Here is a 65,644-nt window from a genome sequence, read left to right as displayed (position 1 = left end):
TTTAATTCCTCACGAATTAAGAACCAAGAGAGCAGGGACCATTTTGATAACTGCTATAACGCTCAGAGCCTGGAACAATGAGGGACCGATGGTCGGCACTCAAGATAGTTGCTGAACGAATGAATGACAGGATGACAAAGAAGGGATTCACCCACCGGAAGAGCTGGCGGGCCACGTGGTCCCTCCGGCTGCCGCCTAGCCCCGCCCACGGTGGGCGGACTGGCCGCTGCCCCTGGGTCTGGGCGCCCCCGGCGCGCTCCGTCGCTCCGGCGCTCCGGCGCCGGGTTTTCGGGCGCGCCGGCTTCCCGGGAGTGGGCGGGCTCGGGGCGGCCCCTCGTGGGCGGAGCCCGCAGCGGGGTGTGCGGAGCCGCCGGAAGACGCGCGCGCCGGGCGGCTGGCTGCGCGGCCGCGTGGGGTGGCCGGACCGGGGGCGGGGCGGGACGGGCGGCGCGGGGGCCACCGGCGCCGCGGGCGACGGCGGGGCGCGGCGGGAGGACTGAGGCGCCGGGCGACCCGGGGCTGCGGCCCACGAGGCGGGGCGGCGGGTGGAGCCGGCCGCCAGCGCCGGCCCGGCGTCACAGCGACAGCCCGCGAGGTGTATCCTCGCCCGCGTCTGCGGGAAGCGGGGTCGGGGCAGCCCTCCCACAGCGGCCCGCGGAGACCCCCTCCCCGGCGCGCGGCCGCGGAAGGCCGCCAGGGAGGGCGGCGGCGTGATGCGGTGCGGCGGCGGGCCTTAGGCCGGCTCCGCGGGGAGCCGAGAGAAGCCCCGCGTCCGGGGCGGAGGCCGAGGTCCCGCGGGCTCCCGAAGGAAGCCTGCGGGAACGTGGGGCGTGTTTTGGAGAATCGTCGGTGAGCTGGGGCATGTGGTCTACGAAAGCTGGGGAAGAACAAAATCTGCTACCTCCCGGTCCTCTGAAGAGACACCCTGTGGCGCCGAAAGCCTCGGGAGCGAGCGCTCTTGCGGCCGAGTCCCTGATCCCAGCAGCGTCCAGGGCCGAGCTGGTGAGGCTTCGCGGGTCTGCAGCCTCTGTCCCGGGGAGGCACGGCCGGGAGCAGTGGGGAGGGCCAGCTTCCAAATGATGCTTCGAAAGTTTCCCCACTTTGGTAACTAGACGTTTACTTTTATGTATTCGGGGCAGGTTATTTCCACATGCTCCAGCCCACAGGATGCAGCTCCTTTTTGTGCATCGGGCGCAGCTTGGGGCCGGGTTGGGCGGGGGGGGGGGGGGGGGGGGGGCGGAGTCCGTAAGCTACGTACCCTTCCTCGCAAACTTCAGAAAGTTGAGCCAGCTCCCTTTGCACGGAACTCGGACTGTGCGTGGGGCCCCAGATGTGCTGGACCTGGTCGCTGCGGAAGCACCTGCTCAGATGTCGGGGGTGGGGGGCGGTTAGTTAAGATGATAGATTTGAGTTGTTTACAGATTTTCCTGCTACAAACAGTTCTGCAGTAGTCCTCATGATACTCAAGAGTACTGTTATTTCCTCCATCTGAACACATACCCCTCCCCCAATTTTAACATTTCTGAAACCAGGAGGCATCTTAACAGGTTAGAAGGACTTGCCAGCTGCTGGGCATGTGCGTGGGTGGGGATGTGTCTGGCGCTGTTTGGTCATGTGAAAATGCAGCTGTGTGATTATTCCATCACTTATGATACTTGAACTTTAAATTTAGATCTCTACTTATTTTTAAAAAGTAGCTTAAAAGATAATGCTGTGATGCAGCATTATAACAAAACTTTATAGTAATATTTATTAAGGGTTTTCTGTATGCCTGACATTGTTTCAATTAATATTACAGCCCTATAAAGTATAATTTTATCCCCATTTTATAGATGAAGAAACTGAAGCTCAGAGAGTTGAAGTGCCTTAGAGCTTTTAAGTACAAGTGTCAGGATTCCAACCCAAGTTGTCTGATTTCAAAGCTTGCCCTCTTAACTCCAAAGCCTGTATCCAGGCAAAAGATGCTTGCAGCTTACAAGGGGGGACGTCAAGGCAGCGCTCATGCTTGTTTGTATATCTTTGGCTGTTTGTGTATGTGCATATGGAACTGGGAGACAACCACATCCAAGAACATTGATTATACTTATTCCCACATTGATGCCAAATCTTTGTTTTTGGATCTTTTGCAGTTTAAAATATATTTCTGCAAGTTCTGGAGTTCTGGCTGTGTGGTGAGTGCTTCTGGATCCCTCTTCTGCCTTTTGCTCCTCTAGAAGAATATAGAGGCATGCACTCAAACCTACTGAACTGGCTGCCTCCCAAAGGGGCAGTACTTAATTTAAGAGAGAAGTCAGTTTTTCAGAGTTAAAGTCATATCAGCCTCTAGGAGCCCCCAGCTTCTGGTACCACAGGGACACACCAAAGTCCTGAGGGCAGGAGATTGTGCTCAGAGGAGACGACACACCTGTGAAGGCTCTCAGTAGAGGTTCTGGCAGTTTACCTCACCAGAAGTGGACAAGCCCAGTTGGGTGGGCATCGTCATGCTGCAGCAGCTCCTGATCACCCTGCCCACGGAGGCCAGCACCTGGGTGAAGTTGCGCCATCCAAAGAAGGCCAAGGAGGGGGCGCCCTTGTGGGAGGACGTGACTAAGATGTTTGAAGGAGAAGGTGAGAATAGGCTGATGGAGGGGAATGGGGAAAGAAGAATTCTCAATTGTGTGTGAAAAGATAGGTACACACTTCACTGAGGTGGTCTCTTGGGGAGAAAATTGGGGGAAAGCAGGTCTTTGGGGTTCGGGCTTATGGCTTTTGGGAACGGGTTAGTGATGAGAGGAAATGTTAGGCTCTGAGCATGGGCTCCTTGTGCCATGTGCCCATGCTGTTCCCGTCTCCAGTCCTCAGGTATAGCACACAACAGTGTTCCCCACCAGTGGCTCCCAAGTATATGGGATTCGCAGACAGTGAGGTCAAAGTTTTCCACTCCCTAAAGCCCTCCCAAGGTCTTCCTTCATAAGTTTTGGTCATTTTGGCCCAAAGCCAGTGTTTTTCAAAAGGAACCGTTCTTTCGGAGAGGAAGGAGTGACATGCTTGATGACTCTCAATTTACAGGTGGTCAGTGGGAAACATGTCCAAGATTACACATTATCTGGTGGTCTGGTCAGGACAGATGGACAGAGGAATTTGTGTGTCTCACACGGTCTCTTAGTTCATTCCTTTAACACTTCAAGTCCAGCTGATATCTATTCTAGCTGTGTCAGGCAGGGACCTTGGTAAGCATCTTGACCGATTGAAAAATGAATGATGATCTCCAATGCTTATTGTTAATTGATGGAGATAAGACACATATCCAGATTAAAATAATAGAAGGTAGTTTAAGAAAATGCTATGGTAAACTTCTTTTTGAAGACAAGAGACAGGAAACATTCTTCTGATTGTATTTATTGGAGAAATTTTCACAAAGCAGATAGCATTGAGTTGGGCCTTGAAAGATGTCTAAGTTTTTTGTAGAAGATTTGGGGAAAGGGTACAGAAATGAGTGCCTTGAAGAGTGGTTCAGAAATGGGGAATATGGGGAATATCCTGGTCTAACTGAAGGCTAAGAATGTGGTCAGTGTATGTGTAGGATGGATAAAGGATGGTGGATAGCAGAAACAAATGCTGGGAAAGGATGCTTCAGGCAAGTTGTAGAGCACCTTGAAGTCCATGGGAAGCGTATGGATTTTTCTTTCTTGTCAGAAACTTTTGAACAGAGGAGTGGCCTAGATCTGTGCTTTTGGACCAGCATTGACCATTGGGAAGTGTTAATGCCCAAAGCAATGCACTGCAGACCCTCCTCGTTAAGGAGGCTCCGACTGCTCTGAGTTGCTCTAAGTGTCCCTCTCTGAATGTTTTGAGAGAAAAGCCATGTTCAGTAGATCTTCAGGCAATTTTTCTATTTGGGAGATTTGGGGACATGCAAACCTCATAACTCTTTCCCTTCTTTAGCGCTGCTCTCTCAGGATGTTGATGAGACCCAGGAAGAAAGTTTGAAGGATGAAGTCACGTCTGGGTCCCCAGCAGCAGAATCCCAGGTGGGTTGGTTTCCTTTCATTTTCTTGACATGCTGTTTGGTTTTTAAGGCTTTAACTTGCCTTTTTTTTTTTCTTTTAGTGTGGGGCGGTGTTGGGGCTAACAGGTTCAACATAGGGAGCTCAGTGCAAGCTGCTCTTATACAGAAACCTGGGCTGCAGTGGTGACCATTCCCCTACTCATGGTGGCTTCCCTCCTATTATTAACTCTTGTTTGTGACCAACATCTAGATTTAACGCTGTGCTGATTTCCGTAGAGAAAGCAAAATGAGTGATAGAATTCTAGCCCCTAAAAACAAACACATAACCACTTGGAGTCTAAGATGTACATCAGTTTTTTTGTTTTTTTTTTTTGAGTATTTTATACTCAGAAACAAACTTTGTTAAGGGAGAAGAAGGTCCTGACATTCTTAAGTGCTGAACACATATCACTGGTGAACTTCCTGCAGTGACCCTTAGTATAGTATTGGGAGCAGAGGTCAAACTGCAACTGAAGGAGAAGTGAATGGGGAAGAAATGGTCTAGCCACACAGCACACACGTTAGACAGGATGGGCAGTTCTCACGGGCTGTCCTCACTGCTGCCTAGAAGCATAGGAGAAACAGGAGGAAAATTGTAGAATGAGTGAGAAAGGAAGACTATTAAAGATGAGCTGTTATTCGATGACAGAGAGTTTTAAGTGAAAAGAACTGGGGTTCTGAAGTTAGATGGTACAGGATTTGAGTTTATCTCTTGTCTTTATTTGCTTGGTGATGGGGCAGTTTTTTCTAGCTGTTTATAATCCCACTTTCCTTAGCTGATTCAGATGCTGATTCCTTCTAGGATTGAAATGCATTTCAAAGTTACTTACAGCAATAGGGAAGAAGTTATAATAGTCTAATTATTTAAAGAGTTATCTCTACATTCCACTATCTGGAATTCCTCGCCTCTTGACATTTATCAAAAACTGATGGGATTCTTAGTGCTAGGAAAAGATTAAATTTTTTAAAAATTGAGATACAATTTAAATATAGGAAAATACACTTAAGAAAGTGTATAGTTCTATTTTGGCATATATATACACCCTGTAACCAAATATAGACCATTTCCACCATCTCAGAAAGTTCCCTCATGCCCCTTTCCAATCAAAACTGCTTTGTTCCCAGTAGAGAGTACATGGGATCTCTGTGTTATTTCTTACAACTGTATGGGAATCTATAATTATCTCAAAATAAAAAGTTTTAAAAAGAATTTATATTCTGCCGTTGGTAGGTATAGTGTTCTATAAATGTCTGTTAGTTTCTGTTGGCTGATAGGTTGTTCAAATCTGAATCCTTGATACATTTTTGTCTACTTGTATCAATTACTGAGAAAGGAGTGTTACAATCTATATTGTGGTTTCATCTATATCTCCCTTTAGTTCTGTCAACTCTGCTTTAAGTTCTGCTATCAGATGCATTAATGCGTAGGACTGTTGCCTTCTCGATGAACTGACAGTTTATGAGATGTCTCTTCTTTATGGCTAGTAATATTCCTTCTCCTAAGTCCGCTTTGTCTGATTTACTATAGTTCCTCCAGTGTCCTTTTAGTTATAGTTTGTGTGGCATAGCTTTTTCAGTTCTTTTGCTTTTAACCTTATCTGTGTCTTTATATTTAAAGTGTGACCTTACATATAGCCGTGTCTTGCTTGTTTCGTGCATTTACAGTTACCATACTCGTTGATACAGTGGGATTTAAGTGTGTATTCTTGTTCTTTGTTTGCTGTTCACCCATCTTTGTTTCTTTGATCCTCTTCTGCTTCCTCTTGGATTGCATAGTTTTTTAGTATTCCACTTTATGTCCTCTGATGGCCTTTTAGCTATACTTGTTTGATTTGCTTTTAGTGGTTGTTCTGGCCATTACAATACAGGTTTTTAACATATCACAGTTGAATTAATATTATACTGTTTCACATATGGTATGAAAGCCTCATATTTCCATTTATTCTTTCCCATTCTTTGTATATTGTTATCATACATTTCACTTTACATGTTATAAGCCCCACAGTACATTGTTCTTATTTTTATTTTTTTATTTTTAAAAAAGATGTATTTATTTTAGAGAGAGAGTGTGCATGTGTGAGCGAGCGGGGGGAGGGGCAGAGGGAGAGAGAGAATCTCAAGTAGGCTCCCCATTGAAAGCATACTCTCCTCTTATTTTTCTTTTTAATAGTAAATTGTTTTTAAGAAATAAAGAAAAGGAGGGGCGCCTAGGTGGCTCAGTTGGTTAAGCGTCTGCCGTCAGCTCAGGTCATGGACTCAGGATCCTGGGATTGAGCCCCACATTGGGTTCCTTGCTCTGCAGGGAATCTGCTTCTCTGTTTCCCTCTGCCCCTCCCCCCAACTCATGCCCACGCACACGTGCTCTCTCTCTCAAATAAATAGATAAAATCTTTATTAAAAAAAATTAAGAAAAGGAAAAAAAACCCGAGGTCTTTTCATATCCATCTACATAATTACCAATACAGGCCCTCTTCATTCCTTCTTTTAGTTCCAAATTTCTAACTAGCATCATTTCCCTTCACCCAGAAGAATGTTGTTTAGCATTTCTTGTAGTGTGGCTGTTCTGACGGATTCTCACAGCTTTTGCTGATCTTAAGATGTCTTTCTGTTGTCTTCCTACTTGAGAATCTTTTGCTGGATATAGAACTCTAGGGTGACTTTTTTCTTTTAAGCACTTAAAAGTGTTCCATGATGCTTTAGCTTGTACTGTTTCGAATGAGAAGTCAGCTGTTACTATTCTCTCCCTCTAGGTGACATATCTTTCTGTTTGTTTATACCAACTTTTCTTGTGTTTCTGTTCCTCCTTTCCTACCTTCTTCCGGCTACTGTCATGGTCTTCCCTTTTGTCTTTGCTTTTCAGCAGTTTTACTACAGTGTTCCCAGGGATGATTTTCTTTGAATTTATTCTTTTTGGGATTTGCTGAGCTTCTTGGATCTGTGGCTTGATTTTTTTTTTTTTTCCAAATTTGGAAATTTTTCAGCCTTTATTTCTTATCATTTTTTTCTGCCCATTCTTTTATCTCCATCTGAGATTCTAAATACATGTATATTAACCCACTTGGTATTATCCCGGGTTATTTTTTTTTTGCTCCTGGTGCTTCCGTTTGAATAATATCTATTGACCTGTCTTAAGTTTCACGGATCTCATCTTTGTCAGGGTTCAATCTGCCACTAAGTCCGTTCAGTGGATTTTTCAGGTATTATATTTCTCATTTGTAGAATTTTCTTTTAGTTCTTTAGCATTCTTTCTCTTCCTCAATTACCCCATGTTTTCACCTAGTCTGTCCTTTTTTTTTTTTTTGAGTGAGTGAGTGGGGGGCAGGAAGGGGCAGAGGGAAAGGGGGAGAGAGAGAGAGACTCTCAAGCAGGCTCCACGCCCAGCACAGAGCCTGACATGGGGCTCGATCTCATGACCTGAGATGAAATCAAGAGTTGGATGCTTAACCGACTGAGCCACCCAGGTGTCCCTCTATCCATACTTTATTGTAAATTTTTTAACGTATATTTTAATACTTGCTTTAAACTTCTTGTCTGCTAATTCCAATGACTTGGCCACCTATGGGTTTGCTTCTATTGATTTTTTTTTTTTCTTCTTTATAGATCGGATTTCCTTCTCTTTTACATGTGTAACAGTTTTATATAGTAGTTCAGATACTGGGTATTAAAGAACAGTGGGGGATGAAATATAGTTTGTTTGTTTAGCTCTGTTTATTTCCAGGAGACTAAGCCCTTTCCTCTGTCTGGTGGTTAAGGTGAGGGACTGATTATTCATATTCCCCCTAGAGCCGTGGCTGAGCTCTGGCTGAGATACAGCTTTTATTTGATTCAGTTCACTTCTGATTAACCCAACTACAAAAGCCCATGCCACCATAGCTGGGGCGGGGCGGGGGGGGGGGGGGGAGGAACTGATCTTTTTTAGCTCTTCAAGTATTTGAGCTAGGTTGGGGTTAGACCACAGTTCCAGACAGTTTTGTTCATCTTTGCATTAAACTCCAGTGGGGCCCCAGAATTTAAGCTCAGCAGGAATGCATTGGTTGCTTGATAATAAGTGCTGAAAGCCTCCCCCCCCACCGCCCCCAGCCTCTGTAATCTCATCTCCTACTCCTTCCTTCGCCACCCTTCACCAGTGATGCTGTTCACTCTCCTGTTCCTCAGTCAAGCCAAGGATGCTCTCACTTTGGTCCTTTGTACCTGCCTGGAATGCTCTCCCCTCAGATTTCCACATAGCTCTCCCTCACTGAATTCATGTCTCTGATCAAATACCACCTTTTTAGAAAGGCCTTCCCCTACCACCCTGCATAAAAGATCCTTCTCTCCCCTCACTGTGTTCTCCATGTTCCTCCCTTATCCTGCTTAATTTTTTTCTAAGGCACATATGACCATCTGTTTTTCCAAATATTTATTTATGATAATCTCTAAAGGATTTTTAAACACATCCAAAGGAGGTTCCCAGTAAAACTAGTTTAGAATCTCTCAGAACTTAGAATTCTGTCAGAACTCCTTGGACCTTGATGGAGGTGGTCTCTGTCTGAAAAGGAATATATTCAATATTCTAGGGACTGTTGACCTTCAAGGACATATCTGTGGACTTCACGCAGGAGGAGTGGGGGCAACTGGCCCCTGCTCACCGGAATCTATACCGGGAGGTGATGCTGGAGAACTATGGGAACCTGGTCTCAGTGGGTAAGGATGGCAAAACATTCATCCAGGAAACCTGCCCATTATAGGAGAGTCCTTATTTCTAAATTATTAAATGTTGTCTGGAGCTTGACCTTGGGTTCTGTATTAGAGATGTCACATTCCTTGGGGGAACAGCTTTACTTGGTAGAGCTAGAATAGAAAGACATTCTGTGGTGCCCCTTTCCATCTTCAGAGACCCTGAATATCAGAGGACTAGAACGAAATTCTGGGGATAGTTCTTAGAACTCAGCATAACCATTCATGCTTTTTTTTTTTTTTTTTTTTACTTTATAAGCAGGATACCAACTTTCCAAACCTAGTGTGATATCCCAGTTGGAGAAAGGACAAGAACCATGGATGACAGAGAAAGAAGGCCTAGGAGATCCCAGTTCAGGTGAGACCAAGACAGGTAGTACATTTTAATATGTAGGCCAGAGTCCCCGAAGTCTTCCTCCAGCCCCTGGACAGGGCATGCGCTAAACCTGACTTCACCCCTCCCTCCGTCACGCCTTTACTTCACCTGACCTTGCAAAAGTCTCTCTGCAGTTGGAGGGAAGGAATTTTGTCTTCATTAAGGTTAAACTTGACTTTCCCTCTTTTCTTCAGTAACCTGAACTCTGAATTGAAAGCTCCTTTCTCTAAGCAGTCAGATGTACATGGTCTCTCCTCACAGAAAACACATCTCTTTTCAGGACTCTCACTGCATTTGACAGATCTTTAATTTTCTCTCTTCCATTCTATTTCCACTTTTTGCTAACTTCCATTTTAAAATTTCAGCTTTGATTCTCAGTCTCTTTTAAACTCGTGTATCTTTTGTATTTTTTGTAACAACTATATGAAAATTCTTGCAAGAGAAATTACCACAAATTCAGTGGTCTTTAACCATCTCCTTAAATTTTGCTTTATTATGGAATATTTTAGGTGTTCAGTAAGGCATAGAGAACATTAAAACAAACTTCTATGTAGCTTCCAACTAGATTAAGAAAAAAAAGAGTTGAAGCCCTGCTGTTACGCTCCTACTTTTTGAAATAACCAGCTTTTCAGAGTTTAAATATTGTCATTTTCACATGTCTTCATACTTTCATTACATGTGTATATCCCGAAACAATATATAGTATTGTTTTGCATGTTCTTATTCTTTAAATAAATGGTGTATATACTTCTACTTGCTTTTCTCATTCAACATGGTTGAAATCTATGTTATTCTAGTTCTTTTATTTCCACTGAACTAATAAACCACAATTTATCCATTTTCCTATTAATATACATTTATATTGTTCCTAAGGTTGGGGGTTACCAAGATGCAGTGTCTTCCTACGTACATATGCAAGTATTTCGAGATGTTTGGTGGAAGCAAAATTGTTGGTCATGGTGTATATGCACCTTCATTTTGCTGGAGATTACCAACTTGCTCGACAAAGCAGTTGCACCAGTTTGTCCTCCCATCAGCAAGCCATAAGAGTTCCCAGAGCTCAGCATCTTTGTCAACACTTGGCCTTGTCAAACTTTAAAATTATCGTAGGGGTGCCTGGGTGGCTCAGTCAGTTGAGAATCCGACTCTTTATTTCAGCTCAGGTCAGGACCTCAGGGTCGTGGGATCAAGCCCCATCTCAGGCTCCACGCTCAGTGTGGAGTCTGCTCCAGATTCTTTCTCTCCCTCTGTCCCTACCCCTCAAATAAATAAATAAAATCTTTAAAAATAAATAAATTGAAAATAAAAAAATGAAATTATTGTAAATTTGTGGGTGAATTTGGTATCTTGTTTCTTTCATTTTCCTGATTACTAGCAAGAGGAGCATACTTTTCATGTTTATTGACCATCCAGAGTGCTCTTACATAAATTGTTTATATCCTTTGCCAATTGCTCTATTATTATCTTTTTTCTTGATTTATAGAAAAATTGATGTAATATATATTCTTATATTTTTAAGATTTGGCTTTTCATATTTAGAGTTAATTCACCTGGAATTTCTAGCCCTACTCTAATGGCAAGTTAATTACTGTGTTTCATAGTGAGGTGCATATCTGGTAGAGGTAGTTCTCCCACTTTGTTCTTCAAAATTGTCCTGGTTATTCTTAGCCTCCTGCTTTTTCCATACAAATGAGTGCATCAAATTTCACACCCACACACATACACACATGTGCATGTGTGCAAATACTCCGGTGGTATTTTTTTTTTTTTTTAAAGATTTTATTTATTTGACAGAGAGAGACATAGCGAGAGAGAGAACACAAGCGGGGGAGTGGGAGAGGGAGAAGCAGGCTTCCCGCAGAGCAGGGAGCCCGATGTGGGGCTCGATCCCAGGATCCTGGGATCATGACCTGAGCCGAAGGCAGACGCTTAACGACTGAACCACCCAGGCGCCCCTCTCCGGTGGTATTTTGATTGGAATAGAATTGGATTTATAGATCAACTTTGGGGGGTAATTAATATTATGATACTGAGTTTTATTATTCCAGAAACATGGTAAATTGCTCCATTTATTGGTATTTCCTAACTTTTTAAAAAAAAGTTTCAGAATTTTCCCTATAAGGTCTTCTTCATATTACATCCCCTTTTAGGTTCATCTTGAAGACCTTATATTTTGCTATTGTAGATAGTGTGTGTGTGTGTGTGTGTATTTTTTTAAGATTTTATTTATTTGACAGAGCACAAGTAGGCAGAGTGGCAGGCAGAGGGAGAGGTAGAAGCAGGCTCTCCGCTGAGCAGGGAGCCCGATTTGGGTTTTGATCCCAGAACCCTGGGATCATGACCTGAGCCGAAGGCAGATGCTTAACCGACTGAGCCACCCAGATGCCCCAATAGTATATATTTTTAAATTATGTTTTCTGTTTGTTGTTGGTGTGTAATAGCACATTTGATTTTATATACTGATCTTATAGCTAGCCACCTTGTTTCACTCCATTATTAATTCCAACAATTTGTTTATATATTCTCTTGGGTTTACTCTTTTTCAACTTAAAGTAATGAAAATAATAAAAGCTACCATGATTTTCATCTAGATGGTCCAGTCCCTTTAAATAATAAGAACAGTCTGATTTTAGTAAAATGTTTAGTTTAGGGCAATAACAAAAACTCCCAACTTCATTCAAAGTTAAATCTTTTCTTCAATAGTTTGGTTCTTCTTCAGGCCTGGATACTGAATTGGGGAAGGGGGGACATAGATGGTGGCTTCTCTCTTTCCCTGTCCTCTTCTCTTCCCCCTCCCATATTCAGGACTAGAATCAGAAGCCTACAGAGCATAGACTCTATTATTGCCTTTACTCATTAAGAATTTGTAAGTACTTAAAAAAAAAAAAAAAGAATTTGTTAGTACTAATGATCCTTTTGTGCTGAACAAAAAATCTTACAAGAAGTTATACCTTTCAGGATACAGATCTGTCAGTTGAAATATTGGTAATGGGTACAACAAATTATCAAGTAAAAAAGCCAGTCAGAATTTTAAAGGATAAAAGATATTTTCAGGGGCACCTGGGTGGTTCAGTCAGTTAAGTGTTCGACTCTTGATTTTGGCTTAGGTCATGATCTCAGGGTTGTAAGATCGCGCCCTACTGGGTGTGGAGCCTTCTTAAGATTCTCTCTCTCCCTATTCCTCTCACTCCCCTCCTCCCTCAAAAAAGGTAAAAGATACTTTCATGGAACATAGCAATAATAGCAACATAGTGGGGCGCCTGGGTGGCTCAGCCGTTAAGCGTCTGCCTTCGGCTCAGGTCATGATCCCAGGGTCCTGGGATCGAGCCCCACATCGGGCTCCCTGCTTGGCGGGGAGTCTGTTTCTCCCTCTCCCACTCCCCCTGCTTGTGTTCCTGCTCTCGCTAACTCTCTCTCTGTCAAATAAATAAATAAAATCTTTAAAACAAACAAACAAAAAAAAATAATAGCAACATAGTCTGGGTTTCTTACAAGTCTCCTTTCTAGGGACAGACTAATAACCACAGAAAATAGAACAATGTAAATATTAATACAAGTTTCAATAAAAGCTTAATGTTTTTATGAAAGTTCTTAGTTCAGACCTTATTTTTTGAACGAGCATTTCCTCCTGCTGCTGGTGTGGGGAGAGGGACATCTTTTTAGCTTTCTGATACTGTTTTCCAAAAGTGGTTGTCAATTAAAAAGATATTCATAAGACATAGCTCTGAAATTTGATTATTTAGTATTAGAACAGGTCTAAAGTGCTCAAATTTTACTCTCTATATAAAATCACACATTTTCCTTATTTCTCTGTTTCTTAACTTCCCATTACCTCCCCCCGTGGTTGCATAACCATATTTAATTGTGCAGTTGACCCTTGAACAACACTGGTTTGCACTGCATGGGTCCACTTATATGTGGATTTTTTTACAGCACTATAAATGTATTTTTTCTTCTTTATAATTTAACATTTTCTCTTTATTGTAAACCTGTAGTATATGATACATATAACATTAAAAATGTGTTAATTGACTTATCAGTAAGGCTTCAAGGCACCAGTAGGCTATTAGTAGTTAAGTTTTGGGGGGAGTCAAAAGTTATACATGGATTTTTTACTGTATTGGGGTTGGTATCCCAACCCCCATGTTGTTCAAGGGTCAACTGTAATCAAAATCTCATACTTTATATGTATAGTTATCTAAATTTCTGTCTTACTCATTACAGTAATTGATTTTTTAAAGCATAATGGATGTGAGTTATTTGCATGTTTCCATTTCTTTCAGACTTGAAGAATAAAACAGAAACCAATGCATCAACTGCAAAGAATGACATCTTACAGGAACAGTTATATCATGGCATTATGATGGAAGGGTTCCTGAGAGATGATGTCATTTATTCCACACTGAGAAAAGTCTCTAAGTATGATGGTGACTTAGAAAGGCACCAGGAAACCCATGGGAGAGATGTAAGACAAGCCATCCTGACCCACAAGAAGAGTGGCCAAGAAACTAACAAATTTGGGGAAAATATTGTCAGTTCAAATGTTATTATAGAGCAGAGGCACCATAAATGTGAAACACCTAGAAAGAGGAACAAATACAAATTAGACTTGATTAATCATCCGAGTTACATAAGAACAAAAACCTATGAATGTAATATATGTGAAAAAAACTTCAAACAACCCATTCATCTTACTGAACACATGAGAATTCATACTGGTGAAAAGCCTTTCAGGTGTAAGGAATGTGGAAGGGCCTTTAGTCAAAGCGCATCGCTGACTACACACCAGAGGATCCATACCGGCGAGAAACCCTTTGAATGTGAAGAATGTGGCAAAGCCTTCAGACATCGCTCATCTCTTAATCAGCATCACAGAACTCACACTGGAGAGAAACCCTACGTATGCGATAAATGTCAGAAAGCTTTCAGCCAGAACATTAGCTTGATCCAACATCTGAGAACTCATTCTGGGGAGAAACCCTTTACGTGCAATGAATGTGGGAAAACCTTCCGACAAATTAGACACCTTAGTGAACATATAAGAATTCACACTGGGGAGAAGCCCTATGCATGCACTGCGTGTTGTAAAACCTTTAGTCATAGAGCATACCTAACACATCACCAGAGGATCCATACTGGGGAGAGACCCTACAAATGTAAGGAATGTGGGAAAGCCTTTAGGCAGAGGATACACCTTAGCAACCATAAAACTGTTCATACAGGAGTGAAAGCATATGAATGCAACCGCTGTGGAAAAGCCTACCGGCATGATTCATCCTTTAAGAAACATCAGAGACACCACACTGGAGAAAAACCTTATGAATGTAATGAATGCGGAAAAGCCTTCAGCTATAATTCGTCACTTAGTCGACACCATGAGATACACAGGAGGAATGCCTTTCGAAATAACATGTGAAAATAGATTATTCAACATGAGAACAAAAGCCAGCTCTAGATCAGTGATTCTGTTTTTAAATTCCAGGATTTTAAATTTGAGGAATTGATATCATGATGCCAGCTTTTAATCTTGCCCAATATGTAAATAAACTGCATTGATAACTACTATCTACTAACGCCTCTGTACAAAGTACTCAATCAAGAATAAAGGATGGTCCTTCAAATTAAATTCAGCATAATGGAAAGTGCACACATAATTGTTATCTTTCTGATTTCATGGTGGATTAGTTATTCTCCGTGGGCATTCACTCATTTATAGACTAACAATTGGGAAGAACTGTCAAAAATATCACCACCCCTATTTTTTAAGTAAACTTTTATTTTTTTTAATGGGGAAACTTAAAAATGGTGTAGGGCTCAAAAGGCATAGTTGTATAAGTGAAAAATCCTTTTCCTACATCCCCCACCACCACCAAATTTTTTATAGGGGCAACCACTTTATGCACCCTTCCAGAGATTTTTCTGTTTGTATCCAAGAGAATACAAACGCAGAGTTTTTCTTTTTAAGCATAAATGGCAGCCTCCCTTGTAAACACATCTGCACATTACTTTTATTACTTAACCATATATCATGAAGATCATTCCATATTAGTAAAGTGCTACTCATTGTTTTTTACAACTGCATAATATCCTGTGGTTTGTACTTTATTTAGCTAGTTCACTATGGATGGACTTTTGGATTTCCAGTCTTTTGTTGCAATGAATAGTTTGAAACATTTTTTTTTTATTTCTCTCACATGTAAGTATATATGTAGGGTAAATTCCGAGAACTGGAATCTCTTACTAGAGGGTATGTGCATTTTTATGATGGATATTGCCAAACTGGCCTTCATAGGTTGGACCAACTTATTTTCCTATCAGCAAGATAGAGAACTGTAGGAGCTGCCTGATGCTGAAGCATGTCCTGGACCAACTGCCCTTTCAATCATCACTGTTTGTCTCAGTAACTTAGCATAGAGGTACCAGCTGAGCTGCATCCCCAGGAAGAGGGGTGCTTGCCATTCCTGGAGCCAGAGAGGAATCTGCATCTTCCTGAACAGCAGCCACGCCCACCAAAATCTCAGCTGGAGAAGGAGAAACTTTCTCCACCAACTGCTCCAGTCCCTGACTTCTGAGGCTGGAGCTGCCTGATCAATGAGAGTCCCTTTAAGGAGACCAATACACTTAGCAAGTAAAATTTTGGCTGCAGCCCGTCTGATGGAATGGAGGAACACTGACAATTGAGTCAGGGTACTTAGATGGCAGGGTGTCCCATGGATCAACCACACAGCCTTTTACAGGATGGTTATGTTAGCAAGTTACAGTTAACACATGGAGGAAGACAGAAAAGAGGTAGGGTGTGACTTTCTAATAAGCATTAATGAATGAATGAGAGCATTAATTAACATTGCTTATGTTGTGAAAGCTGAGCACCAAGACTAGGACCACATGGTTTTGTACATGTTCATTTTTCAATCTGGTAAACGTTTATTACAGTTTTAGTGATTCTGTAAAATGGTAATGGATTTCCCCTGATTTCCATCCCACAGCCACTACTCCAGTTATAAACCAAAGCCTGGCATCTAGATCCTCCGTTGTAGCTGGTGCTACTTCAGAGTTCCATCTCCCATTTTCCTCCTTCCCATGTGGGCTCTGACTGAGCCCAGTAGATTAGTTGAGACTCTGGTCAAATAACACAAATCATTTGGGGGCAATTTAAGTCTCAAAGTGGGGGTGTTACTAGAGGGATATTGGGGTATTCTGTAATTCATAGGCTGCAACACATTCTAACAGCAGACTGGAACTAGGACCTGAAGCACTTGAGAAAACCCAGGCAGCTTTCTCTCCATCTCTCACCTGTGCTTTTTATGTTTTTTTTTAACACCTTGTAGCAAATTACAGTTACCATCAGCTCCAGATTTTATATATATTGTTTCCATCACCCAGAAAAAAGATACTGTCTTCTCTTTCTTACTTCCTATCTTAAAATCCTAGGAAAGTTCTCTTATTGGCCCAGCCAGGTCAGGTGCCCACCTCTAGGTAGGCAGAGAACTTCTGTGGGAACCATGTGGATGGTGTGAATTGGGTGGGGGGTGTCTGGAGGGGCAAGAGAGCAGAAAGCGTTACTGTTCATAGAATTCCAGATCCTAACTCACTTTTTGACAACAGCTCATAGGATCAGAATTTTAGAACTGGACAGGGTCTAGGAATTCACTTAATTAGAACTCCTCACTTTAGGGACACCTGGGTGGCTCAGTCAGTTAAGTGTCTGCCTTCTGCTCAGGTCATGATCCCCGGGTCCTTGGATTGAGTGCTGCATTAGGCTCCTTGCTCATCGGGGAGCCTGCTTCTCCCTCTGCCTGCCACTCCCCTTGCTTGTGCTTTCTGTCTCTGACAAATAAATAAAATCTTAAAAAAAAAAAAACTCACTTTATAGATGAAGAAACAGAGTCCCCCTTAATTATTCATGTCCTTTGCTTGAGTTGTATTTTTTTTTATTAAATATTTTATTTATTTATTTGACAGAGAGAGACACAGCGAGAGAGGGAACACAAGCAGGGGGAGTGGGAGAGGGAGAAGCAGGTTTCCCGCGGAGCAGGGAGCCTGATGCGGGGCTCGATCCCAGAACCCTGGGATCATGACCTGAGCTGAAGGCAGACGCTTAACGACTGAGCCACCCAGGCGCCCCTTGAGTTGTATTTTTGAGCATTTTTTCTCCAGGTTTAGCTTAGCTTTCCAAACACCTGCCCTTAATGGCTACACAAAGCTGTTCTTTGCCATTCTAAGTTTTATTTCTTAGATCTGCTACTGCTTCAGGAGGTCTTAATAACTTTAGAGCCTATCCATTGGTTTTGCCTATTTCCGCCTGTTCCTTCTTTCTGGTTATCTTACAGGCACTTCTCCCTCTGCTGATCACATAAATGCTCTTCCCCGGGGCTATGTCCTTAGGCATGGTCTTTTCTCAAACTACACATTTTGTCTGATTTTGTTAACATCTCAACACTTTTTAAATCTACATCTCTATCTTAGGAATCTCTCCTGAACTCCAGAACATTATAGTCAACATCCTACTGAATATCTCCATTTGGATATCCCATAGTCACCTCAAAGTATGTCCAAAACTCAACTTATAATCTTTTCAATGAAATCTGTACCCTCAATCCAGGGAGTGGTACCACCCTCTATCCAATTCTCCAGTTTAAACTTCCTCCTCCTCATCCATCACCTCCCTCAGTCACTAAGTCCTATATATTCTATTTGGGATCTCTTCACTATCTTCTTCTCCATTCCCATTGTCAGTTCTTTAATTAGGCTGTTAGCATGTCCTAACTGCTTAAATAGGGTTCCAACTGGTTTTTCTATAATCTGGACTCATCTTTTTTTTTTAAGTTTATTAATTGGTTCTATTTTCTGTATAACTTTAAGTACATAAAGTTTTATTTCTACAGGCCTCGGGAAATGGGTCAAAGACACAGGACAATCTCTTCCCACCAAAAAAGTAGCATATTTTGGTAGGTGTCCTAGAGAGAAAAAGTGTAATTTACATTAGCAGTGCTGTGCAAGATTCTTACATAAGACCTAAAACCAGGCTGCAGTGGAGATTTTCATCCTTTGTTCAGGTGCCCAGACAGAAACCAAAAGCAGTTGAGCATGACGGGGCAGAGGAGGCAGTGAAGGTGGAGGACAGGCACCTAGCACGGAAGGAGGAAGGAATTCCAGATTCCTTGGAATGGTGTGTTTTCCTTTTTTTTTTTTTTTTTTTTTTCTTGTTTTAAGTCGTCTCTATAGGAAGGTGCTGGGCAGGGATCCCAGTGAAAGGAAGGGGCCAAGACTCCTTAAACTGGCCTGGGTGCAGGGCACTGCCGCAGCCGCTCACACAGGAGAACCTACTCTCGCAGGTTCAGGCAGACCCAGGACGGAACGCAGAATGAAAGGAATGCTTATGGGAAACAATTTTGCTTGGAATGCTAGCTGGCCAAGTTTCAGCCTTTGGTCCGGTGCAACCCCTGCCTCACTTGTCAACAGTGAAAAATTAGTTTGGTTAGAAGAATCAGCTAGAATCACACCAGCCTCTGCTAACTTCATGCTCATTGTTAGAAAAAGATGAACTTGTGTGAACATTCTGATCTGTTAATCCCTGGGGACTGCTTTATTCTTCCCAAAAGGTTGTTTGTTGGTCAAATAGCCCCCAAAGGCTGAAAGCTTAAACACACCAGTCCTGGTGTGCGGCTCCTTAAGAATGATGGACTGGCTGGGGCGCCTGGGTGGCTCAGTTGGTTAAGTGACTGCCTTCGGCTCAGGTCATGATCCTGGAGTCCCGGGATCGGGTCCCGCATCGGGCTCCCTGCTCGGCAGGGAGTCTGCTTCTCCCTCTGACCCTCCCCCCTTTCATGCTCTATCTCATTCTCTCTCTCAAATAAATAAATAAAATCTTTAAAAAAAAAAAAAATTAAAAAAAAAAAAAAAAAAGAATGATGGACTGGCGGTGTGGTTGAGCCGATAGGGAAAAGCCGCACCTTCCTGCAGATCAACTGACCTGCTCTCCCGCCCCAAATCTCAGCCTGAGGTATATTTCAGTGAAGGCAGGTAGCTGTGCTTCTCAGGGCAGAGAAGCAGTTTAAGAGCAGACAGGTAGAGGAAATCTAGAAAAGAACTGTCTTGATAGAGATTTATCCCGTGGTGTGAGGGAGAGGGCAAAGGACCCAGTGGCACTTCGCTTATCCAGCAGTTTCGTCACAGTGGTGACCAATTCTGCCCATTCCATAGGGTCTTGAACTGCTCAGGGACTGGGAATTTATTAAAGTCACCGCCTTCTGCAGGAATGAGGAAACGCATCTCAGAAGATTTGGCACTGGGGCGCTCCTGGGTGGCTCAGGCAGTTAAGCATCTGCCTTCAGCTCAGGTCATGATCCTGGGGGTCCAGGGATTGAGCCCAGAGTCAGGCTCCCTGCTCAGCGGGGAGTCTGCTTCTCCCTCCCCCACTACCCCAATCCCCTGCTCATTCTCTCTTTTTCTCAAATAAGTAAATAAAATCTTTTAAAAAAGAAAGTTTGGCAGTAACTATCTTGCAATCCAGGGAATTCTTGCTTGGAATGTGGCAGCCATCTGTTTTGTTGATGAAAATGGTTGGCACTTTACCCATTACCTGAACTTTGACATCCCTACTATTGATTATCTCCATAATGCCTACCATGTCATCAAACACCAGACCAAGTTTCTTAGTTATCTACTGTAATGGAGTTAATTTTGCCCTTGATTTGCAATGTCATGTTCACACACTTGTATATGTAAGCCACCTGTTTCAGCTCTGTGTCATCAATCACCAGGCTGGAAACATTCTCCTGATTTTCCACTCTCCACTTCTTGGCCTCCAGTTCAAATACAGCTGGCTCCTTCTTTGTGGTTGGTTTGGGGGATGGACTGACTCCTGGCTTAGGTGCAGAGAATGGTTTGGGGCCACTTCATATTGGACCACTCTGAGCCTTCAGGGCAGGGTTCTTGTGAGTCTTCATGTCATCAGATACATGTTTAAGGGCATGTGTGATGCTCTCCCCCCGATTAATCTGTGCAAACAGTGCTGAGTGGGAAGCAGACTCATCTGAGCCTGAATGGTGGGGACTTCTATGGGGAGGGTCTGTTGGGGTGGTGGGGGACCTGATTCAGCAGAAGGGCCAGATGGCAATCCACTTAGCTCTGCCACAGGCCCCGTTTTGGTCCAGGCCAGTCCAGTGGGACAGGTAGCTCTGTCCATATACTCGAATAAGCTTTGATGCAGTCCGCAGGCTTCTCGTCAACATCTTTGTGCTCCTTGAGGACTAGGTTTGTATAAAACATGGCAGCATCATTCATTCCTTTCACATAGGGACCAGGCTCTTGGGAGCCACAGCCACTCAACCCAGGGCCTGCATACTTTTGCTGACAGCTGACAGGTGATTGAACAACTTGCTGCCTCGGTTCTCCCTGAAGGTTACCACTTCTTGGATCTGCTCTGAGATGGGTGCCAACAAATCAGAAAGCTTATTAAGCCTGTTGGCTCCTGGCAGTGAGAAGCTGTAACCAAGAGAGGTTGCTCCAACTTCAGACCTGTGTGGACCATCCCCGCATGTTTCTGCACATCTCCCCCAATCTCTTTACTGATCTTCAGGTACTCTGCCACAGGACCGGCAAGCAGCGAGTCAAACACTTGCACATATGGGGCGGCTCCTGCTCTCAGAGCACTGTCTCCAGACCCACAGTGCATGTCAGAGGCATGGGATACTGCCTCCAGGCGGCCCACTGCCCTGTCCAGTCTTTCTACCAGATTTTGCATGTCAGCCATAATGTATCACCTGCTCAGAGTTCTGCCTCCCCTCCAGACTTGGACTCATTTTTCTATCCTCCCCACTGCTGCTAGAGTGATCATTCCAAAACACATATTTAATCAAACTTAATCTAATTGAATCACATTGCTTAAAACCCCTCAATGGGTTCTCATAACTTGAAGGTAAACTTCATCTTCTGTATTCTTCTTAATACAGAACACTTGGCATAGAGCATTACCTATTTTTCCGGCAGTGGCTCCCAAATCTCCCCTCAAGCAGACTTTGCTCTAGTCATAAAGACCTTATAGTCCTGTAAATATTCCATTCAATATATTGCATGGTTTCTGGTCCTCAACTGTGCTATTTTTCTTTGTTCTGCCTAATTTCTTTGTTCAGTTAGCTCCTACTTATCCTCCCAGATTAAATTTGTGTCACATCATCAGGGAATACTACACACAATTTATGCCTTCTCAGATGAACACTTGAATTTTTGGCTGAATTTACTAAATAATGAGATAGGCCTTATCGTACAAGATTTTTAAAATCAAAGACTGACAACATGGGATTTTAATTTTATAATATCACTCTGGAATCAGTGTGTAAGACCATGGGGTTAACATGAAGCAATAGTCATACAACAGTGCACAATTTCAATTTGCTTCAAGTTGTTGCTTGCTTTACTTCCTTTTCTTATCCTTGCTACTATAGGTTTGCATTTCCAAAAAGAAAAAGAAAAAAAAATCTAATCTTTGCTCTAGGCTCTGTTTTCTCTAAGACTCTGGCTAAGGCAAACTTATAACCCCAGTTTGATTAATCAGGGTTAAGGGGACAATTTTTGGATTTGTCTTCGAGGTATTAGGGAAATAGACTTCCTTTTTTTTGCCACTAGACACAAATCTGGAAGGCTATATTCCTGGAAGCTACTGGCAGTGGAAAAGGAGGGAGGCTGCTTAGAAATGGAGCAAACACAGAAGATCCAAGAAATGGAGATAGAAAACTCAATTCTGGTCACACTATTTGATCCCTGGATCAAGCCTCACCTGAAGCTGTAGAAACCTGGGTTTCCAATCTCTTATAAATGAATAAACCCTAATTGATTCAAAGCTTCAAATGTCCTACATCTGAAGCTGACTGTTTTTAGAAGAGCCATGCCTCAGTCTTACATCCTTAGCACAGTCTGACATCCTTAGCTCATTTCCCCCTCCCTCAGGGCCATTTTCTCTGGCTCTCTCCAAGCAAGCAATGCCCTTTTCAATTACCAGAAATAGGTGTTTGGCTAAAGAGAGGCTGATCTTAATATGTGGAAGAAAAGATTTTCAAATGCAGAATATTGCCAATGGGCTTCTCTTGAGCATATAAAAATTATGTTAATAATTGTTCTAGCACCTGTGAGGAACACAAATGAGCAAAATAAATTCCCTGCCCTTAGGCTCTGATGCCCTAGAGCAGCACTGTCCAAGAGAAATACAAGTGAGCCACAACACAAATGTCATCACATAGGTAATTTAAAATTTTTAAATTTTAAATTTTAAAATTTTCTGGCAGCTACATTAATATAATAAAAATAAGTAAAATTAACTTTAAAATATATTCATTTGACCCAATATATCCAAAATATTATAATTTCAACATGTAATCAATATAAAAATTATGTGTTATTTTCATTCTTTTTTTTTTTGGTACTAAGTCTTCAAAATCTAGTATTTTGTAGTTAAGAGTAGATCTTTTTGGACTAGCCACATTTCCAGTGCTCAAGAGCACCACATGTGGCTAGTGGTTACTTCATTGGACAGTGCAGCTCTAGAGAGTAATCATACAGAGAAACACTTTTATCATATAGACTCTTATATGATAGACTGTAATCAGTGCGATGTTAGAGGTACAAATCCCGTGCTCTGAAAGAGGAAGGAAAGATGGAAAGAGAGGCAAGCAGATCATTTGAGTCTAACAGTATTTCCATGGTTACAGATATCCCTGGAGATGGATGAACTGTATCAGTGAGTTTTGTATAGGAATGGGCCTTACATGCCCACACTTCTTAGGATATAGCCTTTTGGGGAAAGGGCATCACTTCCTAAAATTTGAGTCCCACAGTGTTGAGAATGAAAGCCTTGGGGAACATGATCCTACTGTCTTGGGAATCTCTCCTGCTCCACTCCCCCCAGCAGCATACCCTACACTGCAAACTTCATTTGAAGACAGGTCCATGTGTGAAAGGGTTGAGGAGAGGCTTTCCTGGCTTTGGAAGTTACATTTTGGCTACAGAAGATTATACTGGGGAGGAGGAAGAAACCTTCTCCAGCCTCAACCCAGCAATGCCTACTCATTTCACTTGATTAAAAAGATTGTCCTCAACTTTCATATTTCTAAGATCAAGGACGTTTTCCTACACAACCACAAAATCATTATCACACCCAGGGTACTTATAATTGATAGATACTATTATCTAATATACAAGTCACATTTAATTTCCCCAACTGTCCTTTCTAGTATTCTGTATTTTATTTTTAAGAAATCTTTGCCTATTTTGAAGTCCAAACAATAGTTTACTGTATTATATTCTAAAAGCTTTCTAGTTTAGCTTTTCACATTTAGGACTTTAATACTCCTGGAATTGATTTTTGTGAGGTCTCATTTATTTTTTTTCATAAGGATACCCTATCGTCACAGAACCTTCATCGAAAAGACCATCTTTTCTCCGTTGCTATGTGATGCCACCTTTATTGTAAAATAAATTTCCCATATGTGATAAAACTGTAAAGAAAAGCAAGGAAGGGACTGTCCTAAAAGTCAGGCTAGTGTGTTTCCTCCGGAAGGGGGCATGGGAGTGTATTTGGAAAAGAACTTTCGCTTTTCTGTTTTTGATCTAACGATGACATATCTTTTCAATACTTAATATTTACCTTTATTTTCTATTTCAGAATATAGCTGTGTTTATAAAGGTTAAAAGACGGGCGCCAGCATCTTTGCAAAGGGAGTTCGTGGTTGTTCTCAGCTGGGAACGCCGGCGCGAGAAGCAAGGTGGTGCGGAACCCAAGAAAGACAAAGCCAAGACGGCAGCACTGAACGGACAGAGGCCGGTGCACCGCCGGGAGAGGGCCGCGCCCTCACCTCTCTCGGACCCCGGCTTGCAGCTAGCCGGGAGCCCCGCCGCAGGGAGAGCTTCCGGGTCAGGCGACAGCGCGGTTCCGTCCAGAATGAAGCCACACGCACAGCCCGCGCGCGCGGGGACGGCCTGCCCAAACACTACCCCTCACCTTAGCGGCCTCCTCGCCCCGCCGCGAAAGGGAGTCCGCTCGGGCCCGGGACTCGCGAGGACCAGGCGGCGCCGCTGAGGCCTCTGGGAGGGGGCGGGTCTGGGGCGGCCGCTGAGCATTCTGGGTGTGCTTTCCACCCGGGGCTGCGCCGACCCCGCTGCTCTCTGCCCACGCTCCGCCTGCTGGTCGTGGGCAGCGTCCGCCAGCACTTCCGAGGCCGCGGCGGAGCCGGGAAGAGCCCGCGGTTCGAAGGAGTAGCCAAGGTTAGGGCAAGGCCGGCGAATGGGGGTGGGGAGCTGAGGGGCTGTGGTGTGGAGCGCAGGGGTCTGTCCCCGCTGTCCCCGCGGCCCCCGAATGGGAGCGGTCCCCGGGCAGCGGCTCGTCGTGTCTGCCCTCGCAGGCCAGGCTCCTGTGGCTTCTGGACCTTTTGCGGAGGTCCGCTGGGACCCCTTCCCGAGGCCGGCGACCCCTTGCTGTCATTTCCGGCTCCTCCAAGACGTGGTGGGGAGTGCTCAGTAAACTTTAGGGCAGACGTGGAATTCCTGGGCCGACAGTTGTTTGGGGCTCTTGGAAAGGTCCCTGCTGAAGGCGAGCGCTCTCGGAGCCCAGAAGTCCGGGCTGCTCCGAACAAGTCAGGATGTTGAGGGTGAAGGTCGTGGCAGCCCCACAGGCAGCAGGAACCCATCAAAGAAAAGCCTCTCACCTGAGTCTCTGCTGAGCACCTGGGCTGAGGTTTGGGGCTGGAAGAGGGAACTGATCTTGGACTCCTGGGGGACTTTTGGTTATTTTTGACTCTTTTGCTTGCAGGGAGCAAAGATTGGATTAAGTAACTACAGCCGGGTTGTGGGAAAACGAAGAGGTCATGGAGAATTTGATCCAGGAGAGGGGCAAGCGTTACCTAGTATCTGGGATGGGCAACAGCCTGTGCCGAGGGGATCAGAGAGGATGATATGCTGCAATGTGAGGGACTGGTCAGGTGAGAAAGGACCAAAAGTCCCCGTTTTGCCATAGTACGGCGCAGAGTTGCTAATCTGGATTCCTCAATGCAGACCTGGTTTTTCAGAGCTCCTTTCTCCTCCCCTAGCCGTGTGTCATTTTAGCATTCTGCACTACCTGGTGAGGAGAAAGATCAGCCAAGTCCCAGGGGAGTAGAAGTTTCCTCTCTCCTAAAGTTTAATCTCATTTGTCAGAGGGAATAGATAGACTATCATCCCTTCCTTGGGAAGGGGAAGGAGATCCACATTTGTTGAATGTTAGTATGTATATAATGTTTTATCATTATTTTGGGTAGCTGAGTAGGGTTGGAAGGAGTACTCTAAAGTGTTAGTAGCTTCAGGAAAAGGAAAAACTTGCCCAAGAATACTCATGAGGCAAGTAGCATCCTACTAAATACTACTGACCTAGTCAGGATAAGGTTTAGAATCTAGATCCATAGGACCCCAGACTCTTGACACTGGTATTGCTGGTATTTCCTGAATATTTTATTTCATTCACTTACCACCTAATAATTGTTGCCATTCCTATGTACTACCTGTATTGTTATTGTCATATTTTAAATTTTTTACTTTCATTTATTTAAAAACCAAACTTGTCCTAAGAAACACTCTCTATGAAATTATGCATTTGATGGAAACTCTAATAGCTTTATATTCTGAGATACATCTAAAAATGTTGACCTTTGTGCCATGTAAAATCATCTCATGTTAGAAAGATACAAACTTGCATTAGGGACACAATGTACTGCATCATGCTCTTGCCTGGATTTTTTCTGCATAGGAAAGTCCAGGCAATACATCTGAGTCTAAATTGTCCATCATCAGTGTATTGTTTTCTTCCTTTAGATGAATAATTCCACAGAGAATGCCCCCTTTTTGTGTCTTCTCTGCAAAACATTTCACTTAACCTGTTCAGGGCTACCCTATTCTCAGTATGTAAAACAAGTACAAAGTCCATACCTCAAGAGCTTACTCTCTCTTTGGGAGTTAATACTCACACATGAATTAATCTAAAACAGTACTGTCCAATAGAACTTTCTGTGGTCAGGGAAATGTTCTGTATCTTTGCCTTATGATGTACTACCCACTAGCCACATGTAGCTGTTGAGCACTTGAAATGTGCCTAATGCAACAGAGAAATTGAGTTTTAAATTTTATTTCATTTTAGTTAATTTAAATAGCCACATGTGGCTGATGGCTACATATTGGACAGCCCAGGTCTAAATATTTGGGAAAAAAATTTTTTTTCAAGGTCCATTGATTTGGATTTAATGCCCTCCCACTTGGGGGGGGGGAACACCCCAATATATGTTAATTGCCATTTAACTTCAGTTTCTTGACAGAGGGTAAAGATTCTCTCCAACTTACAGGGACTTCATAGTCCAACTAACATTACTCATTTTGAAACATCATCATCTAAGGCACATTTATAATTTAAGACACTTTTTAAAAAAAAAGATTTTATTTATTTATTTGAGAGAGAGAGAGTGCATGAGAGGGGTTAGGGTCAGAGGGAGAAGCAGACTCCCCACTGAGCAGGGAGCCCGATTCAGGACTCAATCCCAGGACTCCAGGATCATGACCCGAGCCGAAGGCAGTCGCTTAACCAACTGAGCCACCCAGGCACTGCTTATAATTTAAGACACTTGTACAAATGTGTAGCTTCTGTGTTTTATTACTATTAAAGTATATCCTATACTTTATAGGATATAAGCAGAAGTCTTCACATTGTATTACATTGCAAATAACTTTTATTCCAGCTATATCTATGTTTTCTTTCATTAGGGACATTTAGAGTATTTAAAAATGAGTTAGGTACAACCATAACTAATATTAATACCATTTTCAAGGTATCAATTCTTAAGCTTTTAATATGGGAGTTGGTGCAGTCAGTTTATTCATTGCTTATTAGATTAGCAAAGAGAAAACTTGGCTCAAAGTTACCTCAATCAGTTTAAATTCTGTGTCAGATTATTTTCCTGGCACCCAAAGTCAAATACTGGTGGAGTGGTCATAACCTTGTTTTGTTTTGTCTTGTCTCTATGCTAGATTAGATATGTGAGGTTAGGAAGAAGGCTTAAGAAGAGTATCTTTACAGGATAATTTGCCTAGTTTCTTAGGATTAAAAATGTTTGAGAGACCAAGCAAATCAAACATAATGTGTGGTCTTTGTTTCCTGGTTTAAAGAAAAGCTATCCAAGACATTTTAGGGCAGTTGGGAAATTTGAGTACGGATGGTAGTATTAGGGAATTATTAATTTTGTTAGATGTGATAACAATATTGTAGTTAATGTAGGAGAATGTCCTTATCTAGAAATGTATACTGAAGCATTTATACCTGAAATGTCATGATATCTATAATTTACTTTAAAATAGCCAAACTAAAATAATCCAAAAAAATGCACACATGAAAGATGCAAATACAACAACGTATCAACAGTTGTTTATCTACATTGTATGTATATAGGTGTTCATTGTTCTATTTCTCTGTATATGTGAAATTTCTTGCAGTAAAAGTTTTAAAAAGAGTACCTGTCCCACAGTAGAGTAGTGAGGTATTGGATGTGAAGCACTTGGCTCAGTGTCTGACACTCAATAACTGCACAATAAAATATTCACTATTATAGCAGATACAGTGGTATTTTATAACGCTTATTGACAGATATTTTCCATCATAAGCTAATTTCTTGTGGAAGGAAAAACTAAACTTAGTGGGAAACACCAATTTCTGTAATGTTAGGAGGGTAATTTGTAAAGTCAGTATGGGTAAAATAGAACCCACCAAGAGCTTTTCCTCTTTGCCATTTCCTTGATATATCTCAAATATAAAAAGCAACTAATTTCCACATGTTGCTGTGAACATCCTCTCTCATTACTTCATGCCAATAATTTGTGTGTGAGCAGATCTATTTGTATTTATTTATAGTTAGTCTTTGAATTTTGCCATACTGTGTTCCTGAGAGCTACATTTAAAAACAGTCATTATGGAGCTGATTTTTCTCAAGGAACAGTTTGTAATTTTATTTTCCTAGTCAAGGACTTTGTATCGAAGGAATTGTAGAAGTGGACATGGTTTTACCAACATTGCCCCAACATTTACAAAGATCTGTACTCACTTAAAATAATGAAATAATGTCCCAAGTCAGGAGAATTTTGAAGCAGAAAAGGCAAACCTCAATCTCCTTTTGTTTTATTATTATTTTTTAAAGATTTTATTTATTTATTTGACAGAGAGCGAGAGAGGGAACACAAGCAGGGAGAGTGGGAGAGGGAGAAACAGGCTTCCTGCTGAGCAGGGAGCCCGATGTGGGGCTCGATCCCAGGACCCTGGGATCATGACCTGAGCCCAAGGCAGACGCTTAACTGACTGAGCCACCCAGGCGCCCCTGACCTCAATCTCCTTTTAAATGAAGAGATTGAGGCCAAGGCAAATCTGTTACATTACTAATTGGTCATAAATAGATAGGCTTCTATTATTTAACACTACATCTAGAACTAATGATGTACTGTATGTTGGCTAATTGAATTTAAATAAAAAAAATAGGCTACTTTAAAGAATGTAAATAGTCATGATTCTTTTAACCTTATTAGAATTTGACAGTGCTTTGGAGAAATTTTTTATTTGGATAATACATTTCTTTAACAGGATATGCAGGGCTTTGTGCCATGGCAGAGACTGGGGAAGAGGTGTCAGCAGAGGCCTCAGGGTTCTCAGACTTGAGTGACTCAGAGTTTCTAGAGTATCTGGACCTGGAAGATACTCAAGAGTCAAGTGCTTCACTTAGCAAGCCTGGCCCTTCTTCTGAACTCCCTGGGAAGGATGGCAAGCTCATCAGCTTACCAAAGTGGAAAAGACGATTGGATGTCTCATCACCTATTGAGCGATTCCACCTTAAATATTTGTATGTCACTGAGCTGTGTACTCAGGATTGGTGTGAACAGCAAATGGTATATGAGAAGGAGCTTCCTGGTTTCTTGGCTCCTGAGAAGGCAGCTGTTTTGGACTCTGGTGCCAGCATCCACCTAGCTAGAGAACTAGAAGTTCATGATCTTGTGACTATCCCCATCAATACTAAAGAAGATGCTTGGGCAGTTAAGTTTCTGAATATATTATCAATGATTCCTATCTTGCAGTCAGAAGGACGCATCAGAGAGTTTCCAGTGTTTGGAGAAGTGGAGGGTGTGCTGCTCGTTGGAGTAATTGATGAGCTGCACTATACAGCCAAGGGGGAACTGGAACTGGCTGAACTTAAGACACGCAGGCGCCCTGTGCTCCCTCTGGAAGCCCAGAAAAAAAAAGACTGTTTTCAAGTCAACCTGTACAAATACATCTTTGATGCCATGGTTCAAGGGAAAGTGACCAGTGCCAGCCTAATCCACCACACAAAATTATGTCCAGACAAGCCGCTAGGACCTTCAGTGCTGAGGCATGCCCGGCAGGGAGGCTTCTCTGTGAAGTCCTTGGGTGACCTCATGGAGCTAGTCTTCTTGTCTCTAACACTGTCTGACCTCCCAGTTATTGATATCCTGAAGATTGAGTACATCCACCAAGAGACTGCCACTGTGCTGGGTACAGAGATTGTGGCCTTCGAAGAGAGCGAGGTGAAAGGCAAAGTGCAGCACTATATGGCCTACTGGATGGGCCACCGAGAGCCTCAAGGGGTTGATGTGGAGGAGGCTTGGAAGTGCCGGACATGCAACTATGCAGATATCTGTGAGTGGAGGAAGGGTGGTGGGATGCCCAGCTCCATTCTAGAGCCCCAAGCCAAAAAAGTGAAATGAATAGAAGTGTATGCCTTCTTCAGGAACTTCAGCTTACATCAGCAGAATAAAAGAGGACCAGTCGTTGAGCTTGGCTTTCATGGAGAGTGTTCTTATTTTGGTTCTTTTCATATTTCCTCAAATTCTAACCAGTTAAATCATGACCAAGGTTCAAGGGTGAGTGGGAGGAATCTGGGATTATATGGTCTCTGGAACTTTGCTGTGAATTGCCAAGAAGACAGTTGCTCATCATGGCTTGAGCAAAAGGTATCCTTCAGCAATCATTGCTTTCCTAAGAAGATTCTGAAGTTTCTATTAAGTCTTTTCCCTATTTTTTATTAGTCAAGGCTTTCTACATTTTATATAATAAAATAAAATGAAAGGCTGTCCAGGTCAGTTGAACTGATTTTTTTTTTCCCCCCATAATCTCAATCCCTCAAAGATGACCACTATAAATAGTTGTATGGTATTCCAAGCCTTTAAGTACATAACATAAACATATTTCTGAAGCAGAATTAGTGGAATGAGCACACCAAGAATTTAAAATAAGCATAATAAATATGCTCAAAGAAGTAAGGGAAAATGAAGCAGGAGTAGGAGATCATAAAAAATGAAAACATTAGATATAAAAAATATAATACATGAAGTAACATGTAACATTTACACCTTACAATACCACTCCTAGGGGTAGGCCAAGGGAAGCTCTTACACATACCAAGAAGAGTATACTTTGTAGTACTTTCACAATAGCAAAACCTAAACCTAGAAAGTATCCAGGTGCCCATCATCAGGAGAGTGTGGGTAATGTATAGCAGCCAAAATAAATGAGCCACAATGACGTGTAACATGGGTGAATCTTAGCACAATATTAAATGAAAGGATAAGCCCCCAAAGGTTACATACGGTACAGTGCCCTTTTTATAAAGGGAGAACCAATAAAATTAAAAACTTTTTTTTAAAGACTTTATTTATTTGAGAGAGAGAGCACAAGAGGGGGTAGAGTCAGAGGGAGAAGCAGACTCCCCGCTGAGCAGGGAGCCCGATGTGGGGCTCGATCCCAGGACTCCGGGATCATGACCTGAGCCGAAGGCAGTCGCTTAACTGACTGAGCCACCCAGGCGCCCAAAATTAAAAACATTTTAAGGAAAACGTGAAGATAGTGGAGAGGAATCTCAGTGCATTTTAGGAGGCAGTGGAGCCCTTAACTGTAAACATCACCAAAGAGGCCAGAGGAAAGAATGATACGGGTATCACCTGGAAGGAAAAGACTTGTTTATGCAGACACTACTGGAGAATTTGCATAAGTAGATGGAGGGGAGAGAAGAGTTGGCAGGGGTGGGGTTTCCATATGAACTAGAAGGCCAAGAACCAGCAGAACATGGTGAATATTGTTAATGTGACTCCATGTTCTACATGAACTGGTAAAACCTGGACATTTTTGGAGTTATGGTAAATTACCTCTGGAGGTGTTTTGAGCTACACATAAACTTTTCTTATGGACAATGGGAATCTTGTGATAATAACTCTTTCTCATTTACTGAATGAGTGTTATGTGCCAGGCATTGTGCTAAGAACTTTTATGATTAAATCTGTATATCCATTATTATCCCTGATGAGGGAATTGAGGCTTAGAAGCCTTCTAAAACTTGCCTGAGATCCTACAATTTGAAAGTGGGAGACTCCAGCCTAGGTATGTCTGACTGCAGTGCTTATGCTCTTCACCATTATGCTCTAAGATATTTCTTGCTGTTGTTAAGCCTCCTACACTGTATCTTATTCTAGGCCCTAGGAAGTTTGGAATCAAACTGGGGGCATAGTAAGTAAACTGGACTTTATAGGATAAACAGTATTAACAGTCTTCAAGAAAACAACTTGCTCAGAGTTCTGTTGGCATCATCTTAGTTATACTAGAAGCTTTATTTTTTTTAATTTTATTTTATTATGTTATGTTAGTCACCACACATTACATTATTAGTTTTTGATGTAATGTTCCATGATTCATTGTTTGCATATAACACCCAGTGCTCCATGCAATACGTGCCCTCCATAATACCCATCACCCCCCCCCAAAACCCTCAGTTTGTTTCTCAGAGTCCATAGTCTCTCATGGTTCAGCTCCCCCTCCGATTTTCCCCCTTTCATTTTTCCCTTCCTACTATCTTCTTCTTTTTTTTTTTTTAACATATAATGTATTATTTGTTTCAGGGTACAGGTCTGTGATTCATCAGTCTTACACAATTCACGGCGCTCACCATAGCACATACCCTCCCCAATGTCCATCACCCAGCCACCCCATCCCTCCCACCCCCCACCACTCCAGCAACCCTCAGTTTGTTTCCTGAAATTAAGAGTCTCTGATGGTTCGTCTCCCTCTCTGGTTTCATCTTGTTTCATTTTTTTCCTCTTCCCCTATGATCCTCTGCCGTATTTCTCAAATTCCACATATCAGTGAGATCATATGATAATTGTCTTTCTCTGATTGATTTGTTTCGCTTAGCATAATACCCTCTAGTTCCATCCACATCGTTGGAAATGGCAAGATTTCATTTTTTGATGGCTGCATGATATTCCATTGTATACATATGCCACCTCTTCTTTACCCATTCATCTGTCGATAGACATCTGGGCTCTTTCCATAGTTTGGCTATTGTGGACATTGCTGCTATCAACATTGGGGTGCAGGTGCCCCTTCAGATTACTACATTTGTATCTTTGGGATAAGTACCCAGGAGTGCAATTGCTGGGTCATAGGGTAGCTCTATTTTCAACTTTTTGAGGAACCTCCATATTGTTTTCCAGAGTGGCTGCACCAGCTTGCATTCCCACCAACAGTGTAGGAGGGTTCCCCTTTCTCCACATCCTCACCAACATCTGTCATTTCCTGACTTGTTAATTTTAGCCATCTGACTGGTGTGAGGTGGTATCTCATTGAGGTTTTGATTTGGATTTCCCTGATGCCAAGTGATGTTGAGCACTTTTTCATGTGTCTCTTGGCCATTTGGATATCTTCTTTGCAGAAAAGTCTGTTCATGTCTTCTGCCCATTTCTTGATTGGATCATTTGTTCTTTGTGTGTTGAGTTTGGTAAGTTCTTTATAGATTTTGGATACCAGCCCTTTATCTGATATGTCATTTGCAAATATCTCCTCCCATTCTGTCAGTTGTCTTTTGGTTTTGTTGATTGTTTCCTTTGCTGTGCAAAAGCTTTTTATCTTGATGAAGTCCCAATAGTTCATTTTTGCCCTTGCTTCCCTTGCCTTTGGCAATGTGTCTAGGTAGAAGTTGCTGCGGCTGAGGTCGAAGAGGTTGCTGGATTCTTGTCTCACATTTAGGTCTTTCATCCATTTTGAGTCTACTTTTTTGTGTTGTGTAAGGAAATGGTCCAGTTTCATTCTTCTGCATGTGGCTGTCCAATTTTCCCAACACCATTTGTTGAAGAGACTGTCTTTTTTTCCATTGGATATTCTTTCCTGCTTTGTCAAAGATTAGTTGACCATAGAGTTGAGAGTCCATTTCTGAGTTCTCTATTCTGTTCCATTGATCTATGTGTCTGTTTTTGTGCCAGTACCATACTGTCTTGATGATTACAGCTTTGTAATAGAGCTTGAAGTCCAGAATTGTGATGCCACCAGCTTTGTTTTTCTTTTTCAACATTCCTCTGGCTATTCAGGGTCTTTTCTGGTTCCATACAAATTTTAGGATTATTTGTTCCATGAGAAAAGGGAACTTTTAAACACCGTTGGTGGGAATGTAAAGTGGTGCAGCCACAATGGAAAACAGAATGGAGATTACTCAAAAATTAAGAATAGAACTACCATGTGATCCAGCAATACCACATCTGGGTGTTAATACAAAATGAAAACCAAAAACCAAAACACAAACACCAATTTGAAGAAACATATGCACCCCTATATTCATTGCAGCATTATTTACAATAGTCAAGATATGGAAGCAACCTAAGTGCCCAAGAGATGAATGGATAAAGAAAATGTGTGTGTGTGTGCACACATACAAACACACACACACAAAATGGAATGTGAAATATTAGTCATAAAAAAGAATGAAATCTTGCCATTTTTGACAACATGAATGGACCTAGACAGTATTATGCTAAGTGAAATCAGTCAGAGAAAGACAAATACCATATGATTTCACTTATATGTGGGATCTGAAAAACAAAACAAATGAACAAATAAAGCAGAACAGAAATGGACTCATATTTTCCCATATCTGGGAAACACAAATTCCATGATGCATTTATGGAGATAAAACTATAGACAATTACACATTTATTCAGTATTGCAAATATTTATTTAGCACCTATTATGTGCCAGGTTCTGGAGATATAGTCATGAACAAAACTAAAATTCTACCAATATCAATTCCAATGTATGGGTTTTTCCCCACAACCAAGCAATTCTCTGACACCACCTGGTGATAGTGTCAGATCCCACAGGTTAAGAGCTCAGTCCTACAAGGCTGGCCCTCTCCCCCAACTTCAGATGCCAATCACATGTCCATGTTGTCACCTGTGCTTTTGACCTACTGGCTATAGATTGGCAGTTCCAACAATCCCTCCTTGGGTTTGACCAATTTTCTAGGCAGCTCACAGAACTTGGAGAAACACTTTATTCTCTAGATTACCAGTTTATTAGAAAAGAATATATAACTCAGGAACAGTCAGATGGAAGAGATGCATAGGGCAAAGTATGGGAAAGGGGTAAAGAGCTTCCACGCCCTTTCTGGGTCATCACTCTCCCTATACCTCCATGTGTTCACCAACCCAGAAAGTCTCTGAACCCCATCCTTTGAGTTCTTATGGAGACTTCATTACATAGGCAGGATTGATTAAATTATTGGTCACTGGCAATTGATTCAACCACCAGCCTCTCTCCCCTCCCCAGAAGTCAGAGAGTTGGGACTGAAAGTTCCAACCCTCTAATCATATGGTTGGTTCTCCTGGCAGCCAGCCCCCATCCTTAGGTACAGTCCAAAAGTCACTTCATTAATATAATAAAAGACACCATTATCATTAGGAAATTCCAAGAGTTTTAGGAGCTCTGTGCCAGAAATGGGGATGAAGATGAAATATATATTTCTTATTATGTCACAATATCACAAAACAAAAATAATGTGCTTTCATAGAACATATATACAATGAGGGAAAGAAAGGAAAAGGAATAGGAGAAATCAAGGATGGCTCCTAAATTTTTGCTTGAGTAATGAGGTGGTGATGTATTTATCGAACTAGAAGTGCTAGACTGGGGGATGGGAGGGGGCAGGCATTAATGGGTTTGGACATGTGAAGTTGGAGGTGACTTTTAGATATTTAAGGGGAGATTTCAGGTAGGCATAGGAATCAGGGGTCTTCTGTTCAGGGGAGAGGTGAAAGCTGGAGATATATATATTTTTTAGTCATCATCACATAAATGGTATTTAAAGTCATGGACCAAATGAGATCATTTAGAGGAAATTTTCAGAAAGAAAAGACCCAAAGTCAAACCCTTGAGTATTCAAACATTTGGAGGTAGAACAGAGGAAGAGTTTTAGTAAAGGAAATACAGAAGTAGTCTTAGTGAAGTGGGAGAAACTAGATTTTTTGAGATGTTCTAGAAACCAAAATAAGGAAGTGTTTTAATTATGTTGAGTGCTGTTGAGGTCAAATGTAATGAGGACAGAATGGAATTTCATTAGTAACTTTACAAGATCAGTTTCAGGAGAATAGAGTCAAGAAGCCATTAGAGTGGACTGAAGAGAAAATTGGAGGTGAGAAAATGTAGGCAGCAACAAGAAGCAACTCTTAAGAAGAATTTTTCTATGAAGGAAAGTTAAGAAATGGTGCAATTGCTCAAGTGGGCTACAGATCAAGAAAGGATTTTTTTAAAGTAGACTCCATGCCTGCCCTGCATGGAGCCCAACACTGGGCTTGAACTCATGACCCTAGATCAAGACCTGAGCTGAGATCAAGAGTCGGACACTTAACTGACTGAGCCACCCAGGCACCCCAAGAAAAGATTTTAATTTTTAAAAAATTATTTATTTGAGAGAGACAGAGAGAGTGCGCACATGAGCAGGGGTGGAGGGTCAGAGGGAGAGGGAGAAGCAGACACCCCACTGAGCAGTGGCCCAATGTGGGGCTCGATCCCAGGACCCTGAGATCATGACCTGAGCCAAAGGCAGACACTTAACTGACTAAGCCACCCAGGTGCCCCAAAAGGATGTTTTTAAAAGATGAGATATAAAAATATGTTTTTATGACATTGAAAATGCCAGTAAAGTCAATGGCTACTAATATCGAGTGGGCTCTTACTGTTACCGAGCAATAGTACTATATTTCCTTAATCCATTCACTCTCCCACATTCCTAAGTAACTATCATTAGAATCTCAGATGCCATTGACTATAAGATACATAAATATTTCACATACTCTAAAAAAAAAAAATACTGCCAGTTAAACTATGGCATGCCAACATTTGTAAGAAAGCAATTTCGCAGATGTTAAAATATGAAAAGTGTATTAGAATCAATGTAATATCGTATTTCTTTTCTCTCCTCAGACCTCCAATACCTTCTCCCTATCTTCATTTTCAGCTTCCTATTTCACTGAGAAAACAGAAGCACTCAGAAAAGGACATACTCGTTCTCCCACCACCAAATCTGTATGCCTATCTGCATCTGTACCTATAAATTCTGCCTCCCTTTTTATTTCAATAGATGAATGTTCCATACTCACAACTGATCCTTCTGATGTGTACTGGATTCCATCCCTTTTCTCAAGGACTTTCTTTCTGCACCTGTCCCATGTCTCCTATATTGTCAATTTCCCCCTCTACTGTATCATTTTAATTAGCATACATACTATAATTTCTTCCAACTTAAAAAAAAAAATTCTGGACCCCAAATCCATACACAATGACAGCTTTCTTTTTCTACTCACCTTTAAAAAAATCAAACTTTTTTTAAAAAATATTTTTATTTATTTATTTGACAGAGAGAGAGACAGCGAGAGAGGGAGAAGCAGGCTTCCCGAGGAGCAGGGAGCCCGATATGGGACTCGATCCCAGGACCCTGGGATCAGGACCTGAGCTGAAGGCAGACGCTTAACGACTGAGCCACCAAGGTGGCCCCCCCAAAACAAACTTCTTAAAAGTACTGTCTATACTTGCTTTCTACACTTCCTCTCTTCCCATTCTTTCATCCCACTCTTACCAAATTCTTACCAGATTTAATCAAACTTCTACCACTACACCAAAACAGCATGTTTTAACAGCTTCCACATGCTAAATCCAATGGTCAATTCTTAGTTACCATCCTACTTATCACTAGCATTTAACACAGTGGATCAGTCTCCACGTCTTGAAACATTTTCTTCCTTCGATTTTGTAGATCCAAACTCTCCTACTTTTAAGTCTGTCTCACACATTATCTCTTAGTCTTTTTTCTTGAGTCCTCTTCACCTCCTTTGTTGGGACCTAAGCTGGGGCATTGCCAGAAGAAACTGAACTAAGGGTAGATTATTATTTTACACCGCTGATTTAGATTTTCCAGTTCTTAAAAATTCTGATGTCTTTATATTTTTTTTAACGAAAATGATATATACACCTCCTTTTTACAAGCGAGCACAGCTCTCAGGGAAGCCCCAGAGATACTACCCAGAAACCTGCCCCAAAGAGGCCGATGCTTCTGACGCCTTCCGGAAACGAGCTCCACAGCCCTTATGGGAAATGTAGTCCCCTATGAATAGGCTGCACCGCGGAGGGACCTGGGAACCTGGACGTCAATTACTTCCGCACACGCGCAATGGGGCGGCAACCGGTATTCCGTAATCTTCCAACCTGTGCAGAGTGAAGTGAGAACGCGGGTTTCGCCCCGAGTCTCTAGGAGAGCTCTGTAACCTGATGTTTTAGAGGCAACGCTGGGAGCGTGGCGGTGAAAGGCAGGTATGACTCTGCGGAGCCTGGGGACGTAAGGGACGGGCGAGGAGAAAGACAGGGACCAGTTTATTGGCTTACCTAACTGAAGATAAAACTTCATAACCCCCACGTGCACGTGCGGTGATTTCGTGTTTGGGTGTGTGAGACCTGTCCAATTCTGGAGTAGTTCAGAGAGAGCAAGAGCAGGGGCTGACTACCACTCAGTGGGTTCCCAGATTCCGGGTGGGGCTGGGGCAGGCTCAGTGTGCATATTCCTGCTCTTGTAGGTAGAGATCACTGTGTAGGAGTATGTGCATCAAGCTGCACCTTTCCTGGTTACAAGAACATCATTGGCCCTACCAGAGCCTGCAAAAGGTAATATTAAACCTTCAAAGGGATCTAGGAAGAAAGCATTTCTAGAGAAACTGCTATGTTCTCTTCTTAGTGTATTTTCACAATAATCTGAAGTAAGTGTTCTCTCCATTTTGCGTATGAACTGAAGCTGAGAGAGGTTATTTGCTTTAGACTGACAGCTTAGAAAGTGGAAGAGCTGAGATTCAAACCCAGATGAGTTTTCTATAAATTATCTTCCTTCTCTTTCTCCTCTTCCTCCTCCTTTTCTTCTTTTGGCTATAGTTGACACACAATGTTATATTAGTTTCAGATGTACAACTTAGTGATTTGACAAGTTTATACATTATGCTATGTTCACCACAAGTATAGTTACCATCTCTACCCCTTAAATGACTATTACAGTATCATTGACTATATTCCTTATGCTGTGCTCCAGATTTTATTCTTTTTTTGCAAGATAGCATCCTGCAAAAAAAACAAAAGTTGGATTTATTCTCCTTTTGAAATATTTGAGCAATGAATTCTAAGTAAATTTCTATTTGTAGTCTTCTTTTTTTTAAAGGGTCTCTGTTGAATCTGCAGATTTTCCAGGGAAGGCTGTGTAAATAAAGCTGTGAATCTCTTTTGCATATTTTAGCCTTTTTATGGCCCCAGCTTTGCTGGTTGGAATTTTTAAAAACTGATACTAGGCTCATAGGAGATGGTAAATTTCCAGAGAAAGAGAGACAGAGAGAGTTTGATTTAGAGTTTAAACTGAAGGTGCTCCAGCTTAAAAAAAAAAAAAAAAATCCTGGGTCCAGCCTTCTCAAGAAAACCCAACCTAATTTGAGCTCTCTTATCCCAGCTTCAGAGCAGAGACTTCCAGAGATACTGAGTTTCAGAGACCAGGCTTTTAGTTAGTCTTTTGATTCACTTATTATTATTTTCTTAGGATAAATTTTGGGAGGAAAAAATGTCACTGGTTCAAAGATTAACAACTTGCTGTTAGATCAGCAGGACAGAAATGTACAACATACTTATCTAACCTTCATATATTCATAACAAAACCACCAGTAGAGTTTGGTGCTTATAAAATATGGACTTTTCTGACATCTCCTAGAATCATCATTCTCCCACTAGGTCACATTTACTGAAGCTGCAATGTGGGTCCTTCTTTTCTTCTTTTCTTTTTTTTTAAGATTTTATTTATTTATTCATGAGAGAGAGAGAGTCAGAGGGAGAAGCAGGCTCCCCGCGGAGCAGGGAGCCCGATGCGGGACTCGATCCCAGGACCCCGGAATCATGACCTGAGCCGACGGCAGACGCTTAACCATCTGAGCCACCCAGGCGCCCGGGTCCTTCTTTTCTGATCGTGCTTCTTTTCTTTTCTACATTGCTTTCTAGTTTTTCATGCCTTTCTATTCTTTTTTCCCATTTTTATATTCATAGGTCTCTGTGTAAGAGCTGCAGAAAATGATCAACTTGCAGGTAAGGTATCCATTTATTCAGTCATTTAAATCTCTCAAAAAAACATATAAAAAGGAAATGTATAAACAGGGAAAACGTGGATTGAATAGATCAAGTCCAAAAGAAAATTTAGAAAATTGATAAGTTGATATCCAGGTCACAGGGTCTGCACATAGTTGGAATAAATTTGAGCTGCATGTGTATACCCAGTCTTTATTCAATCATAGAAAATGGATAGCCAACCAGTTAAAGTATTGGTATTATCTGTAAGGATTGAAGCTAAATAATTCCTCAGATAAGTAAAGATATTCCTGATTCAATTCTCTGAAAAAAAAAAATCTTATAATGGGTTTTTATAGAGATAATGTTAGAAATAACATTCACAGCAACAAACCTGTGATAAATATAACATCACATTTCCTATGACTTTCTTAGAGTGTTTCCCAGAGTAAGCAGAGAACATAGTGCCAATAAGCAGCACTATATGAACTCAATTTGTAAGTTCAGTTACATAGCCTTTCTAATATTCTTCTGGAACCATAAGTAAACCTTGTACCTTTTTCCAGAATCTTCTGGTATTCTTGAGCATTTTCTCTTCCATGTGAATTTTAAAATCAGTGTGTCAGGCTCTATAAAGGAATATATTAGGTGTTTTAATTGTGATTGCAGTATACTTTTACATTGATTTGTAGAGAATTCATAACTTTTTGATAATGTATTCTCCGTTCAATTTTTCTTATAGGTCCTTATTTATATTTTTATAGGTTTATTATTATAATTCTTGTACATTTCTTGTAATGTTTATTCTTACTTATGGTTTAGGTTGCTGTTGAGAATGGATGGATCTTTTTTCATTATATTTTCTAATCAGCTATTTTGGTGTATAGGAAAATATGTGTTTATCTATTTGACTTTATGTCAACTTACAGGACTCTTATTAAGTCCAAGAATTTTTTAGTTGGTTCTTAGATTTTCTAGGTAGACAGTCATATACTCTTCAAATGGAGTTTGTTCCTTACTGCTCAATATGTATGTCTTCATTTTTTTTTTCTTGTCTTATTGCAATGGACAGGACTTCTGGGAACTATAATTTTCAATGTAATTACTAGCCAGTATCTTTTTTGTTCCAGTTTTAATGGGAATGGTTCCAGTGTTTCATTGTTTCCTTTTGTATTTTGGTAGATATTTGGGGTTTTTTGTTTTTTGTTGTTTTTAATCAAGTTAAAGATTTTTAGCTTAAGATTGTTTTCATAAATTGGAAACTTTTTTCCTTATATGTTTTTTAAAATACCTGTTGATAAAATAATATATTTTGTCTTCTTTAATACAGCAATTTAGATAATTTCTAATACATTTCTTAATACTGAACTATCTATGCATTCATGGGACAAACCCTAGCTAGTCTCCTAACTTTTTAAAGGGCCATATAGTAAATATTTTAGGTTTGAAGTCCACATGGCCTCTGTGGCAACTACTCACCTCTGACTTTGCAGCTGAAGTAAATGAATGGGTGTAAATGTTCCAGTAACATTTTATTTACAAAAACAGCAGGCCAGTGTATAGGTTGTAGTTTGCTGACCCCTGTTCTTTATGGTCTTAACTATCTCTTTGTGATAGACATGTAGCTACATGCCTTTTTAATTTCAGCATAAGTTAGTTAAACATGATTTTGGCCTTATGGTTGAGAGGATATATTTTATCATGTAAAAAAGAGTCCTTATTTTCTATTTTATTATGGTCATGTGAGTCTGACATGTTAACCTTATAGCCCTTCTAATTTATATATTTACTTTGTTGTGTCTAATAGATTGTAAGATCTCTGAGACCAGTAATACCTTTATTCTTTTTTGTATCACTAGTACAGTGTCTGATAGGTCCTTATTAAACATTCTTTGAGTGAATGAATGAAGGACATATAAGCAATATTTTAAATAATTTTATTGAGACATAATTCAAATATTACAGATTGACCCATTTAAAGTATATACAACTCAGTGGTTTTTAGTCTATTCACTAAAACCATCTCCATTATCTAACTTTAGAATATCTTCATTACCTCAAAAGAAACCCAGTATTAGCAGTCATTCCCTGTTCCTCCCATCTCCCAGCCCTAATTTGTTTTCTGTTTCTATGGATTTGCCTTTTCTGAACATTTAATGTAACTAGGACAATACAATATGTGATTTTTTTTTTGACTAGCTTCTTTCACCTAGCTTAGTATTTTCAAGGGTCATTAATGTTACATGTATGCCAAATAATATTGCATTATATGGATATACCTCATTTTGTTCATCCATCTATTCATCAGCTGATGGATACTCATATTGTTTTTACTTTTGGATGAACACTTCTTAGTGAACATTTGTGTATAGTTTTTATGCGGGCATATATTTTCAGTTTTCTTGGGTATATACTTAGGAGGAATTGCTGGGTCATATGGTAACTCAATGTTTTACATTTCAAGGAACTGTAAAACTGTTTTCCATAGTTGTTGCACCATTTTACAACCCCTCTAGCAATATATGAGAGTTCCAGTTTTTCTACATCCTTGTCACTGCTTGTCATTGTCTGTCTTTGATTTTAACCATCCTAGTGAGTGTGCAGTGGTATCTCATTTGGTTTTGATTTGTATTTACTAATGATGTTGAGCATCTTTTCATGTGCTTATGGACCATGTGTGTCTTTGGAGAAAATCTGTTCAAATCCTTTGCCCATTTTTAAGTTGGGTTATCTTTTTATTGTTGTAAGAGTTCTTTTCATATTCTAGGTACAAGTCTCTTATCAAGGTATATGATTTGCACATATTTTATCCTATTCTGTGGGTTGTCTTTTCACTTTCTTGATGTTGTCCTTTGAAGCACAAAGTTTAAATTTTGATGATTTCCATTTTATCTATTTTTTTCTTTGGTCACTTACACTTCCTGTCGTATCTAAGAAACCATTGCCCAATCCAAGGTCGGAAAGATTTACTCCTATGTATGTATTCTAAGAATTTTATAGTTTTAGCTCTTGCATTTAGGTCTCTGATCCCTTTTTAGTTCATTTTTGCATATGATATGAGGTGTTTGTGTGTGTGAAGGGGGTCCAGCTTCATTCTTTTGCATGTGGATATTTAGCTATCCCAACACCATTTGTTAAAAAGACTATGCTTTACCCGATTGAACTGTCCTGACACTAGTGAATATTTTTAATGTGATTTTTATTTCTATCACAAAATATATTCCTTTTTTTTAAAGTTTTTTTTTTTTTTATTTGAGAGAGAGAGAATGAGAAAGAGAGCACATGAGAGGGGGGAGGGTCTGAGGGAGAAGCAGACTCCCCGCCGAGCAGGGAGTCCGATGCGGGACTCGATCCCGGGACTCCAGGATCACGACCTGAGCCGGAGGCAGTCGCTTAACCAACTGAGCCACCCAGGCGCCCGATCACAAAATATATTTCTGAGTCAAGCATATAGTAGTTATAATATATAACTTTCTGAAAACTCAACAATGAATATGATACGATCATAAGAGGCTGCCATGATTCTCTTGCAAGTCCCCAAATGATGCACACTTTAGTTTGAAGATGAATGTGCTGTTACAGGGATCAGTGACATTCCCGGATGTGGCTGTGGACTTCACCCCAGAGGAGTGGCAGCTGCTTGACTGTGAGCAGAGAACCTTGTATTGGGATGTGATGTTGGAGAACTTTAGAAACCTCATCTCAGTGGGTAAGGACAGTGGGTGGTAACTGTTCAGGGGAACTAAGAATATACTCCTAGCGCCCTGCCTTTAGGACTTGTTGGAAGCTGTGGACATTCTGAAGCATTCCTGAGTTTGGCCCTGAACGTTAGTGGTCACAGATTCTTAATCCCCTTTGAGATGACGCATAAACAGATAGAGGGTTTATGCTTCTGCCTCCCAAATGGAGGAGAAGGGTCTTTTCTTTTTTTTTTTTTTTTTTTAAAGATTTTATTTATTTATTTGAGAGAGAGAGAGAGCGAGAGAGAGCACATGAGAGGGGGGAGGGTCAGAGGGAGAAGCAGACTCCCTGCTGAGCAGGGAGCCCGATGCGGGACTCGATCCGGGGACTCCAGGATCATGACCTGAGCCGAAGGCAGTCGCTTAACCAACTGAGCCACCCAGGCGCCCGGGTCTTTTCTGTTCTAAAGCCTGTTTGTCATCCTTTCCAGGCCCTGAGACTCAAGGAGACAGACCTGAATTGTGAGGTAGTCGTTTGTCTCTAGCACTTGGTCTCCAGTTCTGTGTTGTTTCCCATGAACAGGGGGCCCAGTTACCCAAACAAAAGCGATCTTCAAGGCAGAGCAAGGACAAGAGCCATGGATGGGGGAGGGGGAGAACCCACGTTGGCGCCATCCAGGTGAGTGAAAGAAAACCAGGCAGATGGGAGTCTTTGGAATTGAGATTCCAGTCGGTTAGTGAGGGACAGGTCCCTCTGAAGCAGCTCTTTCAGGAAGCCCTTCTTAAAAGCCACACAGGTTTGGAAGTGACTGGGGCCACTTGACATAACATCGTCAGATCCCCAGATGACACCTTCACTCACTCTGCTCGCATGGCTACTCTTTCTCTTTGCTCAGCTTTTGTATGGAGGGAGGGCCCTCTCCTCTCTGCCCTGGCTCCCTGCACTGCCTGTTCCATGGAGGTCCTTGCTTTGTTCTCTTAATTCCTAAAATCTTCATTCTTCTTTTTTTCCTCAACATGAGCACAGATCTTTTCCATACATCTGGTTCTTGTAAGGTAGTCAGATTGTGTGGATTTGAAGTCTTACTCCACCAATCACTGTCTAACCTAATTATTTTGTAGCACAACTTTATTTATAAAAGAGGGATAATATTAATCCTTACTTCAGGTTTCTTTTAAAGATCACATGAGTTAATACATGTAAAACCCTTCAAATAGTTGCCATATAGTACGTGTTCAGTATGTTGGTTGTTTTTATTTCAAAACTTTTAGTAACATTATGCTTTCTAATTATTTCCCCTTTTCAAAAAAAAGCCTCTTCCTTTCCTTGTAGCATATACCCCACCTGTGTACCCCATCTTGCTCATCTTTAGTCTCACTGCTGACTTGGGGTATCTACCTTAGAGTGCATCTCTCTGCTTCACTTGGTAATACTGATATTATTTGGAAATTCCCAACATCATGTGAGTTGGTTTCTCACGAATCTGCCCTCACCTTCACTTACGGCTTCCCCACCGTTGCTTCCTGCCTTTGTGTCCACCTTCAGAACTCCTCTCACAGTAACTCTCTCAGAAACTGCATCCCTCTGAAGAACTAATGGGATTTTCTTTGTGCTCTCTGTGGCATCTGTGCGTCTCCAACTTCCCATTCCCATTCCCCAGGTGGGGACCTGGCCTTCATCTCAGTTTTTTCATAGTAACCACTATTTAATATTCTTCAACCTTCACCTTTCTGTTTACATTATAATAAAAGATAATGGCTGGCCTGCTGCTTTGCAGTCTCCAGATCACTGTGGTAAGCAGCTTAGCTTTTTTCTCTCAAGAGTGTCTCCTTAAATACTTTTATGACTTATTACCTATGATTTAACTATTAGTTTATCCAAGACTGATTTAAAATAAAATTTTCTTTTTCCACAGAGCCTATAAAAGACGTATGTTTCAAATGATTAAGACACAAATTAAGTGTATTTTAGATCCCCTGGGACCCCAACTTCTAATGACCTAAACCAAGTGAATTTTAACTCCCAATAGGGTGTCTAGGCTGTTCATGAGTCTATATTGCCAATTTCATCCTATTTTCTGGTTTATCTTAGATGTTCCTGCAAGATGTATCCAAATCATTACATATTCCTTGTCACTCTGCTGACAAACACAAATTATTTCTTCATAACTTGTGATATTTAAGAGGCTTTTAAGGCCCTCTTTAATGTGATCCCATTTTGTTTGCCCGGAATGGTCCATCTTTTCCTTATGCCATGGCAGCTGGGCTCTTTAGCGAACTTTGTACGTGATTTTCTTCTGTGCATCAGCTCTTTTGATGCTGATGTGCTCTACCTAACGAAGCCCAGCATGCTGGTAAGTCTGAATTCAGTCTTCTCCTCTTTCGTGGGAACTCCAACCTAGATTAATCTCTACCTTCTTGGAACCTCCATCCTAGCCCTCCTATGACTCTGTCATGAAAACTTGACATATATTCTCTTAGATTTTTTTTTTTAATCCTGTGGCTTATAAGGCATGTTTTCTTGTGATAATGCCCTGAAGAGAAAGCCCTGTACCATTGTTTGTCTTTACACTATTTCTGAGCACACAACAGATATTTAATGAACATTTCATTAATTCACTGTTGTGAAGTCAGGCATTGTGGGGTGTTTCTTATTCTTTCAATGAGGCTTTTTTATGTTTCCTGAGAAGGATTCAAAGAAAGCAAAAAAAAAAAAAAAAAAGAAAAGAAAAACCACAATCCCAAAACAAAAAACAGCCCATTACCATTTTCCAGGTGTGTAAGTTGTAGTTGAAAGGCAAAACAGCCATATAAAACATTTTAAAGTTTTAGGATTGTGGAATATTTGTTCAATGCACAATAACATTGCCGTTTTTGTTCTAGTTAATTGTCAGAATGAATGGTTTTGGGGAGCAGTGGTGACTATCTTGGGAATTCAGAGAAAATGGAGCTTAAAGTTTAAAGTATACAAAGATTTGAGGAGTCTTTTTTTGAGATCATGGAACAATGGCTCCTCCCTAAAGAATATCTAAGGATCAGATAGGATGAGAGGGAGTGAGGTAGGGCATGTTAAGGTGGGGAAGAGACATGAGCAAAATATTGTAGTTATTTAGAGTCTAGAATTCTTGGAACAGAAAGTATTTGTTCAGGACGAGAAGAATGTGTACTTAGATACCATGAGTGAATTCATTATAATGTATAGTTTTGTTCACCAGGCTGAGTGCCTTGGATTTTTCAGTTGGTTACTGCTAGTTGAGGTAACACAGGATGCTGCTTCCCATTAGTTGAAGTAGAAAGCAAAGAAGACAGGAACCCCAATCCCCATAAAGAAATGTGCACTAATGGCTATAGCCCGCTACTCGGGGCAGCTCCACAGAGAAGAATGAGGCATGAAGCAAGAAGTTGGGGTGTGGTACTAACATTCCACAAGGAGGGAAACTCAGGAGTGGGGAATATAACCCCTTCTCCCTAGTTTTTTTTTTTTTTTTTTTAAGTTTATTTATTTAAGCAATCTCTGCACCCAGTGTGGGGCTTGAACTCATGACCTTGAGATCAAGAGCCTCATGCTCCTCTCACTGAGCCAGCCAGGTGTCCCCCCTTTTTAATGGAGAAATGGATTGGAGATTTTTAGGGTTTTGAGGTTAGGAATGAAAAAAATGTGACTTCAGGATAAAGAAAAGTGACTTCAGCAGCTTTCTGGGGACTAGTTTGTTAGGTAGTTTGAAAGAAAATGTAAAAACAGTACTTGTCAAATACAAATATGACAAATGGTCATATATAGAACCCCCCCCCCCCAAAAAAAAAAAAGAAATGCAGCCAGAATAAAAGCAATAGCAAGCAGGCAGAATCTGTGCCTGGACTTACAAGTATGTGGGAGAATGAATCCCAGCTGTTGCAGAGTTAGAGCCCTGTCTGTAGGCTTGTCTCACTTGTGATACGGATGGAGTTAGAGGACTGGAAATATAAGAATGTTCCTGAAGGTAACTGCCGTTGTGCCAGGTGATTAAGAGGAAAAAGAGATGTGAATGAGGGAAATGGGGAGCCCTCCCATCAGGGTAATCTAGGACTGGAGTAGTGAGGATTCTAGATCTGCCACCTCCAGATCTAGTTTTTCCTCTGGTATCTCCCTTAGCTCCTAGTATCTTGTTCTTTGGGTCACCTCATCCATTGGTCAGATCTCCTCAGTGGGCTCTCTTCATGTGAGATAACCAGGCCTCGATGTTTGTACCCTATTCACTGTAACTTGTGCCTATTTCACAATCTTCCCATAGGTCACAAGTTAAACCATCTATTCTCATTATTGTCATTCATCTGCTCCCATTTCCTCTTCAGCAGTTGTATTTTTAAAGCTCAGGAGGGAAGCAAATACAGGATTTGTTTCAGAATTAGATACTAGATTTGAAATAATGTTTCTTTCTATAACTGGTATGGAAAAAATTAACAGAGCCATGTTTTATTGTACTCCTTTTTAGAAGCTGATTGCCTACTTGTTGATGAATCAGAGAAGCACCAGGAAAGCAAAGACAATTTTTTGAATTCAGTTTTGTTCACATTCAATAAAATTCTGACTGTGGAGAGACTCCATGGTTATAACATGAGGACAAGTCTTAATCCTACAAGAAAAAAATCATATAAATGTAAATCATATGGGAAGAGTTTGCAACCTACTTTAGATTTACTTAATTATAATAGATGTTATACTGAAGAAAACTCATATGAATGCACTGAATGTGGGAAAGCCTTCAAAAAGAAGTTTCATTTCATTAGACATGAAAAAAATCATACAAGAAAAAAACCCTTTGAATGCAATGACTGTGGGAAAGCCTATAGCAGGAAGGCTCACCTTGCAACTCATCAGAAAATCCATAATGGAGAGAGATCCTTTGTGTGCAATGATTGTGGGAAAGCGTTTATGCACAAAGCACAACTGGTGGTCCACCAGAGACTCCACACGGGAGAGAAACCGTACGAATGCCATCAGTGCGGGAAGTCATTCACTTGGAACTCCTCCTTTACCCAACATGTGAAATCGCATACACTTGAGAACTCGTTTGAATGTAAGGAATGTGGGAAAACCTTCAGGTACAGCTCATCCCTTTATAAACATTCTCGATTTCATACAGGAGAGAAACCGTACCGATGTATTGTATGTGGCAAAGCCTTTGGTAACACGTCTGTGCTTGTTACGCATCAAAGAATTCATACAGGAGAGAAGCCGTATGGGTGTATCGAGTGCGGCAAAGCCTTCGTCAAGAAGTCACATCTGCTTAGGCATCAGATAACTCATACAGGAGAGAAGCCCTACGAATGTAATAGATGTGGGAAAGCGTTTTCCCAGAAGTCGAATCTTATCGTACATCAGAAAATTCATACATAATATTCATGTTGAATATGACAAAGCCTTAAATACTAGATAAATCTTATTAAAACAGAATTCATGGTGAGAAATCCACCAATTCAAATGAATTTGGAAGAGTAGATTCCCATAAAAAAGAATCAATGCCAATCATGTTCTGGAAGTGATGATAAAGTTTTTACAGAAAAAGTTCACAGAAAACATTGATTTACAAGTAATAGAGCATAGAGCTTAGAAAGTGAGCATAAATTAATCAAGGAATCAGTGAAAACACTTATTATCTCTGATTTTTATTTTTATAATGTAGAATTATAAAGTGTGAGTATAAATGTTTATGTATTACATTAAATTATATCAATTAAAGTGAAGTACATATCATTTTTTCTTCGCATCCTAACAACATACAAGTGGAAAAAAATGTGGTCTAATATGAAATATGAATTTCAGTAATATTTTTACCCATTTGCTGGCACTTTTAATGGGCAAGGCAGTGTTACTGATCTGTCTCCTCTTGAGTTATAAAACTTGTTATAAAGATGTTTTCCTATGTATGTAAACAGCAAAACAACCAATTTAAGGCACCATTTGAGAGGGAAGAGCAGTTGTATTCCGTATTACAGTAAGTATTCAGTTGAGGAGAATAAGTATTTAAATAAGCTTGTAAATAAAACATTTGCACTTCAAATATTCCTGTTCTTTTTCATTGGTGTATCTACATAAGATGTGGGTGTAGCTCAAGTATTGTCTATCACGGGTACCATCTGTATTTGATTTTAATAAGTAGGGTGTCATACTTGGCAACTTTTGGGGAGTGAGTTTTTGGGTCTGTATTTGTTTTCTTTTAAGAAATCAATACAGGTTTAGCGCCTAAGGGTGCCTAGAACTGTCCTTGTGATAGCATAGGCAGCATTAATCAAGTTGAAAAGAGCAAGTTTCTCTGCTTAGCAACTTGAATCTGGAATGTGATATTATGTCAGTTACACATATTCCCTTAAAAGGATGAACCACCCATTATTTAGGCTAGAGTTTTTATTGCTGTCCACAGCGTTCCTTGCTAATGTCAAAAACCTTTATGCCTTCTTGAGTGGTGACAAAACAACCTGAACCTAAATTTGGATATCAAGCCTTTTCAAGTTTAAGCTGAGTTACAACTCTGTTGCATTGTTTTTCTTCCATTAGTCATTTTTTGAAGAGTAATGTTGTGTAATGACTGTAAATGAATGATAGTACTTTTTTGAACAAGCATGCTAGAACTTAAGGAACTAAATTAAATCTTGTCTACTGACAAAAATTCTTTGCTTGACCAAACTTTAGTCAGGCTCCCAAACCTTCTCCTAGGCCTTCTCTTCTGTGCACTTCCTTGTAAAATCTAGTTTTAGCAAGAATCTCACTAAATCAGTTTAACCAGAATTCCCTACTCTTGATATGTGATCTGGTTCCTTACCCTCTACAGTCCATCAGGTGAGGTCTGATCACCCTGGCCTTTCTTCAGCAAGATTCCTGTTAGGTCAAGGGGCTGCCTTCAGCTCAGGCCATGATCTCAGGGTCCTGGGATTGAGCCCTGTGTGGGGTTCCCTGCTCAGCGGGGCGTCTGCTTCTCCCTCTCCCTATGCCCCTCTCCCTGCTCATGCTCGCGTGCTCTCTCTTTCTCTCTCTCCCTCCCTCCCTCCCATGTGCATGTTCTCTCTCAAACAAACAAACTTAAAAAAAGGAAAGGACTCCTTTTAGGCCAATTTAGCCAGAACCCTCCTTACCTCTGATGTTTTCTCTTAGTAATTTTCCATCCATTGACCACCACCCCTCTCCTCCCCCTCCTCTGCTATAAATTCCCACTTACCCATGCTGTATTCATAGTTGAGCCCAATCTCTCTACCCGACTAAAATCCCATTACAGTGGTCCTTATACCTATCTGAATAAAGTCTGCCTTGCCATCTTTAACAAGTGTCCTTGAATAGCTTCTTTCTTCAACAATCCCCAAGTATTTCAGGAGGCTACATGCTGGTTTCACTCTTGGAGTTCCCAAAATTTCCGGAACCTCTTTCTTTTGGAATTGTCCTCAGAATCAGTTTGACAGCCATGCAGGAAATTCTTTAGGTATTTATAGTCACAGGACTTGCCTTTTTCTCAGCTCAACTGTTTTCTCATTTCCTACATGAAATCCCCATTTCGTCCTACTTAGTTCTGCCATTCCATCCTATCTCCCTTTCCCAAACCCGTGCCTCTCATCTGAGAAATGCCAAACTACTTAAGTCTACAGGAAGAGAGGGAGCAGGGGGCCCTACTGTTGCCAGCATGAGCAAGGTCCCTTGAAAGAGCAGGGGTGTAGGTCAAGGTGGCAAGAAGTGTACACTGGTCTGCCCTGGAAATAAGGGAGTAAAACAAGGGAGTTTTTATTGTAATATATCAGGGAGCATGTAATCTGGGTTTCATGAATTATTTTGCTCCCTCCTTTAAGTGGAAGTAGGAATACAAATAGAAGATAAAATTATTTCCAGTACTGGGCAAATATAAACTCCCTCCTAGAGAGCTTTTGTCGCTGACCTCATTGTCTTGGGCTATACAAGATTTTGGCAAGAAGAAAAACAAAACTATGCCTGGATCCATCCAAACATCTTGGATTCCCAGAACTCCCTAGTCTATTTGTGCTCTGTGGCTGAAACAGAGCATTTAGGTGAGAAATCCCTTGATTTTTCCCACCTCTAAGAGTTTGTCATACCTTGATATTTTCTTTTTTCACTCTATAAAAAGATCATTCAAAAATGCCTTCTCTCTCTTTTATTTATACATGGATGGTGGATTGGTATTTTTCCCCCAATGAAACTTCATTTTTCTGATTATATCATATATGCTAATTTTTAAGAATTAAATACAAAAAAATGTAATGAAGAAAAAAAGTGGAAAAGGGAAGTCTGAGTTTAGGAGTCCTCATGTTCTAGAAACAGATAGAACATTTAGGCCTTCTAAGATGTGAAAAACTTTAAGGGAAACTAGAAAGCATAGAAACAATGTATCTAAAGAGAGGAATAATGAAAACTTAATAAATCCAACAGTGATCAGGAAAGATGAAAGGTGCAGAAAAAAGGTAAATAGAAAGTAAACAAGGGCGCCTGGGTGGCTCAGTTGGTTAAGCGGCTGCCTTCAGCTCAGGTCATGATCCCAGGGTTCTGGGATCGAGTCCCACATCAGGCTCCCTGCTCAGCGGGGAGTCCGCTTCTCCCTCTCCCTCTGCCTGCCTCTCTGCCTGCTTGTGCTCTCTCTATCTCTGTCAAATAAATAATAAAATCTCAAAAAAAAAATAAACAAAAAAGGCATAAATAAATAATAGGCTATCAATAATAACATTAACTGCAAATGGGTTAAACTCACCTGTGAAGAATAATTTCCATTATGATTTTTCCAGAAGCACTTTAATCTTTTGTTTTTATTTTATTTTTTTATTTGGAGGGGAGGGGCAGAGGGAGAGGAAGAATCTTAAGCAGGCTCCATGCCCAGTGCAGAGCCTGATGCAGGGCTGATCTCACAACCCTGAGATCATGACTTGAGAGGGAATCAAGAATTGAATGCTTACCCGACTGAGCCACCCAGGTGCCCCATTCTTTTGATAATCTCCTTTGCAAACTAAAAATAACAAATTTCCAGTGAGCTAGAGCATACCACTGGACACTTCTTGCCACCTTGACCCACTCAGTTGCCCTTCACTCGCAACAGCCCTCTACCCACTTCTTGTTGTCTTTTTAAAAATTATTTATTTGTCACACAGAGAGAGAAAGAGACAGACAGGGAGACAGCACAAGCAGAGGGAGAGGCAGACAGAAGGAGAAGCAGGCTCCCCGCTGAGAAAGGAGCCCGATGTGAGACTCGATCCCAGGGTCCTGGGATTATGACCCGAGCCTAAGGCAGACGCTCAACTGACCGAGCCATCCGGGTGTCCCTCACTTCTTGTTGTCTTAAGTACACTTCGGAGTTTCTTTGATGAGGGACAGGAGCTGGGAGAGGAGTTTCAGCACCAGTATTGTATACTTTCTGTACCATGTTCAAAATTATTTCAATTGCTTCATTTCTTTGCATGTTTATTATTGATTTAATATGCAGTTTGGTTCATTTTCTTCTGTTGGCATTTAATTTTAGGGTTTTGTTTTTTTCTTTTTTAATTTACTTTTTACTTTAAGTAATGGAAATTTTCAAACATACACATAAATAGAGGGAATACTATAATGAATTCCCACCCATGTACCTGCTACCTACTTCAACAATCAGCAATTCAAGGCCAATCTTGTTTCTTTATATTCATTCCCAGTATCCATTCACTCTTCAATTATTTTTTAAGTAAATCACAGAAACCAGATCATTACATTCATAATACTTCAATACCTATATCTAAAAGTTAAGGATTCTTTTTAAAAACATGACCACAATAGGATTATCCCTACTAACAACACTTATTAAAGTAATCCAATATAAACATTGAATCAGTATTTGAATTCCTCATATATTTTTTCTAATTTGTTTTTAAACAAATATTTCCAAGGTTTAAATGTCAAACTGTATCTCCTCCATTCCATTGCCACCTACCATATAATCATTTTCATTAATTTCTTGTTTATTCCAGGTTCTTACACACACACACACACACGTATACATATATGTTATACGTTATTGTTATATATTCTTTCTTCTTTTATCTTAAACAGCATACTACTATATATAATGTTTTGCATCTTGCTTGTTTTTTTTTCACTTAAGATATGTATCAATCAAGGTCCAACCAGGAGACAGAAACCACACGGGGAAAGTTATTCATATAAGAATTTTTTTAAGTTTATTTTCTTTTAGTAATCTCTGCACCCACCATAGGGCTCGAACTCATGACCCCGAGATCAAGAGTCACATGTTCTTCCAACTCAGCCAGGCAGGCACCCCTATTAATAGAAGAATTTTTACCCATAACAGGATTCAAATAACAAGGGATTGGCTGGTAAGATGTAAAGAGAACTCTAAAAAATACAGAAATAATAGATATAAGGAGCAGTCACTATCTCTAGGGCTCAGATAGAGTGTCCAAAGGAAGAGCACCCCCCAGCCAGTGCTGAGATCCAGATCTTGGTGGTGAGGCCTCAGCCGCAGGATGGCAGAGAAGTTGCTGTGCCACTGCACCTGCAGAAGCTGCTGGAAACCCACCCCTGGGATACTGGGCAAAGCCCTTCCCTGGTAGGTGTCTCACTGGGAGCAACATGCTTAGTAACTGCTGTGGGAGGCCGGGAAAGCTGTTGGCCACTGGGCGCTTCTGGCCACCATGCACAGCAGGAGGGGCAAATGCTGCAGGAGCCGGAGGCACTCTCTACAAGACCAACCAAGGGGGCGCTGGGGGAAGCTGCTGGCCTCATGTACCACTTTCCATTCCCTACCAAGATAAATTGAGAGAGCCTTGGAGGGAAAAAAAAGTCTGAATTAAACTTGGTCTTGCAGCAAGGATTAAATCAAGGTTATGGCTGACACACACATCCTAAAAACCTCTCAATAGTTGAAAGTCTCTTCGAGAAAATACCCAATTAGGGGCGCCTGGGTGGCTCAGTTGGTTAAGCGACTGCCTTCGGCTCAGGTCATGATCTTGGAGTCCCTGGATCGAGTCCCGCATCGGGCTCCCTGCTTGTCAGGGAGTCTGCTTCTCCCTCTGACCCTCCCCCCTCTCATGTGCTTTCTCATTCTCTCTCTCTCAAATAAATAAATAAAATCTTTAAAAAAAAAAAAGAAAATACCCAATTAATGTCCTTATGCTCACAAATATCTTCAATGAGCAAAATAGGTGGAGGTAGGGAGACTAAAGATGTGCTTCTCTCCTTGAAGCCTTACAGGCTCAGAGGACTTGAATTGAGACGGGGTAGGAGTGCTGGGGCTGAGAAAGAAGATACACGTAGTAAATATAAGTATGTCTGGAAAAGAACTGGGGGTGTGGCTATCGCCACGTGAGGCTGACTGGAATCACACAGGTAAGAAGGCTTTGAGACCATTGTACTACCTGAGCTACAAGAGATGGCAACTACTCAAGATTTAAAATAGGAAGCCCCAGCTGTGCACAGACAGAAAGCGGTAAGAAAGCTGCACAAGGAGGGCATACGCCTCAAAGCCCTTTTTAGATGGGGGCGAGGATAATGGAAAAGGAAGAACTTCCCGGAGAGGGAGCCAAGGTCTATGGAGAATAATGGACAATAACAAAGAACAACAATAATGAACAAAAGCTACTTCCAGGAAGGAGAACCAAGACCTACAGAAGGATCATTTCTCACCCTAAAGGGAGTGTTGTCTTTAGAATGAAAATGACAAAAGACTCGTCATCTTTCACAATGGGAGTGTATATGCTCATCAGTCTCTGTTCTACCCTCTGCCAAATCAAGTTGTGAGATGTACAGAAAACTTGTCCATTTGGGTCACAGATATCAGATCAAGTGGCCACATCTGGACTTCATAAAAAGACTACCACTCATCACCTCTTATTTATACACTATTGTGCATTACCCAGAAATCCTGAACTTAGGAGTTTAATATTTGATAGGATAGGACTTTTTGGTTTTCTCCATTGGGAAGAAGATGACTGTATTTTGCCTTCAGAGGGGAGCATGAGTTGAATATTTGGTGACCAGTGGTTGTTAATACAGTCACCAAAGATTTCTAACTCTCGTAGGCACTGAGTAGGATTGAATTTCCATTTTTTAAAAAAGATTTTATTTATTTATTTGACAGAGAGAGACACAGAGAGAGAGGGAACACAAGCAGGGGGAGTGGGAGAGGGAGAAGCAGGCTTCCTGCAGAGCAGGGAGCCTGATGCGGGGCTCGATCCCAGGACTCTGGGATCATGACCTGAGCCGAAGGCAGACGCTTAACGACTGAGCAACCCAGGTGCCCCTCCATTTTTTTCATGTTTGGATGATGCCAAGCGATTAGTTCTGGCCCATGAATTATAAGCAAAACTGAAGTGTTATTTCCAGTCATAGCACTTAATTGCTGATACAAGACCCCTCAAAACTGGATTTACCCTCTGGCATGCCAAGATGGTAACTACTCTTCCGGCTGGGTCTTGAATGACAATAAGGAACCCCATGCTGTTTTGCAATGGATGTGCAGCAAGCACAAAAAATAAACCTTTGAGACCCTAATATTAAATCTTAATCTTAAACCAATGAGATTTGGGGGTTGTGATAATTAAACTGTTGACCCTGACTCCACTCAATCAATTCTAATGAACTCAATCAAATTTAATAAACATAATACATTCTAAAGACTGAAAACCCTCTTAATATCAGGAATGTATCTAAAAATATTCCTTCTTGCAAATGTAATTTCTCAAGAATAAAAAAGTCTTTAACAGATTTACTTTTGAAAAATTCTGATTTTCTATAACAGTGTTGCCTGTGGAATAACTCAGCTCTAATCACCTAACATCATTTTGTCACTGTTATGGGCAGAATTGTGATCCCCCCTCTGTATCCCCACTCATATGATCAAGGCCTAACCCCAGTGCGTCAGAATATAACCATGTTTGGAGATAAGATCTTTAAATAGATAATTAAATAAGGTCTTTAGGGTAGGCCCTAACTCAATCTGACTAATGTCTTTACAAGAAGAGGAAATTTGGACACAGAGATGCATACAGAGAAAGATCATGGGAGGACACAGCAAGGAGACCATCTGCAAGCCAAGGACAGAGGCTCAGAAGAAGCCATGCCTACTGAGACATTAGACTTACAGCCTCCAGAACTGTGAGAAAATAAATTTCTATTATTTAAGCCTTCCAGTCTGTGGTATTGTGCCATGGAAGACCTAGCCAACTATATAGTCACTCTGTTAAATATTTAAATTCATAGGTGTGCATGATCAGTTTAAATTGGATAACATGTTCACCCCTTCGCAGGAGAGTAGGAAAACTTTATTTATATTACCACTAAGATCCCATGTAATAGGAACAGTGCAGTCCCTCCAAAGAAAAAAGGAGGAAGTGGGGCTGAGCAGATTTCCACTAATATTTCATTCATTTGAACATGGACATTCTGTTCCATAACCACAGTTCAATTATCAACATCAAAAAATTTACCACTTATACAATACTATTATCTAATCTGTCATCCATAAAATTACCCAACTATCTCAAAAATGTGCTTTAAAAAAATTTTTTTTGGGGAGGAGGGGCAAAGGGAGAGGGTGAGAGAGAATCTCAAGCAGGCTCCATACCCAGCATGCAGCCTGACACAGAGCTCAATCCCACAATTCTGAGAACACAACCTGAGCCAAAGTCAAGAGTCAGATGCTTAACTGACTGAGCCACCCAGGCGCCCTTCAATAATGTTCTTTTTAAAATAAATTTTTTTTTAAGTTTTTTTTTTTTTTAATATTTTATTTATTTGACAGAGAGAGACACAGCGAGAGAGGGAACACAAGCAGGGGGAGTGGGAGAGGGAGAAGCAGGCTTCCCGCCGAGCAGGGAGCCCGATGCGGGGCTCGATCCCAGGACTCTGGGATCATGACCTGAGCCGAAGGCAGACGCCCAACGACTGAGCCACCCAGGCGCCCCATATTTTAAAAAATAATTACAGTTTTACTAAGTGCTTACCATGTGCCATATATTGTTCTGAATGCTTTACATGTATTAACTTAGTTAACCTTCACAAAATCCTATGACATATGTACTATAATTACCAGCATTTTGCAGATAGGAAGAGTGAGCTACAGAGTGGTTAAGGTAACTCTGGCAGGGTCACTCTGCCAGTAGGTGGAGTAGCTGAATTTGAACCCAGGCTGCCTGGCTCCCAGCCCAGGCTTTAATCTTTGCATCCATCCCTTTTTATTTCTTTAGGATTAATTTCTGGGAGAAAAGAAATCACCAGATAAGAAATGAACAGTAAATTATAATAGATCAATAGGGAAGAAATGTGTACATCTACCCAAAAGAGAGCATCCTTGTCCAAGTTTCCTACTATCATATCAGAATTAAAAATGGACAAGTTACTGCTTCCAGAATGTGGACTTCCCTGACTTGCAAGTAGCCTTTTCTGTAGCTGGCATATGAGTACTTATTTCTAGGCTGGAAAGGCAGAGAAATCCCCGAAGTCTTGTTTTCATAGATCTGTGTGTCCTTTCCCATGAGCATCAGAAAATGACCAGTTTCCAGGCAGGACATTCATCCATCCATCCATCTGTCCATCCAATTATTCATTCAAATTTCACTTTGTTTTCTGGTGGATTTGCAGGGACTTATAAGAATCCATATACTGACATGGAAAAGTATTACTATATAAGAAACAGGAAAAATATAGATAGACATTTAAATTGAATACAAACTTAGCCTATGTGAAGACCATTGGGTCTGCACACCGTTTGTAATGTTGAGATGCAAATGTGTGCTTAATCTTGGCAGTCATAGAAAAAGGATACCCAATCAGTGAATTCTTGGCCTTGTCCTAGAAAATAAGGTATAACAATTCCACAGATAAAGGTTTGCCTGGCACGGACTATGAAAGAAAAATTGGGGTATTTATTATGTAGGGGATTTGTGTAAATGCAGTAGCAGTTTTCATATGACCATTGTTTAGTGTCCTTTTGTATAAACAGAATACATGAGACCAAAGCAATGCTCAGTGAACTTAATATTTTCTCTCTCTTTTTCCTTCTCTTCCTCTCTCCCTCCCCATATATATGGATGTATATATATCTGTGTATATATACATGTGTGTTTATAGGTATATAGTTTGTATATGATTTTTTCCTCAAAAATTTTAATTCTGAGTCAAGTATATAGTAGTTTTTAGTTACTCTGTATAACTTACTGCAAATTCAGAACAATGAACATAATCAGAGGAATTGCTCTGAATCCCCTCCACATTCCCCAGCGGTACTCACTACAGGTTGAAGATGAATGTGCTGTTACAGGGATCAGTGACATTCCCGGATGTGGCTGTGGACTTCACCCCAGAGGAGTGGCAGCTGCTTGACCGTGAGCAGAGAACCTTGTATTGGAATGTGATGTTGGAGAACTTTAGAAACCTCATCTCAGTGGGTAAGGACAGTGGGTGGTAACTGTTCAGGGGAACTAAGAATATACTCCTAGCGCCCTGCCTTTAGGGCTTGTTGGAAGCTGTGGACATTCTGAAGCATTCCTGAGTTTGGCCCTGAATGTTAGTGGTCACAGATTCTTAATCCCCTTTGAGATGACGCATAAACAGATAGAGGGTTTATGCTTCTGCCTCCTAAATGGAGGAGAAGGGTCTTTTCTGTTCTAAAGCCTGTTTGTCATCCTTTCCAGGCCCTGAGACTCAAGGAGACAGACCTGAATTGTGAGGTAGTCGTTTGTCTCTAGCACTTGGTCTCCAGTTCTGTGTTGTTTCCCATGAACAGGGGGCCCAGTTACCCAAACAAAAGCGATCTTCAAGGCAGAGCAAGGACAAGAGCCATGGATGGGGGAGGGGGAGAACCCACATTGGCGCCATCCAGGTGAGTGAAAGAAAACCAGGCAGATGGGAGTCTTTGGAATTGAGATTCCAGTCGGTCAGTGAGGGACAGGTCCCTCTGAAGCAGCTCTTTCAGGAAGCCCTTCTTAAAAGCCACACAGCTTTGGAAGTGACTGGGGCCACTTGACATAACATCGTCAGATCCCCAGATGACACCTTCACTCACTCTGCTCGCATGGCTACTCTTTCTCTTTGCTCAGCTTTTGTATGGAGGGAGGGCCCTCTCCTCTCTGCCCTGGCTCCCTGCACTGCCTGTTCCATGGAGGTCCTTGCTTTGTTCTCTTAATTCCTAAAATCTTCATTCTTCTTTTTTTCCTCAACATGAGCACAGATCTTTTCCATACATCTGGTTCTTATAAGGTAATCAGATCATATAGATTTGAGAAATAAGGAATGAGCTAAGAATCTAGAGTGTTGCACTAATATTCCCTCTTAATGGAAGGGAATCAAATCTCAGAAATAATGAAGAACCATCTTCTTCCCATTTTCCCTAACATTATTATATCAGTGGACTTAGCGTTGTAAGGATTTGAGCTCAGCAGTGATGATGTTACACTGGACAAGGTGTGGCATCATGGTAACAATCAGAATTGACCTACTTGATCGTAAACTATATAAAGGCAAAGGTTGCTAAAAACTAGAAGTCTTCTGTTTCATGTCCCCAGAGTTAATAGAAGTCATTAAGTGTGGAAACCAAAATGGGAAATTTGAGTTGAAGCGTGTGGTATCACGGGCAAAGCAGGGTTCTGGAGACTTATATCTGGGAGATTGAAAGAGGTTATAACTAAAAAGCAGTTCATTTTCAGGACAAAGTCATATCAAGTGGTAGAAATAACTGATGATAGATGCAAAAGGAATTTATGTCTGGTCATTTTTTTAAAAAAGATTTATTTGAGGGGCGCCTGGGTGGCTCAGTCGGTTAAGCTGCTGCCTTCGGCTCAGGTCATGACCCCGGGGTCCTGGGATCGAGCCCCGCGTCGGGCTCCCTGCTCAGCAGGAAGCCTGCTTCTCCCTCTCCCACTCCCCCTGCTTGTGTTCCCTCTCTCACTGTCTCTCTCTCTCTGTCAAATAAATAAATAAAATCTTAAAAAAAAAATAAAAAATAAAAAAAATAAAAAAGATTTATTTGAGAGTGAGAGAGAGGGCGCCTGGGTGGCTCAGTTGGTTAAGTGACTGCCTTCAGCTCAGGTCATGATCCTGGAGTCCCGGGATCGAGTCCCGCATCGGGCTCCCTGCTCAGCGGGGGGTCTGCTTCTCCCTCTGACCCTCTTCCCTCTTGTGCTGTCTCTCATTCTCTCTCTCAAATAAATAAATAAAATCTTTAAAAAAAAAAAAAAAAAAGAGAGTGAGAGAGAAAGCACGAGTGGGGGGAGGGACAGAAGGAGAGGGAGAGAGAATTCCTAAGCAGACTACCCGCCCCCCCGCCCCGAGTGTGGAGCCCGACGGAGGGCTCAATCCAAGGACCCTGAGATCATGACCTGAGCCTAAATCGAGTCAGATGCTTAACCGACTGAGCCACCCACGTGCCTCATACATGTTTGACTATTTTAAATACCTCATAGGAGTGGAATCTTGCAGTATTTATCCTTCTGTGACTGGCTTATTCACTTAGCCTAATGTCCTCAGGGTTCATTCATATAGCTTATGACGGATTTCCTTCTTTTTAAAAGTAGGTATGTCACCTGGGTGGCTCAGTCATTAAGCGTTTGCCTTCGGCTCAGGTCACGGTCCCAGGGTCCTGGGATCAAGCCCCGCGTCGGGCTCCCTGCTCCGCGGGAAGCCTGCTTCTCCCTCTCCCACTCCCCCTGCTTGTGTTCCCTCTCTCACTGTGTCTCTCTCTGTCAAATAAATAAAATCTGTAAAAAATAAAAAATAAAAAAATAAAAGTACGTATGTATATGCTATATTTTCTTCATACCTTTATCTGTTGATTAACATTAGATTATTTCCAATTCTTGGCTATTGTGAATAATGCTGCCATTAACATGAGAGTGTAAACATCTCTAGGAAATCCCGTTTTCAGTTTTCTGATAAATGCCCAGAAGTGGGATTGCTGGATCGTATAGTGGTTCTATTTTTGATATTTTGAGGAAATTCCATACTGTTTTCCACAGTGGCTCCATCATTTTACATTACCAGCAACAGTGCACCAGGCTTCTAGTAGCCCGACATCTTTGCCAGTACTGGTTATTTTCTGTTGTTGTTGTTGTTTTGTAATAGACATCCTAACAGATGCAAGGTGTGATCTTACTGTGGTTTTGATTTGCATTTCCCTGATTAATGATATTGAACATCTTTTCATACCTGTTGACCATTTATGTCTCCTTTGGAGATAGGTCAAGTCCTTTGCCCATTTTTTTTGCTGTTGAGTTGTGGGGGTTCCTTATGGATTTGGGATATTAACCTCTTACCTGATAAATGTTTTTAGAATATTTTCTCCCTTCTGTAGGTTGCCTTTTCACTCTGCTGATTGTTTCCTTTGCTGCACAGAAGCTTTTGAATTTGATATGGTCCCACTTGTTTATGTTTGCTTTTGCTGCCAGTGCTTTTGGAGTCCTGCAAGAAATCTTTGCCAAAACCAATCATATGAAGCTTTTCCCCTATGTTTTCTTCTAGGAGTTTTATATAAGTTTCAGGTCTTACATTTTAAGTCTCTAATACATTTTTGTATATGGTGTAAGATTAGGGTCCATTTTCATTCTTTTACATATGGATATCTAGTTTTCCCAGATATCAGCCATTAGTTGGAGAGATCCTTTCCCCATTGTGTAGTCTTGACTCACTTGTTGAAGACCATATAAGCATGGGTTTATTGCTGGGCTCTCTCTTCTGTTCCACTGATCTATATGTCTGTCTTTATGCCAGTACTATACTGATTTGATTACTGTAATTTGGTAACATGGTTTCAAGTCAGGAAGTGTGAGGCCTCCTGCTTCTTCTTTCTCAAGAATGTTTTAGCTGTTTGAATCCTTTGTGGTTCCATATGAATTTTAGAATTGTTTTTTCTATTTCTGCAAAAAATGCCATTGGAATTGCATTGAATCTATAGATCACTTTGGTTAGTATGGACATTTTAACAATATTAAGTCTTCTAGTCCATGAACACAAGATGTCTTTCCATTTACTTGTCTTTAATTTCTTTCAGCAGTATTTTGTAGTTGTCAGTATACAAGTCTTCCACCTCCTTGGTTAAGTTTATTCCTAATTGATTCTTTCTGATGCTATTGTAAATAGGATTGTTTTCTTAATTTCCTTTTTGGATTGTTTTAGTGTATGGAAACACAACAGATTTTTCTGTGCTGACTTTGCATCCTGCAACTTTGCCAAATTTGAGTATTAGCTCTAATAGTGTTTTTTTGTGGAATCTTTAGGGTTTTCTACATATGAGATCATATCATCTGTGAACAGAGATATTTTTATGTCTTCCTTTCTAGTTTGGATACCTTTACGGTCTTGCTAGGACTTCAGGACTATGTTGAATAGAAGTGGTCAGAATAGGCATCCTTGCTGACATTATATACTTCAAATTTTTTTCTTTTTATAACATGAGATTGGAAAGAGTAACTGGGAATATTTCATTTTACACCTTTTTAGAAGTTATCTGCTTACTCAGTGATGCACTAGAGAGAGAGGAAGGAAGCAAAGACAATTTTTTGAACCAAGATATGCTCACCTTCGAGAAAACACTGACCAAGGAGAGAGTCCAAAATTATAATCTGAGTATAAGATGTATTTCTTTAAGACAAACACAGCGTAAATGTGAGTCAAATGGAAAGAGTCTGCAACCTAATTCACACTTGCTCAGTTATAATAAAAGTTATATCCGAGAAAACTCTTATGAATACAAGGAATGTGGAAAAGCCTTCAGAAACAAGTTTTGTCTCATTAAGCATGAAAAAAAGCCTACAAGAAAAAAAAACTTTGGATGCCCTGAATGTGGGAAAGCCTTCCAAAAGAAGTCTTGTCTCATTAGACGTGAAAAGAAACATACAAGGGGAAAAAAAAAACCTTTGAATGCAATGACTGTGGGAAAGCCTTTAACAGTAAGGGACACCTTATAGCTCATCAAAAAATTCATAGTGGAGAGAGGCCCTATGTATGCAATGATTGTGGGAAAGCGTTTATGCATAAAGCACAACTGGTGGTCCACCAGAGACTCCACACGGGAGAGAAACCGTACGAATGCCATCAGTGCGGGAAGTCATTCACTTGGCACTCCTCCTTTACCCAACATGTGAAATCGCATACATTTGAGAACTCGTTTGAATGTAAAGAATGTGGGAAAACCTTCAGGTACAGCTCATCCCTTTATAAACATTCTCGAATTCATACAGGAGAGAAACCATACCGATGTAGAGAATGTGGCAAAGCCTTTGCAGACTTCTCAGTGCTAGTCATGCATCAGAGGATTCATACAGGCGAGAAACCCCATGGGTCTACTAAATGTGGCAAAGCCTTCATCAGGAAGTCACATCTGCTTAAACATTACTTAACTCATACAGCAGAGCAACAAAACAAATGTAGTGCGTGTGGGAAATCTTTTAACCAGAAGACTCTCATTCTCCATCAAAGGAGTCATAAAAACAGGGAAGCTGTGTGAATGTGGGAAAACTTACAATTAGCCTTTTAATAAAGCGGCAAAGAATTCATCATGAGAAAAACTCTGTCAATTGGATAGATATGGAAAAGCATGTTCTGAAATTCATATTCTGTGATACTACTAATTTTATTGAGAAGATTATAGAAAATTTTGAGTTATAAGTTGACAATTTTACTGTATAGCATAAAACTGAGGAAGTTGTAAAAAATTTAAAAATCAAGGCATCAAGCTGACTATAATTACATATATGTACTGCCCCAGTTTACAATTGTCATACAAGTTATACAAATGTCTGCATTGCTTAAATTTGTATAACCATAGGTTTGAAATGCATGCTAGGCACTTACACAAAATTTTATCTGTTATGGTGATGGTTACACAACATTGTGATTGTACTTAATGCCAATGAATTGTACACTTAAAATGGTTAAAATAGTAAATTTTATGGAGTGTATATTTTATTGTAATAAAAAATATATAAATAAAACTCTCAACCAGGATTATGTCTGGTAAACGCCATCATTGTCTCTTCAAACCTAAAATCACCATATGCAGGCTGGCCAGTTATAAGTGAAATCATACGGCTTATTTTATAGACCGTTTCGTGGCACCTATGTAAAGCCGTGGCACCTGTGCCCGAGCCTTCTGGAGCCTCCTTTTAAATAATAGAAGTTAGGGACAGTGATGAAGTCTTGTACTGCCTCTGCTCAGCTGAGGACATTGGATAATATGTTTTCTTGTCTATGCAGAACACCAAAGTGTGTGTGTGTGTGTGTGTGTGTGTGTGTGTGTGTGTGTGTGTGTTAATCCTGATTAACTAGTCACTGAAGAAAGAAAGCAGCTGTGTTTCGTACTCTAAGCACTTAGTACAGGAAGAGAGGCATTTCTTCAGGTAAACAGTCATGTAAATAAAAGCCATCCTATTTCCCTGGCACAGGTACATAAGTAGGAGTGAACCTAGCTCAAGTAGCTTATAACTGGGGTACTTTGTTTAGAAAAATTAGGTGGCATGATACTTTGCAGAGACTTCTGGAAGAAAGTTATTACTTTCTCGTTTTGGAAATTGATTTAGCGATATCAGGCTTGTTTGGAAGTTTCTGGGTGACTAGCATAGGTGTTGCATCAAGCTATTTGAAAAGCTTGTCTGCTTTCATGAGCTGCTTGGCAGCTATTTTATAATTTGACATTATGTAAATTCTGTGTTTTCTCTTTTAAAACACATGAACCAACAATGGTTTAAGTGGAAATTTTATATTTCACTTTAAATGTTCGTTGATAATGTAAAAAAGTCTTTAAACCCTTTCTTCGGTGGTTGTAAGGCTTATACAGCATTGAGCTTGAACCTAAATTCACCAAATCAGGTTTTCTCTTGCAAGCCTAAGTTTTTGGATTAAACGTATGAACTTGGAATTATTTTTCTTTCTTGAGCATTTTTGTAGGTGGTGATGGGTGAAGACTTACGCATGAGAGTGATTTTCAGAATATCCATCAGATCTAAGTTAAGCCTGTCTCACAAAGTTTTCAATACTAAGACTACATGCTAATTAAACAGGTAGTCACACCAAATCACTTGGCAAACCACAAAAGTGTATATGTAAACAAATTATAAACTCAGGGAGCTTTTCTCAAGTTCAACTGCCTTATCTCTCATTTCCTTTTAAAGCTGTCGTTTTGCTTTATTTAACATTACTCTTCCCCTCCTAGTTCTTTCTCAGCTCCTGTCCTTAGCAGTAATAGCATCTGAGCAAGTACAAACTTTAAGACAGCAAGAAGACTCCCTTAGGGGTGTAGAATGTCTCATTGCTGTGAGAATTATGCGAGACTCTTAAGAGAGGTCTTGTGCATCGGGGGGCAGACTGAGAATGAGGAGGCTGGGAGTGTTATTTGACGTTATAGTCTGAGCTCTATGAACTAAAATGTTTGCTCCCT

The 65,644-nt window shown here is 40.9% G+C and overlaps 4 protein-coding genes and 1 pseudogene across 15 annotated transcripts; 4 read left to right on the top strand and 1 right to left on the bottom strand.

Annotated features, from left to right (window-relative positions):
- Positions 1–477: 477 nt before the first annotated feature.
- On the top strand, positions 478–14,766 carry ZFP69 (ZFP69 zinc finger protein). 6 transcript variants are annotated; one of them, XM_036102865.2, is made up of 7 exons: positions 478–1,002; positions 1,422–1,547; positions 2,130–2,607; positions 3,925–4,010; positions 8,584–8,710; positions 9,003–9,101; positions 13,403–14,766. In XM_036102865.2, exons 3-7 carry the CDS (start codon positions 2,481–2,483, stop codon positions 14,533–14,535), a joined length of 1,572 nt encoding a protein of 523 aa, XP_035958758.1. In that variant the 5' UTR covers positions 478–1,002; positions 1,422–1,547; positions 2,130–2,480; the 3' UTR covers positions 14,536–14,766. The 6 variants fall into 6 exon arrangements, with proteins under 6 accessions (XP_035958758.1, XP_035958757.1, XP_035958760.1 ...); XM_036102864.2 differs by lacking the exon at positions 1,422–1,547; XM_036102867.2 differs by lacking the exon at positions 1,422–1,547 and having other exon boundaries at positions 478–1,104; positions 9,006–9,101.
- Positions 14,767–18,291: 3,525 nt separating this feature from the next.
- Positions 18,292–21,050, bottom strand: LOC118542553 (adenylyl cyclase-associated protein 1-like; annotated as a pseudogene).
- Positions 21,051–24,204: 3,154 nt separating this feature from the next.
- EXO5 (exonuclease 5) lies at positions 24,205–30,266 on the top strand. 2 transcript variants are annotated; one of them, XM_036102876.2, is made up of 3 exons: positions 24,212–24,377; positions 24,922–25,090; positions 28,756–30,266. In XM_036102876.2, the coding sequence occupies exons 2-3, from the start codon at positions 25,060–25,062 to the stop codon at positions 29,889–29,891; spliced, it is 1,167 nt and encodes a 388-aa protein (XP_035958769.2). In that variant the 5' UTR covers positions 24,212–24,377; positions 24,922–25,059; the 3' UTR covers positions 29,892–30,266. The 2 variants fall into 2 exon arrangements, with proteins under 2 accessions (XP_035958771.2, XP_035958769.2); XM_036102878.2 differs by lacking the exon at positions 24,922–25,090 and having other exon boundaries at positions 24,205–24,377.
- A 7,361-nt stretch (positions 30,267–37,627) lies between these two features.
- LOC118542555 (uncharacterized) lies at positions 37,628–49,303 on the top strand. 6 transcript variants are annotated; one of them, XM_036102881.2, is made up of 6 exons: positions 37,628–37,809; positions 38,070–38,157; positions 39,565–39,603; positions 43,165–43,291; positions 43,846–43,941; positions 47,735–49,303. In XM_036102881.2, exons 3-6 carry the CDS (start codon positions 39,589–39,591, stop codon positions 48,637–48,639), a joined length of 1,143 nt encoding a protein of 380 aa, XP_035958774.2. In that variant the 5' UTR covers positions 37,628–37,809; positions 38,070–38,157; positions 39,565–39,588; the 3' UTR covers positions 48,640–49,303. The 6 variants fall into 6 exon arrangements, with proteins under 6 accessions (XP_035958774.2, XP_035958773.2, XP_077929450.1 ...); XM_036102880.2 differs by lacking the exon at positions 38,070–38,157 and having other exon boundaries at positions 37,629–37,809; XM_036102886.2 differs by lacking the exon at positions 43,165–43,291 and having other exon boundaries at positions 37,630–37,809.
- A 12,711-nt stretch (positions 49,304–62,014) lies between these two features.
- Positions 62,015–64,160, top strand: LOC144381800 (uncharacterized). The gene is made up of 2 exons (XM_078071784.1): positions 62,015–62,024; positions 63,099–64,160. The coding sequence occupies exons 1-2, from the start codon at positions 62,015–62,017 to the stop codon at positions 63,713–63,715; spliced, it is 627 nt and encodes a 208-aa protein (XP_077927910.1). The 3' UTR covers positions 63,716–64,160.
- The last annotated feature ends 1,484 nt before the right edge of the window (positions 64,161–65,644 follow it).

Source organism: Halichoerus grypus, chromosome 5 (assembly GCF_964656455.1).
Source record: "Halichoerus grypus chromosome 5, mHalGry1.hap1.1, whole genome shotgun sequence".
NCBI lineage: Eukaryota > Metazoa > Chordata > Mammalia > Carnivora > Phocidae > Halichoerus > Halichoerus grypus.
The sequence above is the reverse complement of the archived record's forward strand: the minus strand, read 5'-3'. Positions and strand labels throughout refer to the sequence as shown.

Coding starts and splice junctions, on each gene's coding strand:
- ZFP69 (XM_036102864.2), top strand. CDS start 2,481: ATGCTGCAGCAGCTCCTGATCACCCTGCCCACGGAGGCCAGCACCTGG. Junction 2,608..3,924: donor TAAGATGTTTGAAGGAGAAG/GTGAGAATAGGC, acceptor TCCCTTCTTTAG/CGCTGCTCTCTCAGGATGTT. Junction 9,102..13,402: donor CCTAGGAGATCCCAGTTCAG/GTGAGACCAAGA, acceptor CATTTCTTTCAG/ACTTGAAGAATAAAACAGAA.
- EXO5 (XM_036102876.2), top strand. CDS start 25,060: ATGATATGCTGCAATGTGAGGGACTGGTCAG. Junction 25,091..28,755: donor CAATGTGAGGGACTGGTCAG/GTGAGAAAGGAC, acceptor TTTCTTTAACAG/GATATGCAGGGCTTTGTGCC.
- LOC118542555 (XM_036102881.2), top strand. Junction 43,292..43,845: donor TAGAAACCTCATCTCAGTGG/GTAAGGACAGTG, acceptor TCCCATGAACAG/GGGGCCCAGTTACCCAAACA. Junction 43,942..47,734: donor CCCACGTTGGCGCCATCCAG/GTGAGTGAAAGA, acceptor ACTCCTTTTTAG/AAGCTGATTGCCTACTTGTT.